The 60,948-nt window shown below is 31.0% G+C and overlaps 1 protein-coding gene across 2 annotated transcripts; it reads left to right on the plus strand.

Moving 5' to 3' along the window:
• Positions 1–27,868: 27,868 nt before the first annotated feature.
• LOC143251451 (uncharacterized) lies at positions 27,869–52,006 on the plus strand. 2 transcript variants are annotated; one of them, XM_076502750.1, is made up of 4 exons: positions 27,869–27,892; positions 47,026–47,088; positions 49,266–49,689; positions 51,496–52,006. In XM_076502750.1, exons 3-4 carry the CDS (start codon positions 49,288–49,290, stop codon positions 51,511–51,513), a joined length of 420 nt encoding a protein of 139 aa, XP_076358865.1. In that variant the 5' UTR covers positions 27,869–27,892; positions 47,026–47,088; positions 49,266–49,287; the 3' UTR covers positions 51,514–52,006. The 2 variants fall into 2 exon arrangements, with proteins under 2 accessions (XP_076358865.1, XP_076358864.1); XM_076502749.1 differs by lacking the exon at positions 51,496–52,006 and having other exon boundaries at positions 49,266–49,903.
• The last annotated feature ends 8,942 nt before the right edge of the window (positions 52,007–60,948 follow it).

The raw sequence follows: 60,948 nt of genomic DNA on the forward strand, positions 1-60,948 counted from the left end.
GATCCTACAGTTCAAATTTTACCTACAACAGTTCTGTGAAAGTACGACACCTTAATGGTTTGAATAGAACATGAACAGTTCTATAAAAGTACCATATCTTAGCGGTTTAAATAGAACTGGCCAACCAAAAAATTACATCTCAACAGTCTAAACAGAACAGTTCTATAAAAGTAATAAACCAAAATTATATAAATTGAAAACTTCTATGAAACTAACACACCCCAGCTATTTGTTTGGAACACTTTCAAAATTGTATTACAAATAAATAGTTTAAACAGAAAATTCTACAAAAGAACTGCATCCTAAGTCTAAAGAAAACAGTTTTTAGTTTAAGTAGAAATCTTCCATGAAAGTATAACACATCAGCTCTTTATTGGAAAGAATTCTAAAAATGTACTACTTCTCAAAAGTTTAAAAAGAAGAGTTCTTAAAAACTACTAATTATTAAAAGGTTAAATAGAACAGTTCTATAAAAGTAATGCACCTAAAATTTTTAAGTAGAAAATTTCATTGAAAGTGCCACACCTCAGCTGTTTATTTGGAACCCTTCTAAAAAATTACTACACATGAATAGTTTTAAAAATTACATCTAAAAAATTACTACATCTTAAAAATTAAATATAACAGTTCTAACAAATACTTTTAAATAGTTTCAACAGTTTAAATAGAACAGTTCTATGAATCTTCCAAAGTTCAAAATCTGTCGGAAACGGTTCTAAAGAAGTATAGCATCTAGTACTACACCTCAACAGTCTAACAGGGGCAGTTCCATAAAGTAACCATATTTAACGAATTGAATAGAACTGGTGTATGAAAAAATTACATCTCAACAGTCTCAAGAGAACAGTTCTATAAAAGTAATACACCTCTACGGTTTCAAAATTAAACTTTTTAGAAGGTGCAAAACCTCATCAGCTTATTTGAAATACTTCTATGAAATTACTAAACCTGAATAGATTAAAAAGATTGGCTTTATAAAACTAGTACATCAAAAAACATTGAAATAGAAAAATAAAGGAAAATACATTTTAAGAGCTTAAATAGCACATTTCTATCAAAAACTATATTTAAAGAAATTCATTAGAACACTTCAATGAAAGAACACATAACGACTTATAAAGGAGAGTTCTATCAAAAATTTACATCTCAAGAGTTTCAGTCGAACAGTTCTGTGCGTTCCAACATTTCAAATGTTTACCTAAAACATTTCGGTGAAAGTACGACATCTTAACGGTTTAAATAGAACATATATAAGAAAGCACTACAACTAAACAGTTTTAATGAAACAGTTCTGTGAAAATACTGCAGTTCAACACTGTAAATGGAACAGTTCAATCAAAGTATCATACCTGAACAGTTTAACACGAAATGGTTTACAAAAAAATTACATCTCTAAAGTCCCAAGAGAACAATTCTTTAAAAATAATACACCTATGAATATACCACACAACAGCTGATTATTTTGAACATTTCTTAGAATATACAACACCCGAATAGTATAAAAACAAGACTTCAAGAAAAATACTACATTTTAAACAGTTAAATAGAACAGATCAATCAAAAATTACATCTCAACAGTTTAAATAGTACAGTTCTATGAATGTTCTAAAGTTGAAAAGTTTGTTTAGAACGGTTCTAAAGAAGTAAAACATCTTAATGGTTTAAATAAAACAATTATATGAAAGTACTACACCTCAACAGTCTAACAGCAGTAGTTTCATAAAGATATTATATTTAATGCTTTGAATAGAACTGGTCTATGAAATAATTACATCTCAACCGTCTGAAGAGAACAGTTCTATAAAAGTAATACTCCTCTACGGTTTCAAAATGAAACTTCTTAGAAGGCACAAAACCTGATCAGCTTATTTCAAATAGTTTATGAAATTACTAAATATGAATAGTTTAAAAAAAAATTGGTTTTATAAAACTACTACATCAAAAGATTGAAATAGAAAGCTCCAAGAAAGAACATCATAAGAGTTTAAATAGCACATTTCTATCAAAAACTATATTTAAAGAAATTCATTTGAACACTTCAATGAAAGAACACATAACCACTTATAAAGGAGTGTACCATAAAAGATTTACATCTAAAGAGTTTCAGTCGAACAGTTCTGTGCGTTCGTACATTTCAAATGTTTACCTAAAACATTTCGGTGAAAGTACGACATCTTAACGGTTTAAATAGAACATATATAAGAAAGCACTACAACTAAACAGTTTTAATGAAACAGTTCTGTGAAAATACTGCAGTTCAACACTGTAAATGGAACAGTTCAATCAAAGTATCATACCTGAACAGTTTAACACGAAATGGTTTACAAAAAAATTACATCTCTAAAGTCCCAAGAGAACAATTCTTTAAAAATAATACACCTATGAATATACCACACAACAGCTGATTATTTTGAACATTTCTTAGAATATACAACACTTGAATAGTATAAAAAGAAGACTTCCAGAAAAATACTACATCTTAAACAGTTAAATAGAACAGATCTATCACAAAATTACATCTCAACACTTTAAATAGAACAGTTCTATGAATGTTCTAAAGTTGAAAAGCTTGCTTATAACGGTTCTAAAGAAGTAAAACATCTTAATGGTTTAAATAAAACAATTCTATGAAAGTACTACACCTCAACAGTCTAACAGGAGTAGTTTCATAAAGTTACCATATTTAACGCTTTGAATAGAACTGGTCTATGAATAAATTACATATCAACAGTCTAAAGAGAACAGTTCTATAAAAGTAATACACCTCTACGGTTTCAAAATCAAACATCTTAGAAGGTACAAAACGTCATCTGTTTATTTTAAATATTTCTATGAAATTACTAAACCTGAATAGATTAAAAATATTGGTTTTATAAAACAACTACATCAAAAAGATTGAAATAGAAAGTTCAAGGAAAGTACATCTTAAGAGTTTAAATAGCACATTTCTATCAAAAACTATATTTAAAGAAATTCATTAGAACACTTCAATGAAAGAACACATAACGACTTATAAAGGAGAGTTCTATCAAAAATTTACATCTCAAGAGTTTCAGTCGAACAGTTCTATGTGTTCGTACATTTCAAATGTTTACCTAAAACATTTCGGTGAAAGTACGACATCTTAACGGTTTAAATAGAACATATATAAGAAAGCACTACAACTAAACAGTTTTAATGAAACAGTTCTGTGAAAATACTGCAGTTCAACACTGTAAATGGAACAGTTCAATCAAAGTATCATACCTGAACAGTTTAACACGAAATGGTTTACAAAAAAATTACATCTCTAAAGTCCCAAGAGAACAATTCTTTAAAAATAATACACCTATGAATATACCACACAACAGCTGATTATTTTGAACATTTCTTAGAATATACAACACCCGAATAGTATAAAAACAAGACTTTAAGAAAAATACTACATCTTAAACAGTTAAATAGAACAGATCTATCAAAAAATTACATCTCAACAGTTTAAATAGAACAGTTCTATGAATGTTCTAAAGTTGAAAAGCTTGCTTATAACGGTTCTAAAGAAGTAAAACATCTTAATGGTTTAAATAAAACAATTATATGAAAGTACTACACCTCAACAGTCTAACAGCAGTAGTTTCATAAAGATATTATATTTAATGCTTTGAATAGAACTGGTCTATGAAAAAATTACATCTCAACAGTCTAAAGAGAACAGTTCTATAAAAGTAATACACCTCTACGGTTTCAAAATCAAACATCTTAGAAGGTACAAAACGTCATCTGTTTATTTTAAATATTTCTATGAAATTACTAAACCTGAATAGATTAAAAATATTGGTTTTATAAAACAACTACATCAAAAAGATTGAAATAGAAAGTTCTAGGAAAGTACATCTAAAGAGTTTAAATAGCACATTTCTATCAAAAACTATATTTAAAAAAATTCATTAGAACACTTCAATGATAGAACACATAACGACTTATAAAGGAGAGTTCTATCAAAAATTTACATCTCAAGAGTTTCAGTAGAACAGTTCTATGTGTTCGTACATTTCAAATGTTTACCTAAAACATTTCGGTGAAAGTACGACATCTTAACGGTTTAAATAGAACATATATAAGAAAGCACTACAACTAAACAGTTTTAATGAAACAGTTCTGTGAAAATACTGCAGTTCAACACTGTAAATGGAACAGTTCAATCAAAGTATCATACCTGAACAGTTTAACACGAAATGGTTTACAAAAAAATTACATCTCTAAAGTCCCAAGAGAACAATTGTTTAAAAATAATACACCTATGAATATACCACACAACAGCTGATTATTTTGAACATTTCTTAGAATATACAACACCCGAATAGCATAAAAACAAGACTTTAAGAAAAATGCCACGTCTTGAACAGTTAAATAGAACAGATCTATCAAAAAATTACATCTCAACAGTTTAAATAGAACAGTTCTATGAATGTTCTAAAGTTGAAAAGTTTGTTTAGAACGGTTCTAAAGAAGTAAAACATCTTAATGGGTTAAATAAAACAATTATATGAAAGTACTACACCTTAACAGTCTAACAGCAGTAGTTTCATAAAGATATTATATTTAATGCTTTGAATAGAACTGGTCTATGAAAAAATTACATCTCAACAGTCTAAAGAGAACAGTTCTATAAAAGTGATACTCCTCTACGGTTTCATAATGAAACTTCTTAGAAGGTACAAAACCTCATCTGTTTATTTTAAATACTTCTATGAAATTACTAAACCTGAATAGATTAAAAATATTGGTTTTATAAAACAACTACATCAAAAAGATTGAAATAGAAAGTTCTAGGAAAGTACATCTAAAGAGTTTAAATAGCACATTTCTATCAAAAACTATATTTAAAAAAATTCATTAGAACACTTCAATGATAGAACACATAACGACTTATAAAGGAGAGTTCTATCAAAATTTACATCTCAAGAGTTTCAGTAGAACAGTTCTATGTGTTCGTACATTTCAAATGTTTACCTAAAACATTTCGGTCAAAGTACGACATCTTAACGGTTTAAATAGAACATATATAAGAAAGCACTACAACTAAACAGTTTTAATGAAACAGTTCTGTGAAAATACTGCAGTTCAACACTGTAAATGGAACAGTTCAATCAAAGTATCATACCTGAACAGTTTAACACGAAATGGTTTACAAAAAAATTACATCTCTAAAGTCCCAATAGAACAATTCTTTAAAAATAATACACCTATGAATATACCACACAACAGCTGATTATTTTGAACATTTCTTAGAATATACAACACCCGAATAGTATAAAAAGAAGACTTTAAGAAAAATACTACATCTTAAACAGTTAAATAGAACAGATCTATCAAAAAATTACATCTCAACAGTTTAAATAGAACAGTTCTATGAATGTTCTAAAGTTGAAAAGTTTGTTTAGAACGGTTCTAAAGAAGTAAAACATCTTAATGGTTTAAATAAAACAATTATATGAAAGTACTACACCTCAACAGTCTAACAGGAGTAGTTTCATAAAGTTACCATATTTAACGCTTTGAATAGAACTGGTCTATGAAAAAATTACATCTAAACAGTCTAAAGAGAACAGTTCTATAAAAGTAATACACCTCTACGGTTTCAAAATCAAACATCTTAGAAGGTACAAAACGTCATCTGTTTATTTTAAATACTTCTATGAAATTACTAAACCTGAATAGATTAAAAAGATTGGTTTTATAAAACTACTACATCAAAAAGATTGAAATAGAAAGTTGTACGAAAGTACATCTTAAGAGTTTAAATAGCACATTTCTATCAAAAAATATATTTAAAGAAATTCATTAGAACACTTCAATGAAAGAACACATAACGACTTATAAAGGAGAGTTCTATCAAAAATTTACATCTCAAGAGTTTCAGTCGAACAGTTCTATGCGTTCGTACATTTCAAATGTTTACCTAAAACATTTCGGTGAAAGTACGACATCTTAACGGTTTAAATAGAACATATATAAGAAAGCACTACAACTAAACAGTTTTAATGAAACAGTTCTGTGAAAATACTGCAGTTCAACACTGTAAATGGAACAGTTCAATCAAAGTATCATACCTGAACAGTTTAACACGAAATGGTTTACAAAAAAATTACATCTCTAAAGTCCCAAGAGAACAATTCTTTAAAAATAATACACCTATGAATATACCACACAACAGCTGATTATTTTGAACATTTCTTAGAATATACAACACCCGAATAGTATAAAAACAAGACTTTAAGAAAAATGCCACGTCTTGAACAGTTAAATAGAACAGATCAATCAAAAAATTACATCTCAACAGTTTAAATAGAACAGTTCTATGAATGTTCTAAAGTTGAAAAGTTTGTTTAGAACGGTTCTAAAGAAGTAAAACATCTTAATGGTTTAAATAAAACAATTATATGAAAGTACTACACCTTAACAGTCTAACAGCAGTAGTTTCATAAAGATATTATATTTAATGCTTTGAACAGAACTGGTCTATGAAAAAATTACATCTAAACAGTCTAAAGAGAACAGTTCTATAAAAGTAATACACCTCTACGGTTTCAAAATCAAACATCTTAGAAGGTACAAAACCTCATCTGTTTATTTTAAATACTTCTATGAAATTACTAAACCTGAATAGATTAAAATATTGGTTTTATAAAACAACTACATCAAAAAGATTGAAATAGAAAGTTCTAGGAAAGTACATCTAAAGAGTTTAAATAGCACATTTCTATCAAAACTATATTTAAAAAAATTCATTAGAACACTTCAATGATAGAACACATAACGACTTATAAAGGAGAGTTCTATCAAAAATTTACATCTCAAGAGTTTCAGTAGAACAGTTCTATGTGTTCGTACATTTCAAATGTTTACCTAAAACATTTCGGTGAAAGTACGACATCTTAACGGTTTAAATAGAACATATATAAGAAAGCACTACAACTAAACAGTTTTAATGAAACAGTTCTGTGAAAATACTGCAGTTCAACACTGTAAATGGAACAGTTCAATCAAAGTATCATACCTGAACAGTTTAACACGAAATGGTTTACAAAAAAATTACATCTCTAAAGTCCCAAGAGAACAATTCTTTAAAAATAATACACCTATGAATATACCACACAACAGCTGATTATTTTGAACATTTCTTAGAATATACAACACCCGAATAGTATAAAAAGAAGACTTCCAGAAAAATACTACATCTTAAACAGTTAAATAGAACAGATCTATCAAAAAATTACATCTCAACAGTTTAAATAGAACAGTTCTATGAATGTTCTAAAGTTGAAAAGTTTGTTTAGAACGGTTCTAAAGAAGTAAAACATCTTAATGGTTTAAATAAAACAATTATATGAAAGTACTACACCTCAACAGTCTAACAGGAGTAGTTTCATAAAGTTATTATATTTAATGCTTTGAATAGAACTGGTCTATGAAAAAATTACATCTAAACAGTCTAAAGAGAACAGTTCTATAAAAGTAATACACCTCTACGGTTTCAAAATCAAACATCTTAGAAGGTACAAAACATGATCACCTTATTTCAAATACTTCGTGAAATTACTAAACCTGAATAGATTAAAAAGATTGGTTTTATAAAACTACTACATCAAAAAGATTGAAATAGAAAGTTGTACGAAAGTAAATCTTAAGAGTTTAAATAGCACATTTCTATCAAAAACTATAAAAAAATTCATAAGAACACTTCAATGAAAGAACACATAACGACTTATAAAAGAGAGTTCTATCAAAAATTTACATCTCAAGAGTTTCAGTCGAACAGTTCTATGCGTTCGTACATTTCAAATGTTTACCTAAAACATTTCGGTGAAAGTACGACATCTTAACGGTTTAAATAGAACATATATAAGAAAGCACTACAACTAAACAGTTTTAATGAAACAGTTCTGTGAAAATACTGCAGTTCAACACTGTAAATGGAACAGTTCAATCAAAGTATCATACCTGAACAGTTTAACACGAAATGGTTTACAAAAAAATTACATCTCTAAAGTCCCAAGAGAACAATTCTTAAAAAATAATACACCTTTGAAAATGCCACACAACAGATGATTATTTTGAACATTTCTTAAAATATCCCACACTTGAATAGTATAAAAACAAGACTTTAAGAAAAATGCCACGTCTTGAACAGTTAAATAGAACAGATCAATCAAAAAATTACATCTCAACAGTTTAAATAGAACAGTTCTATGAATGTTCTAAAGTTGAAAAGTTTGTTTAGAACGGTTCTAAAGAAGTAAAACATCTTAATGGGTTAAATAAAACAATTATATGAAAGTACTACACCTTAACAGTCTAACAGCAGTAGTTTCATAAAGATATTATATTTAATGCTTTGAATAGAACTGGTCTATGAAAAAATTACATCTCAACAGTCTAAAGAGAACAGTTCTATAAAAGTGATACTCCTCTACGGTTTCATAATGAAACTTCTTAGAAGGTACAAAACCTCATCTGTTTATTTTAAATACTTCTATGAAATTACTAAACCTGAATAGATTAAAAATATTGGTTTTATAAAACAACTACATCAAAAAGATTGAAATAGAAAGTTCTAGGAAAGTACATCTAAAGAGTTTAAATAGCACATTTCTATCAAAAACTATATTTAAAAAAATTCATTAGAACACTTCAATGATAGAACACATAACGACTTATAAAGGAGAGTTCTATCAAAAATTTACATCTCAAGAGTTTCAGTAGAACAGTTCTATGTGTTCGTACATTTCAAATGTTTACCTAAAACATTTCGGTCAAAGTACGACATCTTAACGGTTTAAATAGAACATATATAAGAAAGCACTACAACTAAACAGTTTTAATGAAACAGTTCTGTGAAAATACTGCAGTTCAACACTGTAAATGGAACAGTTCAATCAAAGTATCATACCTGAACAGTTTAACACGAAATGGTTTACAAAAAAATTACATCTCTAAAGTCCCAAGAGAACAATTCTTTAAAAATAATACACCTATGAATATACCACACAACAGCTGATTATTTTGAACATTTCTTAGAATATACAACACCCGAATAGTATAAAAAGAAGACTTCCAGAAAAATACTACATCTTAAACAGTTAAATAGAACAGATCTATCAAAAATTACATCTCAACACTTTAAATAGAACAGTTCTATGAATGTTCTAAAGTTGAAAAGCTTGCTTATAACGGTTCTAAAGAAGTAAAACATCTTAATGGTTTAAATAAAACAATTCTATGAAAGTACTACACCTCAACAGTCTAACAGGAGTAGTTTCATAAAGTTACCATATTTAACGCTTTGAATAGAACTGGTCTATGAAAAAATTACATCTAAACAGTCTAAAGAGAACAGTTCTATAAAAGTAATACACCTCTACGGTTTCAAAATCAAACATCTTAGAAGGTACAAAACCTGATCACCTTATTTGAAATACTTCATGAAATTACTAAACCTGAATAGATTAAAAAGATTGGTTTTATAAAACTACTACATCAAAAAGATTGAAATAGAAAGTTGTACGAAAGTACATCTTAAGAGTTTAAATGGCACATTTCTATCAAAAACTATAAAAAAATTCATAAAAACACTTCAATGAAAGAACACATAACGACTTATAAAGGAGAATTCTATCAAAAATTTACATCTCAAGAGTTTCAGTCGAACAGTTCTATGCGTTCGTACATTTCAAATGTTTACCTAAAACATTTCGGTGAAAGTACGACATCTTAACGGTTTAAATAGAACATATATGGGAAAGCACTACACCTAAACAGTTTCAATGGAACAGTTCTGTAAAAATACTGCAGATCAATACTGTAAATGGAACAGTTCAATCAAAGTATTATACCTGAACGGTTTAACACGAAATGGTTTACAAAAAAATTACATCTCTAAAGTCCCAAGAGAACAATTCTTTAAAAATAATACACCTATGAATATACCACACAACAGCTGATTATTTTGAACATTTCTTAGAATATACAACACCCGAATAGTATAAAAACAAGACTTTAAGAAAAATGCCACGTCTTGAACAGTTAAATAGAACAGATCAATCAAAAATTACATCTCAACAGTTTAAATAGAACAGTTCTATGAATGTTCTAAAGTTGAAAAGTTTGTTTAGAACGGTTCTAAAGAAGTAAAACATCTTAATGGGTTAAATAAAACAATTATATGAAAGTACTACACCTTAACAGTCTAACAGCAGTAGTTTCATAAAGATATTATATTTAATGCTTTGAATAGAACTGGTCTATGAAAAATTACATCTCAACAGTCTAAAGAGAACAGTTCTATAAAAGTGATACTCCTCTACGGTTTCATAATGAAACTTCTTAGAAGGTACAAAACCTCATCTGTTTATTTTAAATACTTCTATGAAATTACTAAACCTGAATAGATTAAAAATATTGGTTTTATAAAACAACTACATCAAAAAGATTGAAATAGAAAGTTCTAGGAAAGTACATCTAAAGAGTTTAAATAGCACATTTCTATCAAAAACTATATTTAAAAAAATTCATTAGAACACTTCAATGATAGAACACATAACGACTTATAAAGGAGAGTTCTATCAAAAATTTACATCTCAAGAGTTTCAGTAGAACAGTTCTATGTGTTCGTACATTTCAAATGTTTACCTAAAACATTTCGGTCAAAGTACGACATCTTAACGGTTTAAATAGAACATATATAAGAAAGCACTACAACTAAACAGTTTTAATGAAACAGTTCTGTGAAAATACTGCAGTTCAACACTGTAAATGGAACAGTTCAATCAAAGTATCATACCTGAACAGTTTAACACGAAATGGTTTACAAAAAAATTACATCTCTAAAGTCCCAAGAGAACAATTCTTTAAAAATAATACACCTATGAATATACCACACAACAGCTGATTATTTTGAACATTTCTTAGAATATACAACACCAGAATAGTATAAAAAGAAGACTTCCAGAAAAATACTACATCTTAAACAGTTAAATAGAACAGATCTATTAAAAAATTACATCTCAACACTTTAAATAGAACAGTTCTATGAATGTTCTAAAGTTGAAAAGCTTGCTTATAACGGTTCTAAAGAAGTAAAACATCTTAATGGTTTAAATAAAACAATTCTATGAAAGTACTACACCTCAACAGTCTAACAGGAGTAGTTTCATAAAGTTACCATATTTAACGCTTTGAATAGAACTGGTCTATGAAAAAATTACATCTAAACAGTCTAAAGAGAACAGTTCTATAAAAGTAATACACCTCTACGGTTTCAAAATCAAACATCTTAGAAGGTACAAAACATGATCACCTTATTTCAAATACTTTGTGAAATTACTAAACCTGAATAGATTAAAAAGATTGGTTTTATAAAACTACTACATCAAAAAAGATTGAAATAGAAAGTTGTACGAAAGTAAATCTTAAGAGTTTAAATAGCACATTTCTATCAAAAACTATAAAAAAATTCATAAGAACACTTCAATGAAAGAACACATAACGACTTATAAAGGAGAGTTCTATCAAAAATTTACATCTCAAGAGTTTCAGTCGAACAGTTCTATGCGTTCGTACATTTCAAATGTTTACCTAAAACATTTCGGTGAAAGTACGACATCTTAACGGTTTAAATAGAACATATATAAGAAAGCACTACAACTAAACAGTTTTAATGAAACAGTTCTGTGAAAATACTGCAGTTCAACACTGTAAATGGAACAGTTCAATCAAAGTATCATACCTGAACAGTTTAACACGAAATGGTTTACAAAAAAATTACATCTCTAAAGTCCCAAGAGAACAATTCTTTAAAAATAATACACCTATGAATATACCACACAACAGCTGATTATTTTGAACATTTCTTAGAATATACAACACCCGAATAGCATAAAAACAAGACTTTAAGAAAAATGCCACGTCTTGAACAGTTAAATAGAACAGATCAATCAAAAAATTACATCTCAACAGTTTAAATAGAACAGTTCTATGAATGTTCTAAAGTTGAAAAGTTTGTTTAGAACGGTTCTAAAGAAGTAAAACATCTTAATGGGTTAAATAAAACAATTATATGAAAGTACTACACCTTAACAGTCTAACAGCAGTAGTTTCATAAAGATATTATATTTAATGCTTTGAATAGAACTGGTCTATGAAAAATTACATCTCAACAGTCTAAAGAGAACAGTTCTATAAAAGTGATACTCCTCTACGGTTTCATAATGAAACTTCTTAGAAGGTACAAAACCTCATCTGTTTATTTTAAATACTTCTATGAAATTACTAAACCTGAATAGATTAAAAATATTGGTTTTATAAAACAACTACATCAAAAAGATTGAAATAGAAAGTTCTAGGAAAGTACATCTAAAGAGTTTAAATAGCACATTTCTATCAAAAACTATATTTAAAAAAATTCATTAGAACACTTCAATGATAGAACACATAACGACTTATAAAGGAGAGTTCTATCAAAAATTTACATCTCAAGAGTTTCAGTAGAACAGTTCTATGTGTTCGTACATTTCAAATGTTTACCTAAAACATTTCGGTCAAAGTACGACATCTTAACGGTTTAAATAGAACATATATAAGAAAGCACTACAACTAAACAGTTTTAATGAAACAGTTCTGTGAAAATACTGCAGTTCAACACTGTAAATGGAACAGTTCAATCAAAGTATCATACCTGAACAGTTTAACACGAAATGGTTTACAAAAATTACATCTCTAAAGTCCCAAGAGAACAATTCTTTAAAAATAATACACCTATGAATATACCACACAACAGCTGATTATTTTGAACATTTCTTAGAATATACAACACCCGAATAGTATAAAAACAAGACTTCAAGAAAAATACTACATCTTAAACAGTTAAAAAGAACAGATCTATCAAAAAATTACATCTCAACAGTTTAAATAGAACAGTTCTATGAATGTTCTAAAGTTGAAAAGTTTGTTTAGAACGGTTCTAAAGAAGTAAAACATCTTAATGGTTTAAATAAAACAATTATATGAAAGTACTACACCTTAACATTCTAACAGCAATAGTTTCATAAAAATATTATATTTAATGCTTTGAACAGAACTGGTCTATGAAAAAATTACATCTAAACAGTCTAAAGAGAACAGTTCTATAAAAGTAATACACCTCTACGGTTTCAAAATCAAACATCTTAGAAGGTACAAAACATGATCACCTTATTTCAAATACTTTGTGAAATTACTAAACCTGAATAGATTAAAAAGATTGGTTTTATAAAACTACTACATCAAAAAGATTGAAATAGAAAGTTGTACGAAAGTACATCTTAAGAGTTTAAATAGCACATTTCTATCAAAAACTATAAAAAAATTCATAAGAACACTTCAATGAAAGAACACATAACAACTTATAAAAGAGAGTTCTATCAAAAATTTACATCTCAAGAGTTTCAGTCGAACAGTTCTGTGCGTTCGTACATTTCAAATGTTTACCTAAAACATTTCGGTGAAAGTACGACATCTTAACGGTTTAAATAGAACATATATAAGAAAGCACTACAACTAAACAGTTTTAATGAAACAGTTCTGTGAAAATACTGCAGTTCAACACTGTAAATGGAACAGTTCAATCAAAGTATCATACCTGAACAGTTTAACACGAAATGGTTTACAAAAAAATTACATCTCTAAAGTCCCAAGAGAACAATTCTTTAAAAATAATACACAACACCCGAATAGCATAAAAACAAGACTTTAAGAAAAATGCCACGTCTTGAACAGTTAAATAGAACAGATCAATCAAAAAATTACATCTCAACAGTTTAAATAGAACAGTTCTATGAATGTTCTAAAGTTGAAAAGTTTGTTTAGAACGGTTCTAAAGAAGTAAAACATCTTAATGGGTTAAATAAAACAATTATATGAAAGTACTACACCTTAACAGTCTAACAGCAGTAGTTTCATAAAGATATTATATTTAATGCTTTGAATAGAACTGGTCTATGAAAAAATTACATCTCAACAGTCTAAAGAGAACAGTTCTATAAAAGTGATACTCCTCTACGGTTTCATAATGAAACTTCTTAGAAGGTACAAAACCTCATCTGTTTATTTTAAATACTTCTATGAAATTACTAAACCTGAATAGATTAAAAATATTGGTTTTATAAAACAACTACATCAAAAAGATTGAAATAGAAAGTTCTAGGAAAGTACATCTAAAGAGTTTAAATAGCACATTTCTATCAAAAACTATATTTAAAAAAATTCATTAGAACACTTCAATGATAGAACACATAACGACTTATAAAGGAGAGTTCTATCAAAAATTTACATCTCAAGAGTTTCAGTAGAACAGTTCTATGTGTTCGTACATTTCAAATGTTTACCTAAAACATTTCGGTCAAAGTACGACATCTTAACGGTTTAAATAGAACATATATAAGAAAGCACTACAACTAAACAGTTTTAATGAAACAGTTCTGTGAAAATACTGCAGTTCAACACTGTAAATGGAACAGTTCAATCAAAGTATCATACCTGAACAGTTTAACACGAAATGGTTTACAAAAAAATTACATCTCTAAAGTCCCAAGAGAACAATTCTTTAAAAATAATACACCTATGAATATACCACACAACAGCTGATTATTTTGAACATTTCTTAGAATATACAACACCCGAATAGCATAAAAACAAGACTTTAAGAAAAATACTACATCTTAAACAGTTAAATAGAACAGATCAATCAAAAAATTACATCTCAACAGTTTAAATAGAACAGTTCTATGAATGTTCTAAAGTTGAAAAGTTTGTTTAGAACGGTTCTAAAGAAGTAAAACATCTTAATGGGTTAAATAAAACAATTATATGAAAGTACTACACCTTAACAGTCTAACAGCAGTAGTTTCATAAAGATATTATATTTAATGCTTTGAATAGAACTGGTCTATGAAAAAATTACATCTCAACAGTCTAAAGAGAACAGTTCTATAAAAGTGATACACCTCTACGGTTTCATAATCAAACATCTTAGAAGGTACAAAACCTCATCTGTTTATTTTAAATACTTCTATGAAATTACTAAACCTGAATAGATTAAAAATATTGGTTTTATAAAACAACTACATCAAAAAGATTGAAATAGAAAGTTGTACGAAAGTACATCTTAAGAGTTTAAATAGCACATTTCTATCAAAAACTATATTTAAAAAAATTTATTAGAACACTTCAATGATAGAACACATAACGACTTATAAAGGAGAGTTCTATCAAAAATTTACATCTCAAGAGTTTCAGTAGAACAGTTCTATGTGTTCGTACATTTCAAATGTTTACCTAAAACATTTCGGTGAAAGTACGACATCTTAACGGTTTAAATAGAACATATATAAGAAAGCACTACAACTAAACAGTTTTAATGAAACAGTTCTGTGAAAATACTGCAGTTCAACACTGTAAATGGAACAGTTCAATCAAAGTATCATACCTGAACAGTTTAACACGAAATGGTTTACAAAAAAATTACATCTCGACAGTCAAAAGAGAACAATTCTTAAAAAATAATACACCTTTGAAAATGCCACACAACAGATGATTATTTTGAACATTTCTTAAAATATCCCACACTTGAATAGTATAAAAACAAGACTTCAAGAAAAATACTACATCTTAAACAGTTAAAAAGAACAGATCTATCAAAAAATTACATCTCAACAGTTTAAATAGAACAGTTCTATGAATGTTCTAAAGTTGAAAAGTTTGTTTAGAACGGTTCTAAAGAAGTAAAACATCTTAATGGTTTAAATAAAACAATTATATGAAAGTACTACACCTTAACAGTCTAACAGCAGTAGTTTCATAAAGATATTATATTTAATGCTTTGAATAGAACTGGTCTATGAAAAAATTACATCTCAACAGTCTAAAGAGAACAGTTCTATAAAAGTAATACACCTCTACGGTTTCAAAATCAAACATCTTAGAAGGTACAAAACATGATCACCTTATTTCAAATACTTCTGTGAAATTACTAAACCTGAATAGATTAAAAAGATTGGTTTTATAAAACAACTACATCAAAAAGATTGAAATAGAAAGTTCTAGGAAAGTACATCTAAAGAGTTTAAATAGCACATTTCTATCAAAACTATATTTAAAAAAATTCATTAGAACACTTCAATGATAGAACACATAACGACTTATAAAGGAGAGTTCTATCAAAAATTTACATCTCAAGAGTTTCAGTAGAACAGTTCTATGTGTTCGTACATTTCAAATGTTTACCTAAAACATTTCGGTCAAAGTACGACATCTTAACGGTTTAAATAGAACATATATAAGAAAGCACTACAACTAAACAGTTTTAATGAAACAGTTCTGTGAAAATACTGCAGTTCAACACTGTAAATGGAACAGTTCAATCAAAGTATCATACCTGAACAGTTTAACACGAAATGGTTTACAAAAAAATTACATCTCTAAAGTCCCAAGAGAACAATTCTTTAAAAATAATACACCTATGAATATACCACACAACAGCTGATTATTTTGAACATTTCTTAGAATATACAACACCCGAATAGCATAAAAACAAGACTTTAAGAAAAATACTACATCTTAAACAGTTAAATAGAACAGATCTATCAAAAATTACATCTCAACAGTTTAAATAGAACAGTTCTATGAATGTTCTAAAGTTGAAAAGTTTGTTTAGAACGGTTCTAAAGAAGTAAAACATCTTAATGGTTTAAATAAAACAATTATATGAAAGTACTACACCTCAACAGTCTAACAGCAGTAGTTTCATAAAGATATTATATTTAATGCTTTGAATAGAACTGGTCTATGAAAAATTACATCTCAACAGTCTAAAGAGAACAGTTCTATAAAAGTAATACACCTCTACGGTTTCAAAATGAAACATCTTAGAAGGTACAAAACCTCATCTGTTTATTTTAAATACTTCTATGAAATTACTAAACCTGAATAGTTTAAAAAGATTGGTTTTATAAAACTACTACATCAAAAGGATTGAAATAGAAAGTTGTACGAAAGTAAATCTTAAGAGTTTAAATTGCACATTTCTATCAAAACTATATTTAAAAAAATTTATTAGAACACTTCAATGATAGAACACATAACGACTTATAAAGGAGAGTTCTATCAAAATTTACATCTCAAGAGTTTCAGTAGAACAGTTCTATGTGTTCGTACATTTCAAATGTTTACCTAAAACATTTCGGTGAAAGTACGACATCTTAACGGTTTAAATAGAACATATATAAGAAAGCACTACAACTAAACAGTTTTAATGAAACAGTTCTGTGAAAATACTGCAGTTCAACACTGTAAATGGAACAGTTCAATCAAAGTATCATACCTGAACAGTTTAACACGAAATGGTTTACAAAAAAATTACATCTCGACAGTCAAAAGAGAACAATTCTTAAAAAATAATACACCTTTGAAAATGCCACACAACAGATGATTATTTTGAACATTTCTTAAAATATCCCACACTTGAATAGTATAAAAACAAGACTTCAAGAAAAATACTACATCTTAAACAGTTAAATAGAACAGATCTATCAAAAAATTACATCTCAACAGTTTAAATAGAACAGTTCTATGAATGTTCTAAAGTTGAAAAGTTTGTTTAGAACGGTTCTAAAGAAGTAAAACATCTTAATGGTTTAAATAAAACAATTATATGAAAGTACTACACCTTAACAGTCTAACAGCAGTAGTTTCATAAAGATATTATATTTAATGCTTTGAATAGAACTGGTCTATGAAAAAATTACATCTCAACAGTCTAAAGAGAACAGTTCTATAAAAGTAATACACCTCTACGGTTTCAAAATCAAACATCTTAGAAGGTACAAAACATGATCACCTTATTTCAAATACTTCATAAAATTACTAAACCTGAATAGATTAAAAAGATTGGTTTTCTAAAACTAGTACATCAAAAAGATTGAAATAGAAAGTTCCAGGAAAGTACATCTTAAGAGTTTAAATAGCACATTTCTATCAAAAACTATATTTAAAGAAATTCATTAGAACACTTCAATGAAAGAACACATAACGACTTATAAAGGAGAGTTCTATCAAAAATTTACATCTCAAGAGTTTCAGTCGAACAGTTCTATGCGTTCGTACATTTCAAATGTTTACCTAAAACATTTCGGTGAAAGTACGATATCTTAACGGTTTAAATAGAACATATATGGGAAAGCACTACACCTAAACAGTTTCAATGCAACAGTTCTGTGAAAATACTTTAGTTCAACAGCGTAAATTGGACAGTTCAATCAAAGTATCATACTTGAACGGTTTAAATAGAAATGATTTACAAAAAAATTACATCTCTACAGTCCAAAGAGAACAATTCTTCAAATATAATACACCTATGAAAATGCCACACAACAGCTTATTATTTTGAACATTTCTTAGAATATACAACACCCGAATAGTATAAAAACAAGACTTCAAGAAAAATACTACATCTTGAACAGTTAAATAGAACAGATCTATCAAAAAATTACATCTCAACAGCTTAACTAGAACAGTTCTATTATAGTTCTAAAGTTGAAAAGTTTGTTTAGAACGATTCTAAAGAAGTAAAACATCTTAATGGTTTAAATAAAACAATTCTATGAAAGTACTACACCTTAACAGTCTAACAGGATTAGTTTCATAAAGATATTATATTTAATGCTTTGAATAGAACTGGTCTGTGAAAAAATTATATCTCAACAGTCTAAAGAGAACAGTTCTATAAAAGTGATACACCTCTACGGTTTCAAAATGAAACTTCTTAGAAGGTAGAAAACCTCATCTCTTTATTTCAAATACTTCTATCAAATTACTAAACCTGAATAGATTAAAAAGATTGGTTTTATAAAACTACTACATCAAAAAGATTGAAATAGAAAGTTGTACGAAAGTAAATCTTAAGAGTTTAAATGGCACATTTCTATCAAAAACTATAAAAAAGTTCATAAAAACACTTCAATGAAAGAACACATAACGACTTATAAAGGAGAATTCTATCAAAAATTTACATCTCAAGAGTTTCAGTCGAACAGTTCTATGCGTTCGTACATTTCAAGTGTTTACCTAAAACATTTCGGTGAAAGTACGACATCTTAACGGTTTAAATAGAACATATATGGGAAAGCACTACACCTAAACAGTTTCAATGCAACAGTTCTGTGAAAATACTTTAGTTCAACAGCGTAAATTGGACAGTTCAATCAAAGTATCATACTTGAACGGTTTAAATAGAAATGATTTACAAAAAAATTACATCTCTACAGTCCAAAGAGAACAATTCTTCAAATATAATACACCTATGAAAATGCCACACAACAGCTTATTATTTTGAACATTTCTTAGAATATACAACACCCGAATAGTATAAAAACAAGACTTCAAGAAAAATACTACATCTTGAACAGTTAAATAGAACAGATCTATCAAAAAATTACATCTCAACAGCTTAACTAGAACAGTTCTATGAATGTTCTAAAGTTGAAGAGTTTGTTTAAAACGGTTCTAAAGAAACAAAACATCTTAATGGTTTAAATAAAACAATTCTATGAAAGTACTACACCTCAACAGTCTAACAGGAGTAGTTTCATAAAGATATTATATTTAATGCTTTGAATAGAACTGGTCTATGAAAAAATTACATCTCAACAGTCTAAAGAGAACAGTTCTATAAAAGTGATACACCTCTACGGTTTCATAATGAAACTTCTTAGAAGGTACAAAACCTCATTTGCTTATTTGACATACTTTTATGAAATAACTGAACCTGAATAGATTAAAAAAGATTGGTTTTACAAAACTACTACATCAAAAAGCTTGAAATAGAAAGTTCTAGGATAGTATATCTAAAGAGTTTATATAGCACATTTCTATCAAAAACTATATTTAAAGAAATTCATTAGAACACTTCAATGAAAGAATATATAACCACTTATAAAGGAGAGTTCTGTCAAAAATTTACATCTCAAAAGTTTCAGTCGAACAGTTCTGTGCGTTCGTACATTTCAAATGTTTACCTAAAGATTTCGGTGAAAGTACGATATTTTAACGATTTAAATAGAGCATATATCGGAAAGAACTACACCTAAACAGATTTATTGGAACAGCTCTGTGAAATTACCGCACTTCTACACTGTAAATGGAGCAGTTCAATCAAAGTGTCATACCTGAACAGTTTAAATAGAAATGGTTTTCAAAAAAATTACATCTCTACAGTCCGAAGAGAACAATTCTTTAAAAATAATACACCTATGAATATACCACACAACAGCTGATTATTTTGAACATTTCATAGAATTTACAACACCCGAATAGTATAAAAACAGGACTTCAAGAAAAATACTACATCTTAAACAGTTAAATAGAACAGATCTATCAAAAAATTACATCTCAACAGCTTAACTAGAACAGTTCTTTTATAGTTCTAAAGTTGAAAAGTTTGTTTAGAACGATTCTAAAGAAGTAAAACATCTTAATGGTTTAAATAAAACAATTCTATGAAAGTACTACACCTTAACAGTCTAACAGGATTAGTTTCATAAAGATATTATATTTAATGCTTTGAATAGAACTGGTCTGTGAAAAAATTACATCTCAACAGTCTAAAGAGAACAGTTCTATAAAAGTGATACACCTCTACGGTTTCAAAATGAAACTTCTTAGAAGGTAGAAAACCTCATCTCTTTATTTCAAATACTTCTATCAAATTACTAAACCTGAATAGATTAAAAAGATTGGTTTTATAAAACTACTACATCAAAAAGATTGAAAAAGAATGTTCTAGGAAAGTACATCTCAAGAGTTTAAATAGCACATTTCTATCAAAAACTATATTTAAAAAATTCATTAGAACTCTTCAATGAAAGAATACATAACGACTTATAAAGGAGAGTTTTATCAAAAATTTACATCTCAAGAGTTTCAGTCGAACAGTTCTGTGCGTTCGTACATTTCAAATGTTCACCTAAAACATTTCGGTGAAAGTACGATATCTTAACGGTTTAAATAGAACATATATGAAACAGCACCACACCTAAACACTTTAAATGGAACAGTTTTATCAAAGTACCATATCTGAACGGTTTAAATAGAGTTGCTCTTCCAAAAAATGACATCTCTACAATCTAAAGAGAACACTTCTAAAAAGTAACATACCTAAACAGTTTAAATAGAAAAACTTATTCCATGTAATTACCACACCTCAGCTGTTTATTTAAAACACTTCTAAGGAAGTATTTCACCTGAATAGATAAAAAAGAAAAAATCGACAAAAGGACTACATCTTAAGTGTAAAGAAGCAGTTCTATAAAAGTGACACACCTAAACTGTTTAAAGAGAAAATTTCTATAAAAGTACCACACATCAGCTGTTTGTTTGGAACACTTCTAAAAAGTACTACACCTGAAGACTTCTACAAAAATACTATATCTCTAATGGTTAAATAGAACCGTTCTCTCAAAATATTACATGTCAACAGTTTAAATAGAAAGGTTCTGTAAATCTTCTAAAGTTCAAAAGTTTGTCTGGAACGGTTCTAAAGAAGTACAACATCTTTTAGGTTTAAATAGATAATTTTGATGAAAGTTCCACACCTCAGCTATTTATTTGGAACACTTCTAAGAAAGTACTACACCTGAATAGTATAAAAAACGACTTCTGCAAAAGTACTACATCTTAAACAATTAAATAGAATAGTTCTATGAATATTCTAAAGTTTAAAAGTTTATCTTGAACGGTTCTAAGGAAGTACAACATCTAAATTGTTTAAATAGAACATTTTTATTAAAGTAGAACACCTCACAGTCCAAGAGGAACAGTTCAATGAAGGTACCATTTTTAACGTTATAAATAGAACTTTTCTATTAAAAAATTACATCTCAACAGTCTAAATAGAACATTTTTATAAAAGTAATAAACCTAATCAGTTTATATAGAAAACATATATGAAGCTATAAAACCTCATCTACTTATTTGAAACACTTCTATTAAATTCCTACACCTCAATAGTTTAAAAAGATTGGTTTTATAAAACTACTACATCAAAAAGGTTTAAATTGAAAGTTCTAAGAAAGTACATATTAACTGTTATATAGCACAGTTCTATTAAAAACTATATTTAAAGAAATTCAAAAGAACATATCAATGAAAGAACACATAACGACTTATAAAGGAGAGTTCTATCAAAAATTTACATCTCAAGAGTTTCAATCGAACAGTTCTGTGAGATTCTGCAGTCAAATCTTTACCGAGAACATTTCTGTGAAAGTACGACATCTTAACGGTTTAATAGAACATATATGGGAAAGCATTGCACCTAAACAGTCTAAATTGGAGCAGTTCTGTGAAAGTACTGCACCTCAACACTCTAAATTGAACAGTTTTATCAGAGTACCATATATGAACGGTTTAAATAGATCTGGCTTACCAAAACATTACATCTCTACAGTCTAAAGACAACAGTTTTATAAAAGTAATACACCTAAACTGTTTAAATAGAAAATTTATTTGAAAGTTCTACTACTCCTCAGCTGTTTATTTTGAACACTTCTAAGAAAGTACAACACCTGAATAGTTTAAAAAAGAAGAGTTCTACAAAAGTACTAAATATTAAGTCTAAAGACAACAGTTCATTAAAAGTAATGCACCTAAAATGTTTAAGTAGAAAACTTGAATGAAAGTTCCACTCCTCAGCTGTTTATTTGGAACACTTCTAAGAAAGTACTGCATCTTAAAGGTTTAAAGAGATCAGTCCTATTAAAAAATTGCATCTCAACTGCTAAAAAAACATTTCTATGAAACTACTACAGTTTAAATGTTTAACAAAAACAGTTCTATAAAAGTAATACATCTCTGCTGTTCAAATGGAACAGCTCTTTTTTAATATACTACACCTGAATAGCTTAAATAGAACAGTTCTCTAAAAGTATTATATATTAAAGGTTTAAATAGAGCCGTACTATGAAACTATAACATCGTAACGGTTTAAAGGGAACAATTCTATCGAAAACTAAGTATTAAAAAACTCAATTCAACAGTTCTACGAAAGTACAAAATCTTACAAGTTCAATTTGTACGGTTGTATCAAAAATTGCATCTCAACAGTTTAAATAGAACAGTTCTTTGAAATTACAACAGTTCAATGTTTAAATTGGACTGTTCTATTAACGCAATACATTAATAATTAATACAGAACAGTTTTTTTTAAAGTATCAAAACTCAATATTTATCTAGAACAGTCCTATGAAAGTAGAACATCTTAACAGTTTAAAAAGAACAGTTCTACGAAAGTACTACATCTCAACAGTTTCAATGGAACAGTTCTATTACAATACAACACTTCAACTTTCAAATAGAACACTTCTATTAAAGTACAACACCTCAACAGTTTCAGTAAAATAGTTCTATAAACGTACAACGTCTTATTGGCTTGAGGAGAACAGTTCTCTCAAAAAACACATATTAAGAGTTTAAATAGAACAGTTCTACGAAATTGAAATATCTTAAAGGTTTAAGAAGAAGAGTTCCATGAAAGTAGAATATTTCAATAGTTTAAATAGAACATTTCTGTAAAATTACTACAATTCTATAAATTAAATAATACAGTTCTAAGAATATAACAGAACAGTTCTATGAAAGCAGAAAATCTTAACGGTTTAAATAGAATTGTTCTATGAAAAACTAAATTTCAACAAATTGAAAGAAACTTTAAAATATCTTCTTCTCCAGGAGTCATATTTTCAGCACCAGGAGATCTGTCTTCTAGATATTTCCGTTCGCTTCAGCGTTTTTCAACTTGGTAGAGAAAAGAAAAAGGAAGCTGTAAAATCATTACAAAAATACGCGATTCAAGACCACTAAAACACACATTCTTATAAAGTGCGCTAGGGATAATGGGTAACGCGTTTTTTCATAAATTGGATCTCGCTACAGATATAACTGTAAAAGCACTCTTATGTTTAAGTAATCAAGAATCACATAGTTGAAGGCAGTGACCCCAAATTAATACCTCGCCTAAAGTGAGTAGTGTGAAAACAATATCTGATATGAAAGGAGTTATATGAATATACTATCTCACATGAAGACAGATGTTTCTAACAGTATTGTTGGTAAAGAAACTAAAATGTATTGAAAGTAACATGAATAAGAATCTTGTTCAACAAATCGAGAAATAACAAAACGTTATTTTCTTCCCTTCAATTTCCTATATAAACACAATTCTAATAACTAACGGTTCTAAATAGCTATCTGTTTTGTTGTTTCTTCACTTTTAAAAATCCACATAAATACTTGAAAAAATCATCATATAGATGTTCGGTAAGTAGTAATAACTATAAATATCAACTTGTTTCCTCTTTATTCGTTACTTTAATTAAACATATTTAACCTTAGTAGGCTCACATTGGTATTTTCACACGTTATATACAAAGTGTGATCAAATTGCGGCTCTTTTACATATAGTGTGTGGCTCGCGGAAATATGTTTGCTGAGCTCCTGTTTCCATCACAATTAATATAAAAGGTAAAAAAAATGTTCAACCTTTATAATTATGTAACCGGTATAAACCGATAGCTCACTTAATTAAAACGTAAGTTTAATATTCATCGCAGGTAAATATAATTAACAAATTAAATCCTAATTTTAATACTATATATGAGTCAAAAATTAAAGAATTTTTGGATCCGTAAAGATTACAGATGAATTGTGCTGGAGAATCGGTAATCGTGCAAGCCGGTGCTGACAATGTTAGTGTTAGTGGGCGTCATTATGTTGTGTGTGGCTGTGTTTCGGGAAAGGAAATTTACAGAGAGTTGATGTGTAAGTGTACTTTATGATTCTTGTAACTAATACAAATTAACAGTTTAGAAAATACATACATGAATAAATATTTTTTACGTACATGTTTTTTTTTAATATTTATATAAAATGCATGTAACAAAATATGCAAATAACAATAAAAACGTGTGTGTAATATTTGTTCATGTCTGGTGGCTCTCAAACGTATGGAGTTTATCATATGTGGTTCTTACGTCAAGGAAGTTTGGCCAATCCTGTTGTATATCAAAGGGCCACTCAACACACATGGCATTTTCAAATGTGGTAGCGCTGTAACTGAACACACAATTCCAATGTCCACTTTAAACATAATTGGGTATTGAGGCCAGATGCTCTCCCATCCCAATATGATCAAATGATTAATTCTTGTGTTCCACATACATTAATTATTAAAAACTGGAAGATAACACAAACTTACCATAAACAATAAAACAGATCAAAATAACTGATACGTCTTTCACCCACACAGAATATTTTGTAACTGCAGGTGTTGAAGCAGAGGGGAACGTAAACTCGAGAACCACTTCAGTTTGATCTAGAGAGAGAATGTCGTATGTAAATTCGGTTTACATATCGTATCGATTACGTAAAAACGAAAACAAATTTCGAATGGAAGATAATAATTGAAAAGAGGTACAATTCTTTATGTTCAACTATAATCTAGAGTTAATATTTTAAGTTAATAAGCATGATATTTCTTACAATCATAATGCAGTTTCATACCTAAAATTGATAATGTATAAAATTCGCCAATTTATATATATATATTTTACAGTTTAAACTGATACCTAGAAGAATAACAACTATTACGTTATTTGATCTCCTCACTAGTAGGATTATTTCAGTCAACAAAAATCTCACTATTTTTTAACTTACTATACAGTTCAGTGTGACAAAATTAATTAAACTAACTTCGACTCTAGTCTTAAACTGCAAAATTAGGGACGGCAAGCATAGATAGCCCTTGTTCAGCTTTGCAAGAAATTTAAAACAAACCATATACTTACAACACCTGTCAGCATTTTTTCTGACAAAGCATTAATCTCTATTATCACCTTCACTGTTACCGCTGGAATATAAGGTTTCTCTATGATCGGTGCAAAAGAAAAAAATTCTTGAAACAAATGAAAGTTAAATTAAACGTTTTAATTAAAATTTCTTTTGACACACTCAGTCTCATACAGATATAAATCAAAGAGCGTGTAAAATCATTTTGAGAGAAATGTGGCAAAAGAACATTTTCGTTTGAAGTGATGTTTTAACTCGTTTGTTAACCAAAGAGCTTTATTGCTTCACCAACTTAAATATTTAGAACTCATGCTATATATATTTTTACGATGCATAAAAAAAATATTTTTGAAGCCCTATTAAGGAGTTCTAACATTAGAGAAAACATCAGACCTAAAACGTGATATTCGCACACTACTGATTTAAAATTCGTAAAGAGCTGAAACAAACAATGCATAAGTATATACAAGCAAGTGTGATTTTAAGCATAATTATTATATTTCACCAGCCTCTCCATCAAAACTTTATACGAGTAAAGAAACATTCGTATATAGTAAAAATTGAGTTTAAAATGAAAATATCTCATTTCTATAGATATAAATGTGTGTAGAGCTAACCTAGGGAACAAGGCTAGTACGAAAATAGTATTAACAGACTGAAACTACATTAAACAATGTTAACCAAAAAGCTTCATTGCTTCATCAACTTACGTGGCCCAGCATGGCCACTTGGGTTAAGGCGTTTCATTCGTAAACTGAGGGTCACGGATTCGTATCCCCGTCGCACCAAACTAGCTCTCCTTTTCAGCCGTGAGGGCATTATAGTGTTACAATCAATCCCACTATCCCATGGTAAAAGAGTAGCCCAAGAGTTGGCAGTGGGGTGGTGATGACTAGCTGCCTTCCCTCTAGTCTTACACAGCTAAATTAGGGATGGTTAGCACAGATAACACTTGTGCAGCTTTGCGCTAAATAAAAAAAGGTATGATGACAAATACTTAAGAGAAAAGTGATACTATTTTCGTAATGTTAAAAATCTTTTGTATACATCAGCAATAGCAATTATTTTATAGTAAACACTTATGGCGGGTGAAAAATAAAAGTCAAACGATAATGTTATGGTTGCAATACATTTAAAAGCGAGTTGGGCAATTTCCATTCAAGCGGTTTTGCTGTTAAATTAATATACTTTAATAAACGAAAATAAGATCTAAAAACAAAAACTTTACACTAACCTGTGGCATCATGTTTGTGCTCTCCTTCATTATTTTCCCATTTGTATCTTCCAGAATCTTCAAACTGTTTATCTGTTAACACTAATTCGCCATCTTTCCCTTACTTTCGCTCCTCACTATTTCACAAAGATTCGTATACCAAGTACTTTTGATTTGAGCACAAAAGTGTGAGAGTAGAACCACGTTCAATTTTGACAACTTCACTCCCTGAAACAAACATTAAACTAAGTAAATATGAAAAAAATTCCGTAAAAATAGCCATAACTAGTCCTTCTTGTCTTCAATGTACATTTTAGGCTAGTTTTTTGTTCCTTTCTAAGTAAAATACCATTGCTACTATGCACACAAAGTATTGTTGCGCGAGTGACGTCAAGAACTGTTAAAACATTGTGAAATGAAAAAGACTCACCAACAATAGTTATTATAAAGTGAATTGTGTTTTATTTATGGTTAAAAGTAGCAATCAAACGTTTCTTAGGGAGCTAGACATGTCACCTGTAAAAATACAAAGTAGTTGGAGTTCCAACTCAAATAAATTAAATAAAGGGCTGCAGTAACTGTATTTTGTGTTAAGGTTTAATGTTGAAAAGAAGCGGGAAAACTGATACTCGTATAGTTATTTGTCTCTTTATCTTGTTATAAAAAAAATAGTTTTCTTATAATATATACCAAAATTTTTTGTTTTCTACGTGACAGTTTAGATGTGTTAATTTAGAGGGCATTGCGGAAGAGAGTAGATATTCATAGGTAAGTTTTTGAAGAACTTTTTAAAGGTATTTGATATTAATATTATACTTTGTAGGAAATTGAGTTAAATAGCAGAGGAATAACTAGATTCAGTGAGATTGGTAAATAAATGTAAGATGGTTAAAGTTTAAAGTTAAATTTTACTTGTCCTTCAAATTAAGTTTAGTTCATGCATCGAAATTTTAAGTTTTCGTGTAATGGTAAATCATAAAACATGCTTTTATTCTTTAATTAATAACGGCTGTGCATCAAAGACAAAGAATGTATAACTTAATTAGTAGTGACAATGACTAAAGATAATCATTTTCCTATGGAGACAAACTGGTTATAAAAACAATTTAAATTTGAATATTAGGCTTAATAACAACAGTTTTGACAATAAGTCTTGTGTTTGTTATTTTCTTCTTTAATATATGTACTTTTACTGAATCTAGTAATGAAGATGTACAATTTTTATGTAGAGTTTCTAAATTTTAAGGCTTGATGATATCCCAGTTAAAGGCAACAGATAAAGAGGAGTGAAGATGATGGGAAATGGAAACAGGATTACAGGAGGAGTTTAAGCTTTTATATACAAGTGATACATATGTTAACAATGATATTAAGAAGCTAGGAAGAGTACTAATAGAGTAAAAGTAGTAAATTTAGTTGTAATTATCCCATGCTGTTGAACAACAAATTTCAGCCTTTATCTTCTGAAGAAGAACTACTGGAGGGGAGAAAACTCCAGAGAAGGATGTGGGGTAAGATTATTGTTGTAGATGATTCCTTAATAACATGTGTGAAGAAAAGAATCAGATTATCCTACCGAAAACCACAGGTTGAGGATATATATGATAGAATAGCAGGTATAATGAGGGGACTAGAAGAGATGCAATTTTTGTGGTGCATATGTTTGCTGATGATGTAGGGAAAGGTAGGTAAGAGGAGCTACTATTGTGTAAGAGGTAAAGATTCACAGTAATTTATTTTTACAATCTTACTTCTTCCCATCTGGAACATATCTGTACACTAGGACCATACATTCTACTTAACCTCAACAATAATATTTTTTTTGGAAGTAAATGACTTTGAAAGAGGAAAGTCCACCAAGAAAAAAAATTAACTATGTGACGTTTTCAAAGGTGCTTTGTGTCATTTATTACACAGTATCCAGTACAGGACTAGTAAAACCAAAATCTAGTGTGTCTGGAAGACATCACAAAGAGGAATGCATGTTAGAAACCTCAATGTCCTTATGGAGTTTGGTGAAAAAATGCAAGATAATTTATCCATTAACAACCAAAGTAGGCCCATTACAACAATGAACTGGTATTCTTATCTGCTTACTATAAAACAGGCAGTTGGTTGAAGGACTACAGAATGTCGTAGAACGGTTTGTTGATTTCATAGAACAAAGACAGAAAGCCACAACCTCCAGAGTTTGATTCAGTGTGTATTTTTTGTAAGAAGGTACGCAAGTGTGAGAAGAAGAAAAGAATGAGAGTAAGTTTAATAAAATATATAGACTGTAAAATGCAAGACAAAACTATTTTCACCAAGTTGAACACAGACCCCGTTCTAGGAGGACATCATCACAGATCCTGTTTATAAATCATACTCTACCATGTATTATTTATGTAACAAGGAACTGAGGCACAACAGGAATATAGAACTGTTGAAGCCCTGACATTTTAAAACTTTTAACTTTATAGCTAATAAGTATAATGATGACTTGGTTCAAGGAAAGAAAAGTAGTTGGAATGAAAGGTTATTCAAAATGAATTTGAAACACAATCCAGTAAGAGAATTTAACAGTAGTTTCAAGTTTATGAAAAAACAAGGGGGGATAATGTTTATGTGGTTCCAAGAAATCTGATCAGGGGTGATCTAGTAGTTGAGAATACTGATCTGAAAGGAAAATACAATCTTGTGAATAATTAGTCTTTTGTGTTACTGACTATGAAGAAAATGCTGTTTTTGTTTGCAAAGAAATAGATTTTAATTACAGCACTATATGTTATTATAATTTAAAATACTCTGAGAAATGATTATTCACATTTCTAAGTGCAAGGTTATTTACTGTATTATTTAGAGAGAGCCATAGGGTTAGTGTATGAAATTACAACTCTAAAATCATGGCTTTGATTCCCCTTGCTGGACAGAGCAGATAGCCTGATTTGTCTTTGCTATAAGAAACATACACACTCATATGTGATACAACAAATAGGCATGATATAATAGGGTTACACTTCTGATATGTTTACTTTTATGTAAGCAGTTCCAATCCAGTGTTACTTGAATACTTCTATATATTGTCACTTTCATTAATTATGTTTGCTGTGCTATTTGATATAGCAAGTGTCGTTAATATGGAAGTAGTTAGCCAAAACACTGCAGTGACAAATTAGAATATTAGTAAAATCCTGAATAAGTTTTCTCAAAGAATTACTAACATAACATACTTGATATCTTTAGATAGTTGATAGAATGTGACTTATCATTAAGAGTATCCCATAGATGACTGATAAGACTGAAGTCAGAGAGCATAGATGTTTGTTGTTAATTTCTTTGTTTTCAAAGAATATATTAATCAGTTTAGATGGAGAAGTTGGGTGTTACTAATCACTCAGTTTAAGTCAAAGTTAACTATACCATGTAAGACAACAGAATAGCTCTTGCATATGGTTCTTCCAAAGCATTGTTATTAGAATTCTGTATGGCACATTATGTTGCCCTTGAATGTTCATGACCAGTAGCTGATCCTCTTCTTTTCACATCTGTCTGATATGGGACACTTTCAAAGATCTTCACACATGGTTCACCTGTGACTGATCTTAAAGATTTCACTCATATATGTTTATTTGGTGATCCTGCGAGTCTCCCATTTCTTATGACATTAAAATTTTCTTACTTAGGGGCCTATCGTGATGTCTTCATGTATGTCAATCTTGATGGTGATATTTTCTTCTTAAACAGTCTAACTGGTGCTAATCCTATTGTCTTCAGATGTGGAAAATCATTGGTTGACACTTTTCGTTTTACATGTTGAAGAACTTTGATTGGTCTTATACTTTCCACACGTCATATCTGTGGCTAATCCCATTTCTCAACCATCTGTGTTATTTTGGACATTTCTAAAGGTGTTCACTCATGGCTCACCTGCAACTCACAGAAATGTCTTTATGTATATGTGATCTGTTGGTCATCCTTTTTTCTTTGCGTGATTCTCCTATGGTTGATTACATTATATTCACACGGGTCTGACCTATGGGAAAACTTTCTTTAATCCTATTATTTTTACGTGTTACCACGAGCTAATCCAGTATCTCTCATGTCCATCTTATTTGATATTTTTAAAAAGTCTTTACAGTGGCTCACCTTTTACTGAAGAAAAAACCTTCATGTTGATGTGATATTTTCGTCATCGTGTGATTCTTCTGTCATTAATGTGGATGATACTTTTATCTTCATACATGTCTTACCATTAGGCGATACTGATGTCTTCACATGTATTGGTCTTGGTGCTGATTCATTCTTCTAAGACATTCTTCAAAATGTGCAGAACCCAATATCATTAAATTTGGGAAATCTTCAGCTGGTCCTGTTCATTTCATACATGGGAAAAGAAAAGCAAACAAACAAGAGCACTATTAGCTTTTATAAGGCACGGAGTGTGTTTAAAGGCATCTCAACCGCTACATTCTTTGCTCAACATTTTAAATATCAGGCCATAACTTAAGGACTTTTTAAAAATTTAAATAATACAGTAAACATCAGATTTTAAGTTAGAACTTTCTAATATCTTAATATTTGAAATTTAAACTGAAAATACCATAATTATTCTTCTCATTATTAGTTGATTTTCATATTATGGTGATTGTTAATGACAAAACAGAAATTTGTTGATGTAAACTTGTTCTGTGTCATCTCAAAGAGAAGGGTCATACCAAAATAAAAGTAGAATCTCAGAGGTAAGGACTCTGCTGCACAGAAGCAAAAATGGAGGGCTACAAAATCTCTAAGACTGGAGTAATATCAGAAAAAAAAAAAGTGGAGCTTTTTTTATTTGAAAAAAATCTAAAATTATACAATATGCTGTTTGTGGTGTGTCTACCACAGGTATCAAACATTGTTTTATAGCACTGTAAACCAATAAACTTACTGTTCACACATCAGTATACCAGGGTTATAGAATCTAAGAGGTAGGAATTATACCTCTCTCCAAGAAAGGAAAACTGGATTACAAAATTTTAGATATAGGGTTCACGTTACTACAATCCTGAAAGAATGTCTGGAAAATGTGAGGTCAAGGGATATGCTACTAAAAGTGGGTATTCAGGACTGGTGTATCACAGAGATGGGAATTTAGTAATATTCCTGTTCCACTCTATACACATATCACTCATGTATCCTGGTTTAAGACAAAGTTCAGTGATATCCCTTTTCTGTTATAGACACAATTCTGTCCCGGCATGGTCAGATTGTTAAGGCGTTAGACCGTGAGGGCGTTATATTGTGATGGTCAAGACTAGAGAGAGGGCAGCTAGTCATCACCATTCACTGCCAACTCTTGGGCTACTCTTTTACCAACAAATAGTGGGATTGATCATCACATTATAATGCCCCCACAACTGAAAGGGCAAGCATGTTTGGTAGGGAGGGGATTTGAACCTGCAACCCTCAGTTTATGGGTCAAGTGCCTCAACCAACTTGCCATGCCAGGCCATGTAGATAGAAAGTGTGAAGATTGACAAAACCTGATATTTTCATTATTCAATAGAACCAAAATCTGTGTAAAACCAATTCCAATGATATTTTAATACTAGCCACTGCACTTGGAATTGTGAAAGATAAGAGAAATTGCACTCCTAATATAATACTTTTAAGAAAAATCGAAATTCAAATGAATATGCATTTTTTGGTCACCTGTGTAAAATTTTTCCTGATCTTTCTTGATTTGTCAGATCATCCTTTACTTTGTCTTTTCTCTTACTAACCACTGAACCAATGTTTTTTTTCAGCTGTTTCCCTTCATAATACTTTTTAATTGGTAATATTTACTTTTCTTTTGTCTACAATTCAAGATAATAAGTCTCAGAAGACTACATCAAACAACTATAAAAAATACAAATATAAAAGTGTTAACTTTGTCACGAGTAAAGTGAGCAAAGTGTATTACTTTCATTATACTTAAGCCTAAAGTGAAGACGTGATGTAGAATTGCAATTTACAAAGCCTAGACCAAAGTGCATAGTTTTCAAGAAATAAAATTAGAAATTTTAAAACTAAAATTAGTTTTGAATTCAGCTTCTTCACTGTTACACGCACGATTCTTTAAAATATTTACACAAAACAAACCTTTATAATCAACACAGTCAACGAACGTATTTGTTTTCAGTTTCGCTGGCTTGAAATTTAATTTTACTATTTTGAAAATTTCAGAATATCGACGTGCAATACTATATACAGTAATAAAGCAATTGCGTGGTAAATTAAATTGTAATGTATAAAAATAATCTAATAGCCTAAAGAGAAAAGGCTTCAACCAAAACCCCCACCCAGTTTCCAGCAAGATTTAAACCGTTACCAAAAGAGTTTGTAATCGAAATAAAAAATCGAACATATAGCACGTGGCTGCAACATCGAAGTCTCGTGATGAAGTTCTTAGCGAGATAACGAAATTAACGTACAAAAACAAAAATATATTATTCAATTTATCTGTATTTTTTATTGGTGTGAATAAAATATTTTAATAGCAGAAACAAACGATCTTTTAACACTAATTTATTATTTTTATTTAAATTGATCAGGGATGGTTCCACTATAAGTTAAACTAAAGTCGTCCTATATTTTATTACCATTATTTGTTTGTTTTTTATCTTTCAAAACCAACCATACGCTTTGTGACTTCACCAAGTTTTGATTAATAAATAAAACATTTAAAAACTCGTGTCGAAAGTGATAGCTGTTACAATTAAAGTTATAACTGTATAATCATTAATCTGCACTGGCTATGAGTGCATTATGAAATGTAAATGACATGAGCCCTTAAAAAAAATAACAGTATCGTTTCATTGATATTATGCTATAGAGTGAATAGATTCTTTTTCACAGAGAAGTCTGAAAGCTCCAGTAAAAGTGGTGTCTTTCATCACACTCATTGCATCTAATTGTTTAATAAATATTTTTCTGTGTAGTAAAAAACTGGATTCAGTCTCTTTCATTCTTAACTATTTATTCAAGTCCAAAGAATACGTATAATATCCAGCTGTACTATTGAACCTGTACTATGAGGGAAATTAATATACTTCAGATTACTGAGAATACTACAGAGTACGTAACTAGCAGAAAAGTTTAGTGCCAAATACATAGAATTTCTTTGCGTAGGGTTATGTACATCTCTTCTGACAAATGCTCTTTATTCTATTAAGTTTAAGGGGCCCGGCATGGCCTAGAGCGTTAAGGCGTAATCCGAGGGTCGCGGGTTCGCGCCAAACATGCTCCCCTCCCAGCCGTAGGGGCGTTATAATGTGACGGTCAATCCCACTATTCGTTGGTAAAAGATTAGCCCAAGAGTTGGCGATGAGTGGTGATGACTAGCTGCCTTCCCTCTAGTCTTACACTGCTAAATTAGGGACAGATAGCCCTCGGGTAGCTTTGTGCGAAATTACAAAACAAACAATTAAGTTTAAGGTTTTGTACTTAAGAATAATGTATGTTAGACTTGGGACCAGAATGAAGAGATAGTCACTAAGAGTAAATAACTGTTTGAGAAAGTTATGGGGCTTCAGGAAAGTATTTTCATGAAAATCAAACTTTTGATAGTTCTTAATATTCTATGACTTTTTTCTTAGTGTGGCTATAGACTGAGGAAGGAGAAATTTTAAAAACTGGTATGCTCATAACCCTGATCACGTAACTTCCATAAAGATCAACTTAAGTGCACAAGATACGTGGTAAATTGAGAGTCATCTTATAGAACTATGGTCTAATGAGCTTGAGACAGAGCTTCTACACATTTGCTGATCAGCGTATAGTATTGAAGAATACTGTTGGGACAACAGAACATTTTTATTGTTCTTTCAATTTTATGGGTAGAATTTTCCATGGCATATATGTAGTTTTGATTAGATAATGTTGGTTAAGAAAACAATAAAATTCTTTTCGTTCTAATCATGTCTTATCTCTTGTTGTGTATGAGACCTACAGTATCATGTGTGTCCTATCACTGAAAAAATTTCTATAAAACTAGACTGTGAAATTTTCCATTCTGATGTCAGGCGATACCTCGAGGTTATTACTACCAATGATGCTTTGAATGGAATGACAAACAATGACGTTGATAAAATATGCAATAGAATAGAATTATGATTTCGTGTATAAAATGTCAAGTTTTCATACGCTGGAATGTATTCTTTTTCACATAACTATCTAGAAGCTTTAGTAAAAATGTTGTCCTACATAAATGTGTCACTAATGTTTCAATATTTAACTTATCCTTCTTTGTTGGTAACTAACAGTATTTATTCTCAAATTTTTTAAGGCTACATACACAACTGTAAATAAGGTTTATCAATAATTTAATTACTTTGGTGTTAAACATTACATCAGAGACAAAGATTAGGTTTCGAAAATGTCAATATATACTGTCTATCCGCACTTTTGTCAACAGTGACTAAAGACTTATGCTACAGTATTATTTGATTCCTACCGATGTAAAAGTATCACAGCCAAATATTCTGAACACGCCATAGACTTAAAGACCTGCAGCAAACAACTTAAAAGGAATAGTTATATAAAGTACTACAATTAACAGTTTATACAGATAAGCTATATGATGGTACGACAATTAACAGTTTAAGTAGAACAGATCCCACACTATTAAAGTACTGCAACTCAAGTTAAATAGAACAGCTAAAGAAGTAGTGGAATTAAACAAGTTAAATAGCACAGCTACGTAAAACAATTGTAGCTCAACAGTTCAAATAGAATAGTTCTATGAAAGTATTCATGCTCAACACTTTAAATAGAACTGTTGCATGAAAGTACAGACCTCGAGCATTTAAATAGAACAGTTCTATAAAAGTACTACTTGTTTTCATTTCACACTTTGATTTGCTTTAAGTAATTCAACAGAATGAACGGAATTTCCAAGCTAAAACTATAAAACAATTTACTAACTGAGACTTACGTTAACAAACAATGTAGGAGTAGAAAATATTTTATTATTCAGTTTATAAAACTAATTCTTAAATTTGATAATTGTGAAGCTTATACAAAGAAAATTTTACTTAACATATTACTTTAATTCTTCATTGAGGAATAATTTAGAAGGACAAATTGAAAGTCGTGATTTTAGAAGATATTGACTCTAGTTGCAGGTAAAGACTGTTGTAATTTTCAAAATGTAGTTATAGTTTGAAACATAAGTAAACATTAAACATTCATGACTTCAGTGGAGCTGTAAGAGTTGATGTGAATTAGAAGCTCGGTAACACCATCGTAATCAAGTCACGAGTGATAAGAATACTTTCTAATTCACTTCCCTTTCTCCTTAATTTATTTATGAAAGCTCTAATGTATCTGTTTTGTTCATTGGATACCACATGTCGATTTCTCATGCTGCATCGGATAATAACACACTATATATACATGTGTTTGTGCGCACCATATAAGTAAATTTATTTCTAATTAAGTGTGTGTGGATGTTTTTTCATAAAAGCAAAGCCACATCGGGTTATCTGCTGAGTTCACCGAGGGGAATCGATCTCCTAATTGCAGCATTGTAAATGCGAAAACGTATCGCTGTTCAAGCGGGTAACTTCTAATTTAGTTGGTGCAGGCAATTATTTATAACGTAGTTTTCCATTAATAAGATTTAATATACGTTTTTGAAATATTCATATGAGACAGTTAAAATATTTACCACTTCACGTCTGCAGTATATGACGTACAATGTACAAGTGATTGTTTGAAAACTACATTTGAAATATAAAAACTTAAGTGAATCCGTCATAAATTAGTTGAAATATCATTGGTAAACAAATATTATAAAAAACACCAACATATTTGTTTACAGAGGGTTCTTATTTCTTCTAAATAGGTTGTGAAATGAATGAAAGGAAATGTTGTGACCAGAGTTTTGTTTATGTTGAGCAATGCAAGGTTGATTATTGTGCTGGTTTATACAGGTGTTGATTTTTCTCCCTGTTTCTCTCATGTTGCTTTATCTACTACACTGATATTTGTATTGATAAACAACATTACTAACATAGTTGTTCTGACGGACTCTGGTGATGTAGAAAAGGCCTCGTCGTCATTGATATGGTGGATATTGTGTGGTTGATACATTATGAGATTCCTCTTTACTTTCATCCACAATTTTCTATACTTGGAATTTATTTGGTACAACACTGCCCTAATTTTGTGCCAGGAGTAAATACAAATGTAACATTTATGTTAAAACTGTGAATTTTACGTAGACAAAACCATAATATTTCCAGTGGATGAGAAATGCCATGAATGTTTGTAAATGTTGGTAATTGTGTTTTCGGTGATAGTTTTAGGAAATATGTTTATGCAAAGAGAAAAGGGCCTCAAATGTTGGGTTTCTGGACTCATAATATATTATAAATTACAAATGGCTGTAGCATTAAAAAGAATTTATTTTAAATGCATGTGTTAGTCTTTTTAGAGGTGTCCAAAATTTTTCGGGTCTGTTTTTTTGTTAAGCTGAGTGCAGAATAGTACACGAATAAGTGTACAACGTCAACAGACAAAACTTATCTTGAACGAATTGTCAACCCGCCGATTCGTATACAGTATAGCGTATGTTGCTATTGAAAATAATACCTGCAGTGCCCCCCCCCCAGTGGTACAGCGGTATGTCTGCGGACTTACAACGCTAGAATCCGAGTTTGCAGATCCGTGGTGGGCAGAGCACAGACTGCCCATTGTGTAGCTTTGAAGCCTAATTACAAACAAACAAACAAAGAAACAAAATACTTGCAGTTGATAGTTATTTAATTTGTGTCAGAAAACGAACCTAAAGTGGCATGAAACTGTTCCAGTGTTTTCACATTTGAGGAGACAATCGAATTAGAACTTTACTGTCCCTCTTGTAGCGGATCCATTTTTTAAAGTATGATTGAAATTTTTTGACAGAGGGACGCGAATAATGAACCATCCAGATACGCTAACACCAGGACGTGCTCTTTCAGTAAAGAAAGAAAGAAAGCGCGAAAACATTTTGTGAGCCTTGATTTTTTGTCTGCTTTGAATTATACATTTGTGGAAAAATAATAAAAGTATCTAAGGTAAAGAAAAATAAAATGGAAAAAATTCATTTCAAAGTTCTTGTTGTTTGATTTGTTTAATTCACTCTGAAAAATGAATTTTTTTCAATATATTGTATCGTTTACATAAATACCTAGATACATTTACAGAATGTACCGAATAGTTTAGATGATAGACTTTGATATAACTAGACGTGCAAAATAAAATATAAAAGCAAAATAATCGTATGAAATAGAAAATAAAGAAGCTTTATGGAATTTAATTTTGATAAGTGTACAAGTAAAAAATACATTATGTAAAATACAATTCAAATTTTCAAGCATAATAGAAAGATAATTTTGTTCAAGGTAAGTGGAATACGTCATTATTTGAATATGATTATATTTTGACTGAAGGTAAGGGAGCAACATAATTATTTAAGTTTAAATGATAAATGTGTTTAAGAAAGTGGATTACGTGAGTTTTTGTTATAAATACAATAATATATTATCAAATTGAACGATATTTTTTCAAATATTTCATAATTCATTAGTTGGCCAGGTGGTTAGGGCGCTCGTCAGATAATCTGGGGGTCGCGTTGACAAATCTCCGCCACACATACTCGCCCTTTCGTCCATAGGGGTGTTATAAAGTCATCTCTCTCTCTCTCTCTAGTACTTGAGTATATTTATTTGTATACCCAGTAGGGTCAGGTACACTAGACCTCTTCCTCCTTCCATGACTTTGTTGGAGTGGCCAGATTAATATATTTCGAGTAAATACTGAATGGCTGGAGTGATATCATAAGTTTTGTCAGGTCCTTTTCAGGGCAATGTCCATTTACATTGTTATTTGATTTTTTTTAATAAGTCTAGAACGTAGGTGACCTGTTTTATTTTAGCTCTATTCTATTATTACTATTATTATTATGATTTTAAATGATTTTATCTTAATGATCTAATGTAAAAATTTAACGGGAAGAGGTGTTTCGGTCTCTCTTCATCATATATGCAATATCTGTCTAGTTCGCATAACAACTCATTTTTTCGCCAGTTTTTATCAAAATATTTTATTGTACTTAGAACTGTAGCATGTCTTAAAACTGTAGGTTTTGACGCCGAGGGAAGCGTAGCCTTCGGAACCGCTTCAGTTGGATCTTAAAACAGTTGGATCGAAAAATCCACTTGACATTATAATGTATCTCAGAACGGCTGGTATGGGTATTAACACTTTTATTGATAAGCAATAAATAACGTTTTAAAACGTTAACACCCGTACCAGCTGTTGTGAGATACAAATACGATATTTCTTGCATTTATAATGCATTTTCATTATTTTTGTAATTCAAAGATTTTGTTCTAACAAGGTCGCTGTCACGAATTAACTTCTTTCTGATTTGTCCCGGCATGACCAAGTGGGTTAAGGCGTTCGACTTGTAATCTGAGGGTCGCGGGTACGAATCCCCGTTGCACCAAACATGCCCGCCCTTTCAGCTGTGAGGGTGTTATTAATTTATGGTCAATCCCAGTATTTGTTAATAATGGAGTAGCCCAAGCGTTCTAGTCTTACACTGCTAATTTAATGACGGCTAGTGCAGATGGCCTTCGTGAAGCTTTGTGCGAAATTAAAAAATCAAACATATTAAACAATAATAACCTTTAGAAAGTTGCAAACTGCTTATATATATATATAAAAATTTTTTTTTTTTTTACGATTTAAGCGGATAAATAACATAGAAAAAAGAATGCGTATTATATTATTTAAACTTTTCACTGGTAGAGTTATTTCACTTAAGGGAATTCAGTTAGTTTCTTTAGTTCCTGAGTTACTTACTTTAAGAGATCATAGAACAGGAACTTATGTAGTTTCTCTAACTACACTTTACCTATTTAAATTGTGAAATATGATGACGTCATAGTATCACCAAAGGGTATTTTGTAGAACTACCATGTCATAATAGCCTGTTATGGCTGTCTTTCAAAGTGCTCTCTGATGGGTTTAACTTGTTACCAACAGGTATCGAACAAGCTCAGGACATCTGTACTCATTTTTATAAATTATACAGCGAGAAACCAACTAACTGCTTTAAATCCTATTCAGTATTATTAACAGCACACTATTTACAATCCAATTAAGCTAATCACCAAGACACAGGTTCATGAATTCATTCTCACTGATATATAAATAAGTATATCATTGTATACTTATGTTGTAACGATAATTATATTGTTATATAACAAGAAACCAGCTTGTTTTCCATCACATTTATTTTTCTTAGACAATATAACAAGAATCCAACTGATTTTCCAAACACACGTTATCAGACTAGATAAATATCTCACCATTTTCTTGAGGTTTTCTGCTGGAACATAAACTGGAGAAAACAACAGAAAGTTAAATATTTTTTAGCTCATTTACTGTCACCGATAGGAATAGAAAGTTTTACACAGTGCGAGATTCGTGAGAAAAATAAACGCGTTCTTGAAAACGGTTTCTTAACAGCAAACTTTTATTTCTTTATATACTTAGTAACTGAATCAACTCATTCAACTAATCACAGAAACTTGGAATTTTATGAAAGCGCACAGAATTTGACTCTTTATCAATTATGTTATACCTTGAGGTACGCTTCATTTACTTTGGTATTTTCCTTTCAAAATTTGTATTTAGCAAAGTTTAATGTAAAACTGGTTTCACTATTTATTCTAATGTCAGTTATGAAAATATAGGCTCTTTTGGTAATATTACGCTGGTAAAATGTGTCAGTATATGATTTGAAGGTGTCTTGCAAACAAAACAAATTGCATCAAGATATCTACGAAATGCTAAACTATGTCATAAAGAAGTTCTAATAAATTCTGTTGTACTGCGACTTCATATCGCATTGATTGTCACATTAGTTGCCAGTTTGCATATTAAAAACTGTTTTAGTATGGTTTATTCATACCTATAAACCGAAGAGTATGATTAATATGAATTTCAAGAACAGTCTGGCACTGATATAGTACGGATAATATCACGAGTTCTTCATCATCACTTCCCCTGAAATATCCCTTGCAGCTCATCTTTAACATCAGTTCATGGAATAAAATGAATCTTCCAAGAGTATCCTATCATCATTAGACAATAAACCTAATAATTCCTTCTAATACAAGAATAAAACCACTTTAAACCGGTATAAAGTAAAATACTTTTATACCTAAACTTATAACTTTTATTAAATATCGTTGTGTGTATTATAATTTGAAGATGACACTTCTAAATTATAACATGTAAATGATGAACCGCGTTTCAATACTCTGAGTGGGGATAACCCAGATATCCCATTGTGTGACTTTCTGCTTAATTCTAAACAAATAAACTTATCACTTCTACACAATACTGTATGCGTGTGTTGTTGTTTTTTCTTACAGTAAAGCCGTAGACTTACCACTGTATTCAGGGAGAGAATGTAATACTCTATATAATATATGTCACAAATCATGAACATTAGAAGCTAGTAGGCCCGGCATGGTTATGTGGGTTAAGGCGTTCGACTCGTAATTCGCGGGTTCAAATTCCCATCGCACCAAACATGTTTGCCCTTTCAGTTGTAGGGCGTTATAATGTGACAGTTAATCCCAGTAGTCCAAGAGTTGGCGGTGGGTGGTGATGACTAGCTGCCTTCCCTCAATTCTTACACTGCTAAATTAGGAACGGATGGCGGAGACAGCCCTCGTGTAGCTTTGCACGAAATTCAAAAACAAAGGGAAGCTAGTACGAGACAAATTCTAAGGTGTATTCTTGTTTGAGTGACGTCATGAACCGATGTAACATTGTTAAGTGATAAAGCTTGATTAAAAATAGTCGCAAAGGTGTTGTTTGTTGGTTTTATTAATTTAATGCAAAGCTACAAGAGAGGTATATCCGCTAGTAGTCCCTAATTTAGCAGTGTAAGAGTAGAGGGAAGGCAACTAGTCATCAGCACTCACCGCCAACTGCTTGGCTATACATTTACTAAAGAATAGCGGTATTGACGGTCTCATTATAACGCTCCCAAGGGCAGAAAGGCAAGCATGTTTGGAGGGACGGGGATTTGAACCCGCGACCCTGAGATTACTAGTCGTCAAACGTCTTAACAATCAGGCCATGCCGGGCATGACAAAAAGTATTGTTGCCTTTGTCACCCAGGAGCAGCTTACTTTGTTGTTTTGATCAAAATCACGTAAACTACATATAGTATAAGGCTGGACATACAAATGGCGTTTTGGGAAATATTTTGTTTCTCATTATTATTGGTATATAACAGTTGATGTACTTCGTTAACATGAAAAAGTTCTTATTGCTGTTAATCACACTAGTGTTTTAATTTTACTAATACTACTTATTGTTAATACGTTTTAGACGTACTCTTTAGACTATGTAATAATAGCTGGATTTCATTACCAAAAGAGCTGTTCTCAACTGTATTCTCGCCGAGGGCAGAGCTCAGACAGCCCACTGTATAGAATTGTACTTACTCTCAGAAATCTACACTACAAAATAATGGTGAAAAATTAATTAATTACCAGAGTTATTCAAGTTTTTTAAATACTTATTACAAAAAATCCAAATCTGTTTGAAAAAACGTGTAATTATTTTAGTTTCTTAATTTATTTTGCCCAGTCATACGTTATATTGTTACATTTCGAGCATTTACTCTGTAGTTATTACATGTGTGTGGACCTCAACATCAATACAGAATATAAAAAAAATTTTTATCCAAGATTTTAGCATCTCATACTTTGAGGGCTAGGCTACTCATACCATCAGCATAATTAAACAATTATATAAAAAAGTACTGTTACACTGGATAAGTATATCGTGATATGTTTGTTTTGTTTTCAATTTTTCGCAAAGCTACACGAGGGCCACCAACGATAGCCGTCCCTACTTCAGCAGTATAAGAGTATAGGGAGAGTAGTTAGTCATCACCTCCTAGTACCAACTTGCTAACGAATCGTGGTACTGAACGCCACATTATAGCTTCAACACCTCTGAAAGGGCTAACATGTTTAGCGTAACGGGGATTCGAACCGTCAAGGGCTAAAAGTGTAATCATGTTCGATGATGTGGATCCAAACCCGCAGCCCACAGATTAAGAGTCCAAAGCACTAATTACAAGGCTATGCAAGGCCCTAAAAAAGCAATAATTAACATCATAGTTTGTTGGTAGTAACGACAGTACGGTCAAGTTGTTGCTCATGTGATGTTTGTAGCGGTTAGACGAGTCGACTGTTTAACTCAATTACAAATTGTCCTATACAGTAGAAATGAAATTATTATTAAAACAATACACATTTTATAAGTCTCTTTGTTCAATTGGGCGATATATTATGCTCATAATGTGATAAGTTGCCATGTCGGAGATACCTGTGATTCATGCTTAAGAGACGATAATTTTCAATCAGAATCCAACAAAAAGGCAAACAACCCATACTATTTACCATCTAAAGAGTTTTTCTTAAAGAAAAAGTGGGATTGGCTGTTACTATTATAACGCACACATAGCTGAAAGAACGAAGCATGGTTAGTAGCACCACTTCTCAAACACAAGACCCAAACAAAATAAAAAACATGGTGGACCTTTTGGTCATAAAGGCGTTATAATCTAACTTTCAGTTTGTTACGAATAGCCCAAATGTTGCCGGTGATTGGTGTTAACTAGTTGTTTTCCCTCTAGTCTGTCACCTCAAAATCAGGGACTGCTGACACAGAGTCATCACAGGATTAAAAACAACCAAATCAATCTCTCAGGTCTTAGTACCCGGTATGGATTATATCGCATCCATACAGATCCTTCATACCGAAGTCGTCATACTGTATAAAACAAAATGCAAGAAAACCTAGGGGTGAATTACCCATAATATAACTAGCTATTAAATCTGCTCCAGCCGCAGGTGGTTAAAATAAATCTCTTCCACATTATTTGCCTTTACGAGAAGTCCATTGAGCAGCTTATCCGCAAACTACCTTTCAGCAGACTGGTGAAAAAAATAGCTCAAGACTACAAGACGGACCTGCGATTCCAGAGCTCCACCTTCATAGCTCTTCAATTGACCAGTGTGTCCAACTTGGTGGGCCTGTTTGAAGACACCAACCTGTTTGTCGTCCATATAAAAAGAGTGAGAATCACGCCGAAAAACATCTAGCTTACTCACGGAATCCCAGGAATACGGGACTAAACAACGAAAGCATTTGCGGCCTATTGCTCACTTTGTAAACGAACTACCACTTTTACGGTCACAAAAATGGAAGAAAACAACCGTTATCAGTGACCCAGACTGTGGTACTGAAGGTCCTTGCCTAAGTCCAGTTACTACTGAACGAAATAATGTCCTGCACTTTGGTGCTGTGATGGCATGCTATAAGAGTGACAGTCAAACGATATTAGCTCAAGAGTCAAACATATATTTCAATCAAGATTAGATTGCATGAATTAGTGTTTAATTTACGTTTTCTTGAAATTGAAACTTCCCAAGAGGGAAGGCAGATAGTCAGTTTATAGCTTCCTCCACTATCAATTCGGTTACCCCAAGTTGGCCCGGCCTGGCCAGGTGGTTAAGGCGCTCGACTCGTAATCTGAAGATCGCAGCTTCGAATCCTAGTCTCACCAAACATGCTCCCCCCTTTTAGCCTTGTGGACGTTATAATGTGTGGCCAATCTCACTATTCGTTGGCATTTCTAAATTAGGAACGGCTAGCGCAGATAGCCCTCATATACGTTTGCGCGAAATTAAAAACAAAATCATGATTATAATGAACTCGTAGCTCTTAAATGCGAAATGTAACAAGTTGTTTGCTTGTTTGTCATCAGATGCCAAACATAGCCCTCTGACCAAAATATAATATGTTTATCATTAAATCACCCCGAGCCCAATATTGCACTTCATTCTCCTGATTACTACCGAGATTTCAGCGTAGTTTTAAACATAAACATAAGAATGTTCACTGTAAACAGTTCAATGAACTTGTGTTTTCAATCATATACCACAGTAAAATGAGAAACTCTTTAAGAACTTATAAGCATTGCCAAGGAAAACTAGACATTCAGTGTACACTTTCAATCGTTATTGGTTTTTCAAATCCTAAATTCAACTTATGATTGCTGTTCCTTTCTAAAGGCTAAAGTCGAATCACTAGCTTCAGTCAATGATGTCTAATTTTAATATTCAATGATATAATAAAGTATAGAAACAGTACTTGTAATATATATGTACTTACAAATAAACTTGTAACAAGTGAAAGTTTAGTATTAAAAGCACAATGTTGATATTAATGGATACATAGCTATGCTGAAAAATGCTTAGTACTATAAATAAGAGAAAGTTTGAACGTTCACGAACCTTTATTCATGAATAAGATTTTAAAGTCTCTTCAAAGTTGTCATCACATGCGATTATCGCAACTTGATATATCTTCATCATAACCTGAAGCAATCTTGCTAATGTTTGGGTTATCTGCATTCTGTCCACTGCGTGAAATTGAAACCCCGATTTAAGTGTTGTAAGGGCGTAAACTTGCTGTTGGTTCACTGGAGATTTTTTTTTTAACACGTTGTTATAAGTGACTTTTGGTTAACTTCAGGTAGTGAAGTCCATATCGAAAAATTATATATATTTATAACACAACTTAAAGTGTTCAGTAGCATATTACAGCCATTTTAGTCCCAAGGTGTCATACTGACACAAGGTTACACCAAGTCACAATTAATGAGTAACTAGACTCTATACTATCCACAACGCTTTTTGTTACGCAAAAACAAATTTTTTTCACAATGCTTTGCGCAGTTTTGTCCAATAAAATGGAACTGGTTTATTGTGGCCAAGTTTAATTTTATATTTTATGTTCCTAGGTCGGATGTAGGCTTGACATGGTCTGATAATTAGGGCGCTCGATTCGAGATATGCGGGTTGGACTATTCTTCACTGAACATGTTTGTTCCGTCGGCTTCTATTGATAGTGAGATATTTGACAACAATGTTTTTCAGTCAATTAGTTATTTGTATTATTAACAGGATGCAGTCATTGACTTTATCTAGATCTGAAATTTTTATGTAAAAAATGAAGTAAGAGAGAGAAGTCAGCGTGTTAGTTCAACTACCTGGTGTGTTTAAGTAGAGAAACTCCTTCGTGAACTCGTTCATAATCACCTCAGATTGAAACTGAACACACCTTTGTGGTCAGCCGTGTGTCAGAGTCAACAATCAATCTCTACCAACATTTTCTTCTTTTAGACACAGTTTAACGTTATTGGGTTATTCATTAAATGTGGAAGAGAGAAGTGAAAGAAAAAGTTATTCCAGAAATTCCTTACTTTCCATGTATTAAATAATAATAATAACCTATTGTTAAGGCACTGAATTATTTCTTTCGGATATACTGTGTCCAACTGGAGAAATTTAAAATTCATCATTAGAATTGATCGTGATTATCAATAAACCCTGAAAAAGAAACAAAAAAAAAAGAAGTCATTTTGTTGAATATGATTTAAGCCTTTTAAAAAGCCGTTTAACTGTGACAAATAAGAATTTTGCAAGGGAAACACCAACATAAATCAAATGTACCTGGGAAGAAAAAGATCGTGTGTAATTTCATAAATTTCCAGGTTTGTGTGATTAGTTTCATTAGTTAACTTAATCAGGAAGTACATAAAGAAACAAAAGTCTTCTGTTAAGAAACAGTTTTGATACGTTTTATTTTTCTCACGAAAAGTAACATTAATGTTGTTATTTTACAGAGTGAGTTATAATTTATATTATAACTAGTGCGTCGTGCTCATTGTGAAAAACCTTAAAATTCAAACGGTGACACAAAACGTGCTAATAAAAATATTAACTCTCTGTTGTTTTCTTCAGTGTATGTTCCAGCCGAGAATCTCAACTGTACTCGAGGATACCGAAGAGATGCTGACAGGTGATGTAAGTATATTTGATACTCAATCACTTTAAACTGTTCACATTAAACACAAATAGATGAATGACTTTTAAAAATGTGGAATTTTAGTTAAACAAATACGTTTTTTGATACCAAAGACGTTGTTAGAACAATAAAAAATTAACACTTGGTAAATAGATGTTTAGCTATGTACTTTTAACGCTTTTAGATCCATGTCCTCCTGGTCACTATGACAATGGATTCCAAACTCACTGCCTGCCGTGCCCAGAAGGGACTTATATGACATCTTATGCTGCTGACGCCTGTATGCCTTGTCCTGGAGATAAAATTACTGATGAAGAAGGAGCTAATAATAAAGATCTTTGTAGAAGTAATGGAACAAAAGGGTTTTAAAGTTTCCTTTTGTTGTTTCCTTAACATTTTAAAAATGTTTGTTTTTATTCAAACAGATTGTTATGATAAGACACTTCTTCATAACTTTCGTGGATTTTAGTGCATTGAAAAGCATTGCTTTTACTGGGAAATCATACCACTCGTTTTTTAAAGATGGGTTCACACATTTACGACAAATAGTATTGAATAGCTGTCTTACCTCCAGTATATCATTTCAAAATTAGGAACGGCTAGCGCTGAAAGCCCTCGTTCAGGTATCCGCGAAATTGAAAAACAAACATAACGGTATCTCAATATCACATCTGTGTGCGTCACATTATTACTAAAAAGACCTAAAGATATTTAACTAAAACAGTGTATGTCCCAAAACATAACTTAAATCTATGTTTCACATGTTTATTTTGTCTACATAATGTCGTTTCTGTAATAAAAAAAGTAATTTGTCCAAATACAAAACAAATGTTTTAATACAAGATTATAATTATATTGGATTATCAAGATGTCAGCACCGTCTCGTAAGTATTGAATAACGTATGTTTGGAATGAAAAGTCAGAAGATTTCTTGCTATATTGTCTATTAATGTAAATATGCTGGAAAACCTGATTTCCTGTTATATAACTATATAGTTGTAGTTATTACATAACTATACTACTTGTCTACTAGTAAGGAGCTCAAATAATATAACAGGCGTTAGTTTTCTTTGTTAATTATCTGTTTAAAGTGTAAAGAAAAATATATATACACAGTTGTCAAATTGTAAAGGTTGTTATTAATGCTTAATATGAAAATATATTATAAATGTGAGAAATATCATATTTATTTAATTAAAATTTTTAATATGTTAAATCAGGATTATTTTTTAGTTTAAAGAATTATACACTTTATTATTATTATTAAGTTACATTTGAAGTTTTCTTTCGGTTTTATGTAATCTATACAGTGTGTAAAACGGTTTTAAAAATAATTCTCTCTCTTAAGATCCAACTGAAGTGGTTCTCAAGGTTACGTTCCCCTGGGCTTCCAAACCTACAGTTGTAAGATATCCTTGGTGGATGGAAGAGCTAACACTAATTTCTATTTGTCTTATTGCTTTGTGATAAGTTACATGTTAACTTCCAGTTCTTGATAATTAAAGTATGTGGAACATGGGTGAGAGAGCATCTGACCTCAATACCCAATTATCTTTTAATTTAATAGTAGGGTTGGATATTTGAAAATGTCAAGTGTGTTCAGTGCCCCTTTGGTAGTTAACTTGTGAAAACACTAATATGTTTGTTTTGTTTGTTTTTGAATTTCGCACAAAGCTACTCGAGGGTTATCTGTGCTAGCCGTCCCTAATTTAGCAGTGTAGGACTAGAGGGAAGGCAGCTAGTCATCACCACCCACCGCCAACTCTTGGGCTACTCTTTTACCAACGAATAGTGGGATTGACTGTCACATTATAACACCCCCACGGCTGAAAGGGCGAGTATATTTGGCGCGACGGGGATGCGAACCCGCGACCCTCGGAGTCGCACGCTTGGCCATGCCGGGCCACACTTATATGAACCTAGTAAAACTGAATATGTTTTATTAACCTTACAAATGAGGTCAAAACAACTTTTCAGTTACAGTTGACACTTCTCACCAAACTTCTATATGGTGATTTATCAACTGTTTTTGTAGATCTGTTTGCTTACGAAAAACCAACAAAAAAGATAACTATTTAGAGTTAATCTTTATTAGTATTTTTATATAGAAAACTGAAATAAAAAAATCGCGTTTTTATTTCTCATTTATTTTTATTATTATTTTATTTTTGTCTAGTGTTCTTTGTTGCTTCTGCAACATGAATAAAAAAGCCTGGCGCCTATGGAAAGCCCTGAAAAACCGCGTCCTCGGGTCTTGTGGAGTTTTTGGTTATACAAAGCTGGAAGACCAGGCGCTTGTAACTGAAAAGATCACCCCTAGTGAGTTAGAAGCTGTTTCAATGATCCCTGAATGTGAGAAGACCCCGACAAATAAGTTTAATAAAAGAGAAAATAATATGGTGTTAAAGAAAAATCAAACAGAACCAACCATCTTGCAGACAATAAATGAAAAGTACCCGATAGAAAGGAAAACAGAAAGAGCGGAAAACGTGAGCAAGCCTGCTTCAGGTTCTGATAAAACTAACTCAAAGAAGCGCGTTAGGATAATCGTGAATGATGACAAACCTGAAGAGACATTAAAATCTGATTCACTGACAACGGTTCGTATACGTTTAAAGTTCTTTTTCTTTATAGTACTCTATTATACAGCATAAATATATAACCATTAATAACAAGGATGTGCTCTTAATGTTAAACCTTCACTTCATACAAGTTTATTTATACTTGCACACACACACACACACAAACATATATATATATATATGTTGCCCTGAGCAACTGAAATATAATGGAATTAATAGTACATTATTAATGCTAATGCAAAATTACTGTTCTAAAATAATTACAACCATTCTCATATTTAATTTCTGTTAATATGTGACATCTTATTATCTGTATTTGGCTCAAAATTCAATTAATTTCTCATTCATATTATGTTTATAATTAATATGTGATAGAAGTGAATTCACATTTTTAGAGTTAAAAACATTTCACTTTTGTGTAATGTATACTATGTCAAACTGTGTGACCAATATCATATCGATGTTGCATGCTTATAATAAGTGTTGTTAAGAGCCTGAGGCATCCACAACTGCTGAAAAACATGCGTTCAGAGTCATTTGAATACATGTAATTCTTCTTCCGAAAAAGACCTATACATGTTCGATACTACTGAGGTCTGATAAGTCTGTACACTAGTTAAACTGGTCAGTTACCTCTTCTTCAATATTATTACATGTGGGAAGACAATTATCATCCATTCAGCTGAAGCCAGAACCAAACATTACAATATATGATAGTGTTAAACGTACTTCTATTGCTATTATGTATAGCCTTAATGACATCTGGAAAACACTAAAGGTCAGAGTGTCCGTTCGTGATTTTTCATTACCACACATACTTCCACTACTGATATTAAAGTGAGTTATTTTGTGTTTTACTATAACTAAAATATATCTTTTGTTGTTAATATTGTCAAGTTTCTTGTGTTTTTAACCGTACATACACTGAAATGACGTTATGCTGTGACTACGAACATCAGATTCTGTTTTTAACAGTTATCACATAATTGTGGCGAATCGTAAGATAACGGTAACTTACTTAAAATGTGGATTTTATTATTCTTAGTTTAGTACCAGTGTATTTGTACCATTTTGTTACAAGTGATTCCACCATATCTTGTTAATAACACCTTGATACATTTTACAACGGTGTTTGTTTTTTATAGTCAGCCAACTTTCATTGATCTGATGGACATTTAGTGAAATATCCAGTTGTCTTCTTTTGGGCTTTACTAAGATTATTGAATATTTTAAAGTACTATAAACTCCGTGATTTACTTCAATGTTACAACTATAAGACATATTGAAAATTCTACCTCTTTATAGTCATTTGTAGTTCAGATTACGTAACTTTTCATGTTTAATTTACATGCCCCCCGCTAGTATAGCGGTATGCCTCCGGATTTACAACGCTATACGAAAAACACACACACACTTAATTTATATAACAATGAAATGAGGAGAACAACTGACATTTATTTATAACAGTAGTTTTATCTTGTTTTAGCAAGTTAGTATTTGTGAACGTACAAAATATAAATGTAAAACATTATTAAAAGCTATTGTCTGCTGTATATTACCTTCCTCACTATTTGGGACAATGCTTAAGATATATTTCGGAGTTTCGATTAAACGTTTATCAGATATCTGAAACCAATTTCATAACTTTCAATTTTCATCTAAACATTTATTTGTTTTTACTCATATTATAGTAAAATAATTGCTACATAAAGAATAAATTATATATTTTTAAAATGTTCATTAACTGATTATTGTTATTAAAACAATGTTGTTTTTTTTTCGATTGATGAGTGTTGCTTCACTAATTATGATTTACATCTTCAGGCAGAAACACCAGCTTAAAAAAAATAAAAGACAATGAATGTATCCAGATGGAGGTGTCAAGCAACATCAGGCCTCCCTCTACCGGACTTGTCTATAATGCTGATAAAATTGTCACTGTAAGACTTGGTAGTAAACCAGAACATCACCAGAGACACGTTTTTATTGATGTTAAAAATGTTTGAAAACCGAAACAAATTTATTATTGGGAGAGCTGTGAAACCAACAACCATGTGCCAATTGAAACGTTGCCAAAGCAAACATAATCTTATTGTACAGAAAACTAAAAAGAATAATCAAATTAAACATGTTGACATCCTTCAACAGATTGTTTTCACAAGAGATCCGAAACTGAAACCAAAACTCAAAAATTAAATAATCCATGAGCTGCACTGAAGCACACCATATTAAAAATAATTACTTTACCTTATCTCATAAGTTACAATTTTTTTATATTTTACTTGCTGATATATATAATAAATAAAACACACATGAAAAATAAAGAATATAATATTCACCTGGGTCTTCACTTTTTTGCTGTCAACTGTCATGAAACTTAAGCTCACTTTTTGATATACTAAATGTATTGATTCAATCAATAATGTTTTTGTGTAATTAAATAATACAACTAAGAACAGAAAATAATAATACACAGAAAACACTGTCCTATAAATGTGATAATATCCTTTAAGAAATTAAGCTAAGCTCTCCTGTGTAACTAGTAATTTCCATCAGAAGAAATTTGAAACCAAATGATAAAACAAACAAAGCTGCGTAAAGAAAACAACAAACTAGATCGCTTGATAGATTGAAAGTTTAGTTTTCTATTGGGTATAAATAATATAGCGTAAAACACTAAAGATAACTATTAGTATTTGTGAAAGATGGAATTGCAAGAGGTTGGTCCGATTATGAAATTAATGGTTTGTAGACGAAAAAACAAATAGAGCTATATCACTGTGTTAAGTTTGGTGTTAATTGAGCAAGAAACGTGGAGACATATAAGAAACAGACACATACACACATACTGACATTTATTTATGTAGATTCAATGATAGTGAACATTTTAAAAATCCAACTAAAGCCTAGTAAAGTATGGCTGAAAACTCAATTGTCGAAAACAATAGGTCATAATGAAATTAGGGCCTGGCGTGGCCTAGCGCGTTAAGGCGTGCGCTTCGTAATCTGAGGGTCGCGGGTTCGCGCCCGAGTCGTGCCAAACATGCTCGCCCTCCCAGCCGTGGGGGCGTTATAATGTTACGGTCAATCCCACTATTCGTTGGTAAAAGAGTAGCCCAAGAGTTGGCGGTGGGTGGTGATGACTAGCTGCCTTCCCTCTAGTCTTACACTGCTAAATTAGGGACGGCTAGCACAGATAGCCCTCGAGCAGCTTTGTGCGAAATTCCAAAAAACAAACAAACAAACTTAATGAAATTCCTTCTTTACAAATATAAAGTAAACCATAGAAAAGTATAGCTGATACCTAATGGCATAATATTCGAATTGTTTTTATAATTAAGAATGTCATCTTTATTAATTTCAGTGAATATCTTGGCAGTTTTGTCATCACTTTTATTAATAGGGTTACTATACAGCTCATCTGCCTTTACTTTTAACGAAAGTTAAATGTTTATAAAAATTAGATAGCTCACACATCTATCTTATTTAATATATTATATTTGAATAAATATTACATTTCCTTTTATGTCACAAATGTTGAATTTATCACAACTCAGAACTCATGGTCGTACATTAATTTAATTTGAAAACTAAGTCGATGACAGATACAAAACATTAAATGTGTAATCGTAACATCTTTTTTTTAAAGATTCAATGGTCCTAAAAAAGACCTTTAAGTGTAACTTAGTAACTAGGAAAAATTATTATCACCTTGTACAGATCCTGTTGAACCTGTAGAACAGAAAAGTACATTTTATATTTGAACGTTTTTAAGCCCTGTTTATGTTCTCCTTTCAGCCAGCAAACCCCATATAACTTTTAAAAGATGCTGTCATATAGTAATCATAGGGTAACGTGTTATAGACTTGAAGGATGTGACATTTGATGTAAATTAGACAACAGATTTAGTTGTATTACCATATGATTATTAGGAGTGTCTTATAGTTCCAATATATTCTATGTAACCCTTAAACAGTGGGAATGTTGTACGTAGCAGCATCAGTTGATAATGACTGTTGTTCAAGGGATAAATTTGTAACTATTATAGATTGTTGTTCAATGTTAAACATATTCAGAACCATATACTTCACTGATAAAAAGTTCAGGTTTCTCGATTTAATACATTGATAAGCGCACTTTCTCAGTACACCATCGACCCAAGATGAGATGCGATCTTCATCAAGTTCATCCGTAAAATCTACGAGAAACTATCAGAGAGGTGGATCGTTAGTTACAACTGATATATGAACGATACTTCACCACAATACAGGTAGACCTAACTTTCAAATGTGTTGCGAAATTCCAGTTTAGAGTGAGAAGTGGTGAGTCAGCTGTAAAGATGTTCTTTTAGTCACTCTGAGGAAAATATTCATGTTTGCGCTTCCAGTGGGGAGAAATAACTCCATCATTGATAAGGGTAACATCTGTAATAATCTTGACTGGATCACGCATTAATGTACAATATTTTTAACAAATGCTACATACATCAACTGGGTGGCATTCATGATAGTGACAGTCACTAAACTTGTAGACATTGTTTCGTTCCGTACAGAATACATCTACCCTTTAATTAAAAAGTTGTTTTTCTGAACCATTCAGGATATATCTATTGTTAATCCCTTTTGATTCCCCAATAAAATCTAGCCACCGTATACTGATTGACCTGTATGTGTTATATCCACGGTTGAGAATCAGAGCGGTGTATAAGGAAGGGCAAGAGTTACTCGTATATATAACCGTACAGGTGAAAACCGTGTTGGTGGATATAAGAGGGAATTATCATACGTTGAAAAACATCTTGTCCTTGAATTAGATAAAGTACTATCGGAATATGTCGATATCAGAACGGTGTATGTGAATAAAAATGAAGAAACAAATTTAGTTATCGGTTGGTTATGTACATATGTTTTAAACATGTATAAAAATTCAGTGACAAAATATCTTAATATTTGATGTTAAATATCAAAATATTTCCTGTACATCTGTTTCTGTAAAACAAAGATGTAACTTTCCTCCCGTTACTATCGATGCCATTCCAGAAATTTATTTCGAAGTACTGTTGTCATGGTGTCTTATGAATAAAGTCTGATGTTTGGTATGAGTCCATGGCAATTATCTATGGTTCTTCTGTGTAACAAATATGTGAAATATTCCTTCTATAATTTTAGTAGGCCAAAGGTTTTTGAGAACACAGCTAAAGGTACAGGAATAAAACTGAGGTTATTAATGACATTCCCGAACTTGAGGTATTTTATCTCCACTGACAATGATACTTGGCTTAGTGTAGTTTTGTGCCTAACGTCAAACAAACAAACTTTATACCATTTAAAAATTGTTTTCTTACCGTAAAATTCATTGACCACTTAGTAATAAATTTCCTATCTTCCTTTATTTGTATCAAAACAATACTTTGTGAAATATCTGTAACATCTCTGAACTGAAGAAAATACAAATGATTTGGTTCTATGAACGTAAATTTTACAGCCTTCATACTTAATTTTTCCACACCAATAATTCTCTGAAAAACATTGTTTTTATTGGTTTCTTCAAGATTTTGAAATAATATCTGTATTTTAAAACCTGAGATGGTATAGTTTGAGTTTTATCAAAAATTTATACCTGTAAAAACAGCCTATCGATTTGAAAAATCTGTAGATATTGACCTTCTGTAGAAATGTTAGAGTAATATACAATGTAATAGGTACAGCAATGATGATCATTTAACTGTGCAAATCCTTTATCACAATTCAAGGAATACAAACTTAAGCCAAGTGAACCTTTCAACGTACTTTTAATCGTGTCAAGGAGAAGAACAAATGACAGAAAAACGGCTAGACTGTTCTTCATCAGAACGAGAACACTTAACCCTTGATATGTACCCCAAATATATCTATTGTAAAATAATCTGCAAACATGTAAAAAAAAAATTAATTACATGAAAAGACTTTCCCCTTCTCCACCCTACATAATCAAATAACTTGTTATTGTCTCTTTCTTTAATTTGTAAGTTTCCTTCTATGTTAGTGGCTGAGGGTGAAAGTAGTGAAATCATAACTGTTAAATAAATATGCTTACAAATTCAAAATCACTTTTTGTATCCCATTGCAGAAGTAGATAATGTTTGTTACATAACCTTCCTAAACATTGTAAAATCAATTGATCAATATGTGCAACATGCTGACTTTATATACATACACTTGGCCTTCTATCCCTAGTTATATATTTATATCACATAAATATGAGAACATTAAATGTATGAAGAGATACTTTAATATACGGTCGTCTAGAAACAACTGTACTACATTACTTGGCTCAACGATAAGATTGTTTGTTTGTTTTTTGAATTTCGCACAAAGCTACTCGAGGGGTATCTGTACTAGCCGTCCCTAATTGAGCAGTGTAAGACTAGAGGGAAAGCAGCTAGTCATCACCACCCACCGCCAACTCTTGGGCTACTCGTTTACCAACGAATAGTGGGATTGATTGTAACATTATAACACCCCCACGGCTGAAAGGGCGAGTAGGTTTGGTGCGACGGGGATGCGAACCCGCGGATTACGAGTCGCACGCCTTAACGCGCTTGGCCATGCCAGGCCTCAACGATAAGACAAAGGGCCAATAACGCTACAAATCGGGTTTCATCACTTTCGATGAGAAGAGTGTAGATATCTGTTTCAGTAGTTTTCTGTTTAACAACAACAACACAACACTTTAATACATTACAATTAATGACACATTTGCTGAGTTTGGACATTTTATGCATTGGGCGACACGGAACAGTCCTTTCAAGAAGACGTAGATGACACACTATCCTCTGGTGACACTTTATTGAACTATACATCCGCTAAGAAATTCTTCATCTTCATCTGAATCCGGTCCATGCTTTGCACCAAAGAGGGACAGGTTTAGTGTAGGCCTCTTCCTCCTTATCTGGAACTGTTATTCTACCTGCAGGACTACTAAATCCTGAGTAATTAATTAGCATTGTTACTTTATTGTTGTATTACTTACAGTACATTAAATTTTGCTCATTGTCTGCAATTTTAATTAACATAACCTATTCATGTGATAATATTAATTCATATATTTTTATATCTTCTCTTTTTTATGATCGCACTATTAGTCCGTGTTCGTAATACAGTTTCACTTAGCTGTCACATACGCATAATCCTATTTTTACATAAAAAAAACTTTTAAAATAGAGCTACATTTGTATCTATGACTCAGTTTGGACTTTTTAGCTCCCTAGTTTGCTCACCAGTTCATTTGTATTAATATTTTCTTATAATATTGAAACGAGTTATCCAGGAGTTTGTTTAATAGAAATGGCATGTTTGAATAGTTGTGTTTGAAATATTGAGTTTGTTGATCGTGGAACTGTTAGTTAAAATGCAATGTTGTATTTGCTGTAGTTCGTTGATGTGCGTTTCTGATACATTTATCCATGTTATACAAACATATTCTATGACAGGTCTTATGTATGTTCTGTAAAGTTTTAATATGTTTTCTGTTGAAAATTCTTGGTTTCATCATCCAAATTCCTAAGGTAACTCGCTATTTTCCAAATTCTGGTTTTTATGCTGTTAATGTGTGGTATCCAATTTAATTTTGGGCCAAAGTAATCCACAATAATTTTGCTGATATTGTTACCTGTAAGAATCAGTCTAGATATAACTGTGATATTAATTTGATTTCCTTTCTTACGATTTTGTAAATAATATGGCTTTTATTTTGTGCGTATTTATTTTAATTTTCCACAATTGCAGTTAAAATTATATATTGTTTAGTAATGGTTATTAGTTAATGTTATTGGTTTGTCGGCACTCTTCCAGATTGCAACATCACCTGCCAACTGTGAGAGAAAAGTGTGGTTTGGGCCTTTGAGAGGCTATTTGCCTCTGACGCGCCCTCTATCAAAACGATCCTCGTCATACAACTCCTACTAATACTGTATCTTTGTTAACCTGAAGATAACCAAAGAAGGTCGAACGTCGTTCTTTGCTTTATTAGTAAAAGTGTTAATACCTACACCAACGGTCCTCAGATACATTTTTACTTCAAGTGGGTTTCTCGTTATCACGAATTACTCCTACTGATACTGTCTTCTGGTAACAGTTTGTGAAACCATCACTCACGTGACCTGCTAGACTCCCTGATGTGCGAGTTTCGACAAGTTAACGACTTAGGTGGTTTGAGAAAGTTTTTTTTACTTCTTTACGTAATAAACAAGGATATGTTTGACTTAATATGGACGTCTGGCAGATTGGTATAAAAGGATAAAAAGAAGAGGTACTTTATAAGAGCAAAACACTATTACACAGAATTTCATATCAGTCTATGTTTATAAATACATATATTCGAACATTATATAAAGTTTGACACAGGAAGTTTATATCTACTTCTTAACTTTCAAAATTTATGTACAGTAAATGTAAAACTAAATTTAAGATTAACAAATCTGTAGCAGACGAAGACAGAAATAAATTGATTTTTTCATCTATAAATAAACCAAATGTTAACGAAGTTCAAAATCGCGATTATTTTGGTGAAATTAAAATATATTAATTAGACTTTAACCTTTGAGATGACCTCATCAGTATTACTGGAGTTGTTTGTTGGTTTGTAGTTAAACACAAAGCTATAGAGTGAGATATCTGTGTTGTGTAATTGATTCTTCTGATTTAGTTATTACTGTTAATCGTAATCCTCAAAACTACACTGCCTCCGAGATAAATAGGGGGAATTATACTCACCAAAATACTCGTGAATTTCACCCTTCCTACCTTTATTTAGACATATTTGTATGATATTTTTTATATATTTCCATACAGTTTCTGTACAACTTGTTTACTTAAAATTGATGTAGATCACCAACTGAAGTATGTAACTTGTGGACTTTTTGGAAAACTGACTTTTAATATTTCACTCAAGTACTTATAATTCCATAATTCACTTTCTCTTTTACTCATGCTTTTTCTCTTGGCCATCATTTTCTGTGGTAGCCTTCAACCCCAGCAGCCAGACAATGCAGAAGTGTTGTCAACTTGGGTGAAATAATACTACGTTTGTTTAACAGAAGTTATGTTTAAAATTATACTTGTTCAGTGTGGTTTTTGAATTTTGTACAAAGCTACACGTGGGCTATCTGCACTAACAGTCCCCAATTTAGCAGTGCAAGACTAATGGGAAGATAACTAGTCATCACCACCTGCTGCCAACTCTTGGGCACTCTTTTACCAATGAATAGCAGGATTGGCTGTAACATTATAACACCCCTATGGTTGAAAGGGAAAGCATGTTTGTGTGACAGACATTTGAACCTGCAACCCTTAAATTATGAGTCAACTGCCTTAACCACCTGGCCACTATACTTGAGCATGCTTGTTTTTCTCTGCTGCCCATGTTCAATTTATCAGTCCTGAATCTAAGTTTTAAGAAAACTTTGTTTTTTTCTAATGGATAAGCAAGCCTCTGATTTTAAATTTAGACTTCAAAAAAGTTGTTTTAATTTTCATAACAGATTTTCCATAATTGAGCTACTCAGATTACTTTTAAATTTGTTTCCCTTGTAAAGATTTTTGTTCAATAGTGAAGAAAAAACAACTCTTACTTAGATCAAATTATTATCTTGTTTACCACAACATACATTTTTTTATTATTATGTTTGGGTTCTAGAATGACCAATAAGGCTCTCAAGTCACTAATTGTCCAGAGAAATCTATAGTCAGTGTTGTCAACATTTTAAGCATAACAAAATATGACCCACTTTCAATGAAAATGAATCACTAATGCAAAAGTACATAAGAAATTGTTTGAAAAACCTGCATGTGATGGAGAAAAATAAAACAGATATCAGATATTTTTGGTTTCAACAAACAAATATTGCTGTAGAACATATAAAATGTTTCCAGACAATAAAACCATTGCTGGCCTGTGATATTAGGGGCCTGAAAAATCACACAGGAATAACATACAATTTAAGTTTCAATGAGTTTCAAATTGTTTGTATTTGAGAAAGGCAGGTGACTGAACTTTGCACTCTTAAGACACCTTCACACATGCTATTGTATCCCTCAAAATCTGACATTTTTCAATATAAGAATTTGCTAGATCTCAGCTAGAAGTAGCTTTTCCATCAGTTATTCTGAGAATTAGAGTTGTTGTCAATACCATTATTTAATATTTATATTTTATTTATATTAAATATTACATACGAATACATTTTTTTGTGTTGTAGTACAATAACAATTTATCAAATTCCAGTAATTTTTTCCTTAAAAATGTAACTATAAACTTTTAAAAATATTACATTGGGTAATTTCTTTAGGCACGCTCTTTACTTTGTTTTCAACAATATGCACTTTGAGTGACAGAAGTTATCCAACATTCTACATTCATAACAGTTATCCATACTGTCTGCAGCTTGAAAGATTCATTTACTTTGTGTACACAATTTATTTGCACTTCAGGTCAAGAAATATTTATTACTGTAAGTTACAAAATTTTTCAGTGACATAACTGTTCTTGAAAAGAAGAGTTTGAATAATTATGTCATCAGAAATACTAACTCCATGACTCAATCATTCTGCAAAACTATTAAACAAGTTCTTTATCTTTCTTTGATAGACAATGAATCATTGTTATGCTTCATAAATAATACCTAGTTGTTGAATTAATTTAATATTTCTTTACACAGATGAAGTAATATCAATGTGATGGATAGGGATGGTAAACTAAAGACACTTGAAAAAGCAATCTAATCCTAAGGTCAAAAGAAAACACATAAAAAGGTATACTAGTAAGATCACCATTTACTGAAGATAAGACTACCTAACGGTGTAAAATAGAATCAAACAACAATCTTCTAGTAACTTGTAAGACACTTTAACAAAATCATGAGAACCATGTAAATACTTCTTCTACTATACAATTCCTATAATGAGTTATTTATGTATTAAAGTAATTTTTTTTCATACCCACATAAATTAAAATTTTTTTTCTATTGTATATAATTAACCCACTCTTTATGCGTATAAAGAAATTGTAGTCAGATTAAGAAATCTATAATTCCATATGTACTTTCAAATGCACTTTATATACTGTACAACTACCAATGAAAGATTCCTTACAGAAAAACCTCTGGTTTAGTAAACTTGGGTAATATAGAACATTAGCACTGAAATTAAATAAATGTAATGCAACTTTTATGATATAGTTAGGTGTATTTCATAAAAAAAAAAAAGACTACAAATGTGTCATAAAATATCATTATAAATG

The sequence above is a fragment of the Tachypleus tridentatus genome, chromosome 6, assembly GCF_004210375.1.
Source record: "Tachypleus tridentatus isolate NWPU-2018 chromosome 6, ASM421037v1, whole genome shotgun sequence".
NCBI classification, from domain to species: Eukaryota; Metazoa; Arthropoda; class Merostomata; order Xiphosura; family Limulidae; genus Tachypleus; species Tachypleus tridentatus.

Excerpts from the sequence above, each read along its gene's own strand:
- LOC143251451 (XM_076502749.1), top strand. The coding sequence starts at position 49,288 with ATGAATAAAAAAGCCTGGCGCCTATGGAAAGCCCTGAAAAACCGCGTC.